Below are 72,089 nucleotides of genomic sequence, written 5' to 3' on the forward strand. Positions count from 1 at the left end.
ATATGGACCACCGGTAAGTTAGCCTTTTTGACCCCTTTTGGATTTTATTTTGTCATTTTTTATCATGTTTTCAATTTTGTCATGTGAATTTGGCGCTTTAGCACGTTAGGGTCAAATTGTAGCGCATATGATAGGTTTTATAGCGTGTAGGGTTCAATAAAATAGGGTATCATTTGGGTAGATTAGGATTGCGCAGCTATAAGTTAGGGTAGCGCTTAGGATTAGGTTAGCGCACTAGGAGTACATGGTAGCACATAGGAAAAAATGGGTAGCGCGTAGGAGATACCTAGCGCATATGGTTCTTAGGGGGTCACATGGGTAGGCATAGGCAGCACGTAGGTGTGAACTAGCGTAGCGAGGAAGGGTTATAGCGTAGGAACCAAGAGAGGATAGCGCATAGGGTAGTTTAGGTGATGCAGAAATAGGATAAGGTAGTGTGTAGATGTTGGCTACCATATAGGATGAATGGTGTAGCATGCTAAGAGGACAAGGTAGCGCATACCCAACAGTGTAGTGTATAGACAAGTTTGTTTAGAGCATGAGGGAAAATTTCTGGTAAAGTGTGTATTTGGATGAAGAAAGATGGGTAAGTGTTTGCCAGTTTTGTCGGGATAGGTGCAAATTGTCAGTCTACATGCTTGTTGTCATTGTTGTGATAAGTTTTCCAATAAGAGTTTTGATATAACTTGATTTTATTTGCAATTTTTCAAGATGATGTTGATTTGATATGATGTGGTTTTTGATATGGATGTTTTTGATATGAACTTGATTTGATTTGCATTGTTTCAAGTTGATATACATGTGGAGCTTGAGTTATTTTACAAGCTGATATGATTGTGGAACTTGAGTTGTTTTACCAGCTGATATGATTGTGTATCTTAGTATTATGAGTCCTTTGTATCTTTCCCTAAGATTGTGATCCTTATTTTTTCAATTCCATTAAGGTGTAGTGTGCTCCATGAACTTGAACCAAAAATAATTATTCATATTATGATTGTGATTCTCACCATGGTTTTTCCCTCCATCTGGTTTCCATATAAAATAGTGAGATGGAATTATCACTCATCTTAAATGGTCTCATTTGTTTCCACACTTGTATAATTTAGTTCCTCTCCCTATCACACTTAGTAATAGACTTGATTGGAATAGAAAAATGGATCATATCTTAAGAGTTATTCTTATGCATGTATATGATGACATTTTGGGGTCTATTATAAATTTTAAGTGTCCTCATGCTCCTTGGAGTTATATTTTGGATTTATATGTATATGATGATAATAAAATATTCTCATATGATCCACTTTAGATTGGAATGTGCTTCTTTATACTTCAAAGAAGAAACCCTATGATTGTGACACTATTAGGGAATTTGAGACCTTGGAGTATTTTAAGACTTTAGATGAGGATGAGCTTGCTTCAGAGGTTCCTAATTCTTCTTTAGAGATAGTTAATCCATATTCACTTCTATTGACTCCTTATCCAAATTATTTTGAGACTTCCATAATTCATAATCAATAGGGACACCATTGTCTTTCATAGTTGGTTGAAGGACACATATTCAATTTTTAAAATTTATGGTTGCAAGGTGGAAGCCTATTTGGTATGTCAGATTTTGTTTGTCAATCTTTGAGTAGTTTGGAGGATACATTTGAGGGGTTATCTCTCCTCCATGATGAAAATAATTGCATTCATATATTTATATCATGTTCATCTTTGGTTGTTGAACTCTCTATCAATTTCCCCATAGTTCAATTTTATCACTTATTTATTTATTTGGACATATACATGATTTGATTGTGGCATCATCATCTTCATTATATTTCATGGACAAGGTAAAACATGAGCATTTTTTAGAGACATCATTATTCACATGGATTTCACTTCGTACCAATTCCTGTCCAAAATGGGTAGCATAACTGCATCTATACATGGATTTATTTCTTCCGAACAAGAGAAAAGGAATTTGTAAGTTTTGGATCTTATTTTATCTCCAATCACTTACCATTATTATTGTATATGGTGAAAATGGATTCAAGAATGATGAAAGACTAAATGAATTCAACCACAAAACCCTAGCCTAACAACAACAAAGATCCACCATAACATATGAAGATTACCTAAGACCATGCAAATCAAATGAAATCACAAAGATTATACCATCACATGTCCAATAGGGTTTGGATCTCCATTCTTCCTATCTCCATTGATCTTGCTTGATATATTTGCTCTCAGATTTTATGTATGCACAAGAGCTCAACAAAGAACGAAAATGTGGTTGCAAGTAGGATTGCATATGAAAAGCATAGTGTAGTCAAGTAGTTAGGGTTTGATAATGAAGGAAGAGTCTCTTTATATAGAAGACTCTATATGAAATGGAGGGATCAGATTGAGAGGTGTAAAAGAGGTCAGCTATGATTAGAGGGTAGGTAGAGGAAATAATAAAATAATGAGAGGGGTAGGTAGTGTATGAATTAAGAGATGAATGACATGTGTCATGGGTAGAAAAGGCTAATAAATTAATTAAATAAATAAAGATTTATTTAATTAATAGAAGAAGTTGGATAATTAAATAAATAAAATATTTATTTAATTTAAGAAAAGGATAATTTAAATAAATAAATATATTTATTTAAATGAGAAATAAGGATAGAAGAGGATAAATGAATTAATTAAATAAATAAAGATTTATTTAATTAATAGAAGAATTAGTCTAAAATAATTAAATAAATAAAATATTTATTTAATTAGACATGATGATTTTAGGTGTCTACATTTATAGGTGATTATTCATTATGGGGAGCTACATTGTCTCTCATTTTTCCTCATATGGGGGGGTAGTGTTGATCCCTCCATACATAACTTTATCTTTGACTTCGACATGATTTGAATTATCTCTTTTTGGAGAAGAGCTTTGTCCCATGAGGTTTTCTCTTTCTATCCATTTGTGAGAGATTAGTTGCATTATTAGTTGTACATGGGTACCTAACATGACCTAGTTTTTATGATTCATCATCATATCATATTGCATTTTGCATAATAATTCTTCTCCCTAGGTTTCACTTAAGGTGGGGCGGGGGGTGTTAGAGCAAATATTATTTACTCTAGGCTAACTAGTTAATTCTAAAACTTCTTATTAACTTGATAACTACAAGCTTGAACATGCACCTAAATATGGTAGTATTACAACATCCAAATAAGTGAATGGACTTAATATTTCATATCAAGGGAAATTTGTAAGCATGCATACCATGATTCTCTAACAATATTTTATGTTTTATGTTACTTAGTATGTTCCCTACGTTATAATACTAAATCAAGACAATATGCATAGAAACAAATACTACATTCATAGAAACAAATATGATAAGAGAAAATCCACAACTATGTTTGTGTAGTCCTTGAATAGTTACACACTTTCATGGAGACATACCATTTGCATGTGCTATATTTATTCAATTCTCTTTATGTGATTTATAAAATGAAGATCATACCCCCTTACATACCAGAGTTGCATCACTTGATCTCATACAACTATCTCAAAAGACCCACAACCAAGAAATTAGCTTAACAACCAACCCTTATTATATTTTTCAACCATGAATATAAAACATTCTCTCAAAATCTATTCTTCTTTCCATGTCAAGGTTCTCATGAGTTTTCCACTATTCAATGTATTCCATGTGAAATAAAATAATTATTAAGTTTAATTATATAATAGACTTTGAAAATAGTTTAAACTGTAGAAATAAGAATTTTCTATATGAAAACAATGAAGTTAAAAAATTCATTAATATATTATTTTTAAAAAGTTAAAAATATATCAAATATTAATTTTACACTGCATTTTTTTGTCTTAGCCACATTGTAGCTGCGGCCTTTTCGCTACTTTATGTTTTACACTTTGAAGAGTGTAAGTTTCCTACATTCTTTTGACCAAAACGAAGCTTCTCATATTGTTTATTGTTTACAAGGGCAATGTTGAATAATTCGCTGTTAATAAATAAATTAAAAAATTTTCACATGTGACTTTTACTTCAACCACCTTAATCTATTGTACTACTTTTAAAAGACTTGAAATGTTTTTAAGAAATTAAAATAGTATTTCACGTTGAATTGGTATGTGATTGAGGGAATCATCTCTTTTGACAAGTTGCGGACTGCGTGCTCTCCAACATCACTGGCATTGTCTAACATGGCCAACTCTTTGAGGATGTGGAGGAGTTAATCTCCTCCACGTGGTTTTCATCTTCTCTTCGTGCCCTTATTACTGTTTTGCATTTACTTTGAGCCCTTATTACTGTTTTGCATTTACTCCATGCCCTTATTACTATTTTGCATTTACTTTCTGCTCGGTGCTTAATGTATTTTTTCTGCACGTTAATTTAACCATTAATCACACCTTTGGTCGCTCGTGTGACTCCTCTGTAGCTCCCAATGGAGCTTGAGTTTGATGGCACTGCCATTAATTCTCCTCAACCCATCGAGCAGGCTCATTCAAGCCAAACAAAAACATTTGCCGAGACTGCTAAACCTTCTGAGCAGGCTCACTCAACCCGAAAGTAAACCTTTGCCGAGATGGTTGCTCCGTCTGCCCATGGATTCCACCCTAGTGCGATATTTTTTAAGACTCCTAGAGGTGAACGACTCGGTGAGGAAGGTAAGAGCCCTACCGTGCCCTCAAATTCTTTCTACATTTCACCAAATGATGAAATGTTGAAATAAATTGTTTCTGAAAAAATTAGGTTAAGCAATATTATAATTTTTTTCGCTTGTGTTAATATTGAGAAATGCCCGCCTAGGAAATTCCTAGATGATTGGTTTCATAATCTTTGGAGTTTGAAGTTAGGGCTTAAGATTTCATTTTGTAGGCAAGTCTAGAAAGGTTTGTACATTATCTTTTTTAATAATCATGAATCCTAGGTTGAAATTCTTAAAAGACAATACTGGACTGTTGGGAACACCTCCTTTCGTGCCCTAGCCTGGTCTTCAGAGGCCGTCAATGAGGAAGTTCTTGCGCTCTCAAGCCCTAGATGGGTCATCCTTAAATATGTCCCTCCCTTCCTATGGCATTTTCTTCCCCAGGTATTGGAAATATTTGGGAGAATAATTCAGGTTGATGAAAGAACACATTTAGTCCCTAACCTTGATGCAAGAATACTTATATCCATTAAACCTGGGGTCGACATCCCTCCTCTGCTAAACCTTAACATTGGTGATGAGACATTTGTTTGCCCTGTTGAAATACTTGGAGGACTAAATGCCTATCTTTTGTGCAAAAAAGAAGGGCATCTTCAGAAGAACTGCCCAATCATCAACCACAGGAAACAAAAAAATAGCACTAACCTAGCAGGAACATTTGAAAACCCTAGCTCCAATAAGGAGCTGATCCCTAACCCAAGAAACCGTCATTCTGTTGGAAACAATACCATCCCTAAAGATGATCCCTCCCTAAGCTTGACTCTTAGCCTCATGCCTATTGAATTAAATCCAATGATTCTTGACACCACTACCGAACCGCTCAACCCTGCTTTTGTTTCATCCAAAATTTCTGAGGATTCGCCTTTTGATTATTTTCAAATAGTCATATCAAGAAAGTAGAGATGAAAGAATGCCCAAAAAATCGCCTTAAATCAAATCCAAGCTGGTGATCGAACTGCTAATCAGTTGACTACTAGTAGCAAATACCCGATCACCATGAATGATGACATACTAAAAGCTTCACAAACTCTGACCACCTCCCTAGTTAAAAATATGGTTAAAAATTTAGAGAAGCTTGATCGCGGTGCTGGTGATGCTAGCATGAGTGATAACTCTGCAAAAATGGTGTGCAGGTCTGGGACCCCAAAATGATCTGAATCCATATTATTTGCAGATACTACCCCTGATGCTAACACCTACAACCTCGTGACTACATATCTGCTAAATGAAATAGAGGACAACCATATTATTGAAGTCATTTATGCTAATAAGGGACTAGAAGACATTAAGTGTAGCTGAATTCTCTTTGGCTTTCCAGCCTCCCAAGTACTTGGGTCCAACATTGTAGAAACTGCAGATGGTAAAATTGAGCTAACTAAGATTAGTGAGGAAGAGGATGACCTCATGAAAGGTGCCTCCATGACTAAAAAAAAATAAGAAAAAAGTTTAGAGATCAAAATGGTCTCCCAAACAGTCCCTCTTAATCCCCTTTTCTCATGAAATACATCTAATGGAATATTAGAGGCTTGGAGTCGCCTGATAGAAAGTTTGTTATTAAGAGGTTTCTGAATTGTCATAAACATCTAGATTTCTTGATGCTTCAAGAGCTTAAATCTGTTGAGTTCTCCCTTGACACTGCGCTTGATTTTATTTGGAGAGATGCGATCAAAATATGCATCAATCATCCTAAGAGAAAGGGTGGAGTTGGTTTCCTCATTAACCCTAAGTGGGCAAATCACATTAGGGATAGGGGTGTCTCTCCTTGTAACAGAGTGGCTTGGGCCTCCCTGGATATTAGAGGCTCCTGTTTTGGGGTATGTTCTATATATGCACCTAATGATCATAGGGAAAGAATGTCCCTCTAGAATTGGCTGGCAACCCTTCCAAGTATCCCCTGGGTCATGGCTAGAGACTTTAACATAATTGAAAGCCAAGATGATAGGGCTAGGGATATCCCTTTCGAATGAAAGTGCCAAGAGAAACCTCACTAGGATATATTTAAACAACACATGCAACTATTTGACCCCCTTGAGGGAAGGAAAATCTGAATCCTCTGCCCTATGGTACACTTGGTGTAACTTTCAACAAGGCCCCACCCGAATTTACTCCAGATTAGACAGGTTCTATGTTAATAAAAATTTCTTCTCCTTCTCCCCTAACCACTTGGGGAACTCGGTGGTTGTTCTACCAGTAACCTTATCTGACCATTTCCCTATTATTATTGTCATCAATACTAGAAACTCCATCCCTAGCAAAAATCCTCTCAATAAGAAGTTTATCCTTAATACCTCCCTGCTAAATGACAAGGATTCCCTAACTGCCATTAAAATGGTTAGAATCTTTAACATGCACTCTCAACATCCCCAATCCCACACCCTTAGATGGAACAGAAATGTCTCCTCTTGGCAAAAATATTCCAAACTATAGGCCAGAAGAAAGCCAAGGATCTTAGGATTGTGGAAAAGACTCTCACTAATCGGCTCCACTCCTTGGAGCATGAAATACAATTATATCCTTCCTCCTCTGTCCTGGCAGAATGGGTAGCTCAAGCTAGAGACATTCTTAGGAAACATCAATAGGTCAAAATGAAGGGTTCCCTCATCAGAGCACATAATCATTGGCTCAAATTTGGAGATAAAGGCTCTAAAGTCTTCTTCAATCTCCTTAAACAAAAACAAAATAGAGAAAAAATTGACAGAATCATAGTTGAGGATAAGGAACTCCTGAACATCAATGAGATCAAAGATGCTTTTCAAATGTTTTATAAAACCCTATTTACCTTGGAAGATACTGAAGCCTCAAAAGAGGCTAGAAATAGGTGCAGTAACACTATCCTAAAAAGAATCTCCGAGGCTAAAGCTCTTCCTCTCAAGACCAAAATCTCTATGACAGAAATTGTTGATGCCTTTAACGCCCTCAAGGATGATAAGGCCCCAAGCCCCGATGGACTTCCTAGTGAGTTTTACAAAACCAATATTGAGTGGGTCACCAAAGACCTTTATGACATATACACTGAAGCATTTGATAGGGACACCCTTTGGGAGTCCATCAATAGGGGCATTGTTAAACTTATCCCAAAAGATGGGGATAAAGCCCTCATAAAAAACTAGAGGCCAATTACTCTCCTCAACATTTCTTATTAAATGCTGGCCAAAGCCATAGCCTCTCGCCTTGAGAATATCCTTCCCAAGTTCATCTGCTCTACCCAAACATGATTCATTAAAGGAAGGTATATCTTGGAGAACCTTGTCACTAGATGGGAATCTATGGACTGGGCCAAAACTTCAAATCACGATACTACCATGTTCCTTGTAGACTTTGAGAAGGCCTATGACAAGGTGGAATGGGACTTCATCCTCATGATGCTGAAAGCCTTTGGTTTCCCTAGTGAGTTCTATAAATATATCCAAATTCTCCTCAAAGATTCCTTCGCCCTGGTTGAAGTTAAAGGATCACTTTCCCAGTCTATTCCACTTTCTTGATCCATTAGATAGGGCTACCCCCTTGCCCCTGCTCTATTTTTCATTGCCTCAGATGCCCTCTTTTACCTCCTAAGAGATGATACCCTATCCCGTAAAGTTCATGGCATTAAGATGCTAGATGACTCTGAATTGCTCAACATATAATTTGCTAATGACACTGCATGCTTCCTGGAGCTCTCTAGGCATAACACTAACTCTCTCAATCAAAAGCTTGCCACCTTTGGCAGAGCCTCTAGTGCTCGTATCTCCAATTCCAAGTCTATCCTGCTTGGGTGGAATGAGGAACCCTTGAACTGGCTTCAGCAGGTTGGATACTCATGGGAAGGACCCAATAAAATAGTCACGTACCTCGGTATCCCTTTTTCTATCTCTCCCTCTCTCAAGGATATGTGGAAAGATTGACAAAAAGATTAATAAATGGGACAATAGAATTCTATCCTTGGCTAGTAGGATCCAAGATTGCCAGAAAATCCTCTCATCCTATAGTTTGTACTACTCCTCTGTCTAGATGTTTAGTAACTACCAAGTTTATGAGATCCAAAAATCTTTCAGGCGCTTTCTTTGGTCTGATGGTAAGGGTAAAAGAAAGGCCCATGTGGTCAAATGGCTCTGGTGCCACATAGATAAGAAACTTGGTGGGCTGGGACTTAAGGATCTCAAAACGTAAGGAGTTTCCCTAGCTCCCAAGTGGATATTTCATTCCATGGAAGGACAAGAACCCTGGAAGATCCTACTCAGAAATGACATACAAAATGGCATTCCCAAGTCTACCGAATCTTGGAAAGCCCTCCCCTTTAGTGATCTGATAGAAAGCGGATTCTCTATGTCTGTTCAAGGCACTTGGGCATTTAAATCCATCTGGAAAGCTTGGGAGAATGTGCGTAAACTTATTACCAACTCTAATATTGACTATAATAATACTCTGCATGGGGAAAGGTCAATATGGTGGAATCTCTACCATAACTCTAAACCACTTGCTTTAACCCAAGGCTGCTCTACTAGGAATTCGTATAATAAAGGCATTAAATACCTCATGGACATCTTGGAACATGATAATCTCATCAACTGGGAGGACCTTAGCAATAAGTTTGGCCTACCTGCCTTGCATAAGAGAACCTACAATATGATTAAAAATGCTTGTCCTTCTCTAGATCTTCCTAGGAACACTGATGTAGACACTCACAAATACCTCTCATTCCAATGGAAGGATGGCTCCCTCCTCTCCAAGGTCAAAGCCAAGTCTATCTACAAACTTCTCACTCATGATACCATGGTGATCGATCATATTAACTCCCTCTGGTATGTTGACCGTAATACGTCTGACTAGCAAAAAACATTTGAGAAACTATGGAAGTCCCCCGTTCCCCCTAAAATCAAATGCTCCAGGTGGCAACTAATGTTGGATAGACTGCATATTAGGAATAACATTGCTGCCTTCGACCTATGCTATGTATGTAGGAAGCCTGAGACTATGCGACATATCTTTTTTGACTCAATTTTTGCCAGAGAGGTCTAGCTGATGTTTGTAATTTCCATTAATGAACATGTTTGTACTCTTGATATTATTGTTGGATTCATTCATGGCCTCAAAAAGGATGCTAACCTGTTTTGGCAAATTCTTTCTTCTTTCATACTTTGGTTTATTTGGAAGCTTAGAAATGAGGAAAAATTCCAAGGTACTGATAGGACTCTTACTGGGTTTTTTAAGAAACTCACACATTATAAAATTGTTAGTGCAGGTATGTTTTTTGATGAATGTTGAGAGGGAGAAGCTGTTGTGTTTCCTTAGGGATGGCTAGGCAACCATGTTCATATATGAGATGAAGGATGGCTTTGAATGGGCTAGAATTGTGGAGAACCAGACTGCATTCGATGAGGCTCTAAAGAATCTAATCAAGGAACTCAGGGACAACAGAGGTCCCTACTTTGATAAGCTCGAAATGTTTACCAAGGTCCTGGAGCGGAAGAAGGTGGTGAGTATGGAAGGGCCACAAGGATGGACAACATGGATGGAAAGCTAGGATGAGGTTCTGCAATAGGTGTCCAGTAGCCTCTAGTTGATGTATATGGTTCACTGTATATACTCTCTCTCGTAACTCTTTCTTTTGTAGGAGGTTGTCTTTGTTCAGTCGGATAATCGCATTGGTTAATGGCTGAGGTTTTGCCTCCCATCCTCATTTTTGTATAAACTCTCCTTATTTTGGTCTCTTAATATTTAATATAAAAAAAAAATTATTGATAAGCTAACAATTAAGTTTGAGTTGATCTATTCATCCTTATCCCATTTCACCTCAAACTGTCTGTTACATCTTTCTTCATGTAATATCTTTTCACTCTTTCATTTTTTTCCTTTTAAAATAATGTCACTCATTTGAAATCACCTATAAATAGGCTTTCTATTATTTAAAAAATAACATTCATTAGTGATTTTTCTTAATTTGAAATTTAAATTTTTAAGTTTCATATAATGGTAATTATTACATTATTTTGAAAAAAATATTTAATTTTCATTTTGATGATGTATTATTTAATTTAATGTACAAATTCAATTAAATAGTGATTTCAGAATGACATTGATTCAATTTTGTTTAATTTTACTGAATTTAAAATTTCCCACAAATTTATGAAAACTATAGTGAAGGAAAATCACATCAAACTCCTCCAACAATATCTAAAAATCCTTTTGGGATACAAGAAAAAATTTAAGGACAATTAAAATAATAAAAAATATTTTCAAACTTTGATTGAAAAGTTGAGAAATCTACGTGGAACAAGTTCACATTGGTCTACCCCCATGACTTCATTACAATATATGTCCCCCACACAGGTTTTATTCGTGGTCAAATTAATACATTGTCAAACAAGAGGGATGAAGTAAGGCAATGATATGCAATCAAATTATTTTGGGAATAAGAAAAATATTGAGATTTAATTATATACATTGTTAAATGATCCAAGAAGTAATATACTCCTACATGGTATTTGTAGGAGCCTTTCTATCTATTAGTGCTAACATCAAGGGATAAAAAATAATTTTTGGTATAGGTAGTGGATAAAATTTATTTATTCTTCATGCAACAACATTTATGTCCTACATTAGTTTTTAAGGACACTTTAATTGTTGGCATACCATGTTTATTAATTATTTATTATATAGTAATTTGTTGTATAGTTGTGTTGGCATATAGTTGGCATCAATTTAGTAACTATTTTGCAGCTATTTTTGACCCTGTAAATATGTACCGTTCATCAACAATGTATCAATCAATTAAGAAGATTTTACCACATATGATATTAGAGCCACCAAACAATGAACAAATTGCATGAAATTTTATTCTTGAATCTTTACATGGAGGAGGTGGATCCATATCATCTTTTTGAAATGCAACTAAATAAAATGAATGATGGTTGAAATGATTCTAAAGATGAATGCAACGACAATGTTAAAATGAAAATTGTTTTTGTTTGTCCAAATATACTCAATCTTTATTTATGACCATTGATCTCTGAATGAAAGGATATGCTTATAATGCAACAGATAATGAATGCTTATAATGCAAATGAATAATGAACTAATATAAAAATGATATAAAATGATATTTCCATTCTTCATATGTTGTCTTGTAACAATGCGTGATTTCATCATTGAGCTTTAAAATGTTGTAAGAAAATACAAGCAACTTGACATAAGATCCAAGCTGACCTAAGTATTTGTTACATGGATTTTGATATAGCAAGTTTATACAAGCAACTTGATATAATGAATCAAGTTGACTTGAGTATTTGTTGCAGAACAAACAAGGATTATCTCTTTTCATGCATGACTCGGAACGTCTTCCTTGATCTTTTGTTGATCATATGCTTAGACAAGTACATACCTTAATAAGAGATAAACCACAAACAACAAACAAAGAAAATAATCTTACCCCATCATAGCTTCTCTAGTCATGGACATCTTTGAGTCACATAGAGTACATGATTAGCAATAAAATCAAGATATAAACACTAAATCTTGTATTTTATTCACATGTTCTCATGATCATTAATTGATATAATCATCTTGATGAATGATCATTGATATTCTTTCATTACTTTTTGGTTGATTGTTTGTACCCTTTGTTTCATGTTTCGATTGATATGAAAGGCTTTGATCTTCATTTCTCGATTTCTTGTTATCGGTTTCAAAACCCTAGGCATTTTTGGTTTTTCTAAATTTTCTGAAAGTTCTATATTTTCAAAGATTCAATAGATAACCTTAGCAAAAGTAATTGGGATTTTTGGCCTAGCGGAAACCAAAAATTTATTGTGGAAATGAATTGATCAAGATCTAAACCATGGCAGGATATAATATAGATTGATTGATTCTAAGAAAATCTAAGACAACGATTATGACAAGTATGTCAAAAATTGATAACTATTGGTAAGCTATATATTTCCTACTAACAGTTCGAAGCAAAGGATGTGAAAGATGAAATGAATGAGCTAGGATAAATGGAAGCAATATATGTGATAGGATGGAGTGAATAGGTGTGCAAAGCGATCTCATAGATGAAAGAACTCACTTTTTAGATAGCGCCTATTTACCAAGTTTTCACTATCTAAATTTATTGCATTTTTTCCAAATTTTGATTTTTTTTTCTTCCGTTTTTGCCGTTTTATGATTTTTTAGGGATTTTCTGGTTTTCTGATTTTTACCGATTTCTTTAGGGCTTTATAATATTTTGATTGATTTTTTTCCAAGACTTCTCATCTAAAGCATAGAATTTTTTGAGATGGATAGAATTGATAGGTTCATCAAACCAATCACCTTCAAGAGTAGATAACTTGTATGGTCCTAAACCATATGTTTCTACTATGACAAAAAGACCTAACCAATTTGGTTCAAATTTACCCTTCTTTTCTCGGTCTCTCTGATTTCTTGGATTCTCCCTAAGAACTATATCCCGATATGAAAAATGCATGGCCTGACTCTATAATTATAACTTCTTACCATTCTCTATTGATATACATTCAAATGATCTATTGCATTTTGGCAATGATCCTGAATCAACTCAAGTTCTTAAAGTCTAGAGAATCGTTGTTCTTCTTCTGGTATAAGACCTTTCAAGGAAACTCATAGATAAGGTATCTCTACTTCTATTGGTAACATGGCTTCTGATTCATAGACTAAGCAATATGGAGTTGCCCCCGTTGGTGTGTGGATGTTGGTTCAGTATGCCCAAAGAGCAGGATTTAGCTTAATGTGCCAATCTTTCCCCGCTTCATTGACTATTTTCTTTAATATTTTCAAGACAGTTTTGTTTGATGCCTCAACTTGGCCATTTTCTTGTGGATAATATGGAGTAGAAAATCTATGTTGGATATGAAATTGCTCACATAGTTCCTTCACATCTTGATTATTAAATGATCATCCATTATCAGTGATAATGGTTATAGGAACTCCATAGCGACAGATTATATAATTCAAGATGAATGATGATATTTGTTTTCCTATCACTTTTGTCAAAGGTACTGCTCAAATCCATTTAGTGAAATATTCAGTAGCATTCATAATCAACTTTTATCCATTAGAAGAAAAAGGGTTTATCTTACTCACCAAATCAAGACCCCATTGAGAAAAAGGTCATGATCCTGCCATAGGATATAATTCTTGTGCTGGTGCATGAATAAGGTTCCCATGGATTTGGCATATGTAAATGAATCTCTCTCCATAGTAGGCCAATAGCAACCCATACGAAGAATTTTCTTATCTAGTGTTAATCCACTTGATTTTGTGCCACAAATACCTACTTGAACATCATTAAGGACTTTCTCAAATTCTTCTTGTTCGAGACATCTCAATAAAGTGCTATCTAGACCTTGCATTTATAAGGTATCGACAATAATAGTATAGCAGGATGACTGATGGATAAAATTTCTTCTCTGATTGTGGGATAGGTCAAGGGGAAGGATATTCTCTTTTATGTATTCATATGTTTGGTCGTATAAGGACTGATCAGTTCCTGATATATGGAAAATCATGTAGGTATGCTAGGATTGAATGGTAGGGGTTATGATATCTTCCACCAAGAATTCATAACATTGTTGATTCTGGAAGAGAGATGCTATTGTAGCCATTGCATCTGCTACTTTATTCTCATTTCTTGGGATCTGGGTAAATGATATTTCTTTACAGTGTTCTTTAAATTCTTCTACCAACTATTTGTAGGGCATGAGATTGACATCCTTAGTTTCATAATCATCATTTATTTGGTTGATGATAAGTTGTGAATCACCATAGACATGTAATTCCTTGATATTCCATTCAAAAGACATTTTAAGACCAATAGTCAATGCTTCATATTCTATAGCATTATTTGTGCATGGAAACCAAAGTCTATATGATTTTGGAATTGTGTGTCCCTGAGGTGTGATGAACAAAATTCCCACCCCTGATCCATATTGTGTATAAGAACCATCAACGTACAATTCCCAAAATTGTTTACTTATTGTCAAAATGTCAGCATCAGGAAATTTAATGTGTAAAGGTATGTCATCTTGTAAAGGTGCTTCAGCTAATTGATCAGCAATGACTCATCCTTTGATAGCTTTTTGATCAACATATTGTATATCAAACTCACTTAGTACCATAACCCATTTTACTAGTCTACCTGTCAAAGTTGACTTATTCAATAAATACTTCAATGGATCGATTTTTGCTATCAGTTTCACATAATGAGTCAGCATATAATGTCACAACTTCTGAGTTGCAAATACAACTACTAGGCATGTCTTCTCTATTGATGTATAATTCAATTCATAGCCTACAAGTGCTCTACTGATGTAATACATTTCTCTTTCTTTTCCTTCTACATCATGTTGTGATAGTAGAGCTCCTAATAATACATTTCTTGCTGAGATATAAAAAAACAATGGTTTCCCTTTGATTGGTGATACAAGTACTAGAGGATTCATGAAATATTCTTTTATTTGCATAAAAGCCTCTTCATGCTTCTGATCCCATTTGAATTGAACATTCTTAAGTAAAAGTCGAATGAAAGGATGACATCTATCTGCTAATTGAGAAACAAATCTTCTAATTGACTTATGTTTCTAGATGATTCCATTTCCATGATAGCTTTGACCTTTTCTGGATCTACTTCAATTCCATGAGCTGATATAATGTACCTAAGAAGTTTTCTAGATTTTCTCCAAATGCACATTTCTTTGGGTTTAACCTTAACTGATATCTTTCAATCCTATCAAAGATCTTGCCCAAGATGTTCAAATGTTCTTTTCTTGTATAAGATTTTGCAAGTATATCATCTACATAATCTTCCATAAATCTATGCATCATATCATGAATTTTTTTTGTCATAGCTCTTTGATAAGTTGCTCCTGCATTCTTAAGACCAAATGGCACAACATTCTAGCAATAAGTACCCCATGCATAGGGGAATGTTGTCTTTTCTTGATCTTCAAGAACGATTCTTAATTGATTGTATCCTAAGAATCCATCAATTAAAAAAAACATCTCATGTCCTACTGATAAGTCCACAATTATATCAATGTTGGGTAGTGGGAAATCATCTTTGGGACATGCCTTGTTCAGATCTTTGAAATCGATGCAGATTGTTATGATTTTATCTGGCTTTGACATGTGCACAATGCTTAAAACCCATTTTGGATAGGCAACAAGTGTGATGAAACCCACATCTAATAGTTTATTTAGCTCAACATTTACAAGGAGAGCAATGTGTGGATGCATCTTCGTTAACTTTTATTTAACTGGTTTTTCTTTTAGATCCACATTGAGATGATGCATGATAAGATCTAGATTAATTCCTAGCATGTCTACATAGGACCAAGAAAAACATTATCTGTCTTTTTTTGAAGAATTCTATGTAGTCTTTCCTCTCTTCATTTGATAATGATGAAGTAGAATGAAGTATCTTGAGGTCGTTTGGTGTGCCCATGATTATTGCTTTTGTTGGTTCTATTAGAATAGAAGATCTGATGCAGAGGTCTTGTGCCTAGCTCTCCAATTCCCCCTTACTCACCCCATCTCCTCAACTCACCCTTCTACTCAAGCTCCTCCAAGGTAACTTGTTAGGGTACATTCCTGAGACCTCAAAGGCCTAAAACACTATTGGCTTAACTCCTAGGTATATCCTCCCGAGGTTTCTTGTTAGTTCAGACCCAAATCTCTAATTTTGAGATGGTCTCCTACTAGGTTCCCAAAGCTCCAACTAGGCTCAAAGGATCTTCACTCTAATAGCACATTTAAATATTTTGGTTATGTTGTGCAGGTATGTTCAAGGTTATTTTATGCATTGACAAGGTTTTCACCTCCCTCCCAAGCCCTAGGATTTCAACTTGTTTCTACCAGCTGCTATTAGGCCTAATTGACTAGCCCTTTTTTGGATGTTTTTAGTCTTTCTCCCCAAAATTTCCTAACAACCCCCAAATATTTTTACATACCAATTTGGAAGTTAAATAAGATCACTCAGTTTCCCATCTATATTTGTCGTACAACTAGGGTAACTGAAAAAGAGCTATTTTTAAGGGGTTTAGGGCTTCGAGACAATTTTGGAAGATGTGCTCCAAACTCATCACCAATAACAATCACCAACCAAAAATGGACAAAAAATGGACAATCTCTACTAACCCCACACACTAGCTACAAGCTTGTGTGTTATTCATCTCACCCATTCTCCTCCTTGTTTCGTACAAAAACAAAAAACACCTACCCGAAAACTTTTGTAGATCCTAACCAAGGAACAGTGATAACTTTTGATCCAAGGAGCTTAAGACATTCATATTATACTTGTTGGAAAGATAAAACAAATTAATAACTAAATCTTCTATTATGAGAACCATACCAGACTGTATAGGTATGAATGAATTGAATGCAAACCAAAAGTTGATTAACCTATTATTGGAGAAGCTTAGAATTTTTTATACACAATTTTAAGTTTGTTCCAACCAACTTCCAACAACATTTCCTTCATGGACAACTTTTGCCTAGAAATGCAAAAGTTGTCATGACCAATTTTTTACAACTTTTGCCTATGAGTGCAAAAACATACTCCAAGGATCTCAAGGCTTGAAAAAACACTCAAATGGCATCCTGCAATGGATTTAAACCATTTCCAAACATTCTAGAAATTTTCTAGGCATCCACCTGGTACAAACCAAAAATTGACATTTTGACATTTCAGGATAATGACAATTTTGGATCCCAAGCACAACAAAAGTGTGGAAAACCAAACTATGGCTTCAAAAAGAATAATAGGATTTATGCCACCTTATTACAACATAAAATAACTTGAAATCACACAAAAACTCTAAAATGCAAGAAAAAACAACTTTGAGCTAGGTGCTCTGCACAATACTCCCCTTGGGCAGGGAACTCAAGTCCCTTGAGTTATTAGGTCTGCTAGTTGCACTCCATGATGAATTATGTCAGATTTTGACATCCACATAGCCTCTACATTAGGCAGACCTGCCCATTTCACAGGATAATGTTTGTAGATGCCTTTCTTGTCTTCATGATCACCTTATTATCCAAGATGCTTTCCAAGTGAACTAGTTGACTAACCGGTAAATCCTTCACCCAATCCTCTTTAGATTTCAATATGATATCCATTTGAGAGGTCTGAGATTCTCCTTTATAGGGATACAAGTCATAAATATTGAAAATAGGAGATATGGCCAAAGAAGGAGGTAGTTCAACCTCATAGGCATTTTGGCCAAACTTATGCACAATCTTGAGTGGCCCAATCTTCTTCATCATCAAATTGGTTGGCTTTCCTTTCTAAGATAAGCCAAAACTAAGTCTCCAACCTTAAATTACAAATTCCTTCTTGATTGATCAGCTTGTTCCTTATATTTTTTTTATTTTTGATGCGAGGACTATCATAATTTGTCATGAATTTCCTTAATACCTTCAGAAAAACTCTCTCCTTGAGAACTCTTGTGCGTCATTGTATTGATTTCACTAAGTTCTAAGACACCTCTTGGATGCATTCCATAAACAATTTAAAAAGGACTTTTACCTATGCTCTGGTTGATTGAATCATTGTATACATATTCTACTTGGCTGATCACCAAGTCCCAAGTCTAACCATGTTGCTTAGTGAGATACCTTAGGAGATTAATAAAGGACATATTGATCACCTCAGTTTGACCATCTGATTGTGGATGGTGGGAAGATGAAAATGAGATTCTAGTACCCAAATTATTACATAAGGTTCTCCAAAAGTGACTCAAAAACTTAACATCTCTATCACTCACAATGCTAACTGGAAGTCCATGGATTCTCACTATTTCTTTTAAGAAAAGACCTACAATATAGCTGGTATCATTTATAGTATTACAAGGGATGAAGTGATCCATTTTGCTGAACCTATCTACCACCACATAAACACTATCAAATCCTCTTGGTGTTCTTGATAAACCCAACACAAAGTCCATGCTCAAACATTCCCAAGGCCGTTGGGGTATGACTAAGGGCTGATATAAACTTGCATTACATGCTGATCCTTTTTCTCTCTGAAATATGGCAAATTTTTCAACAAATCTCCTTACTTCTGATTGCAACTTGGGCCATTAGTAGAATCGACTAACCTACTCCATTGTTTTATCATTCCCAAAATGACCTCCTAGACCCCCTTGATGTTTCTCTTGAATGAGGTTTTATCTCATAGAGCATTTGGGTATACAAAGGAGATGTCACTAAAACAAAAAACCTTCCTGTATCATCTATTTTGAGTAAGAAACATGAGAAGTGTTAGAAAAATCAAAACATGTAGCATATATATCAAAAAAATCTGTCTTCTTTGTAGAGGTCTCTCAACTCCTCCAACCTCACACTGTGCAATTTAATCTCTTGTATGGTCATGACTCTCCTACTGAGTGCATCAACAACTTTATTTGAGGTGCGCTTCTTATGCTTGATAGTGAAGGTATAAGATTGTAGGTATTCTACCCACTTGAGGTGCTTCTGATTCAAATTCTATTGTCCATTGAGAAAACTAAGGGCACTGTTCTCAGTATAGACCATAAAATATTTGGGCAGCAAGTAATGATGCCACTTGTTCAAGTCTTGTACCATGGCTTACAACTCCAAGTCATACACAAAGTACTTTTGTTTTTCTTCATTCAACCTTTTAGAGAAAAAGGCTATGGGAAGACAACTTTGCAATACATAAGGGATTCAAAGTATATCAGTTGGATGTGAAGTCAACTTTTTTTAATGGAATACTGAAAGAAGAAGTATACATTGCACAGCTAGATGGTTATGCTTTGATTGATGCAAATAACATAGTATGCAAATTGCACAAGGTACTATATGGTTTGAAGCAAGCACCGAGAGCATGTTATGAAAGGTTACATTCACACCTGATGAAGATAGGTTTTCAAAGAACTAGTGAAGACAACAACATATATCTTAATTCTAAAGGAGATAATATACTGGTTAGTGAAGTGTTTGCAGATAATATCATATTTGGAGGCAATGATGATATGAGAAATGACTTTACAAATGAGATGAAAAGTGAGTTTGAAATGTCTCTAGTGGGAGAGATAAAATTCTTCATAGGTTTGCAAATACAGTAGATAAAGAGTGTTATTTTTATCACATAGTTTAAGTATGTGAAAGAGGTGTTAAAGACATTTGGAATGAGTGACTCTAAACCAGTTGGGACACCAATGGTTATAGGTTGTAAATTGTCTAAGGAAGATGAAGGCACATCTGTTGATGAAAAGGAGTACAAGTCAATGATACCTGGCAATTGCATTATGTTATTCACAGCAGACCAGATATAGCGCATGCAGTTGGTTTAGTTACTAGATTTTAGAAGAATCCAAAGGAGACACACTTGATAGAAGCTAAGAGGATATTTAGATATTTGAAAGGAACTATTGACTATGGATTATGGTATCCATATGCAGGTAACTTTAATTTGAAGGTTTACACAAATGCGGATTGGGTAGGTAATGTTGGTGATAGGAAGAGAACAACCAGTGGTGCATTATTTCTTGGAGGAAGAATTATTTCATGGAGTAGAAAGAAGCAGAGCTATATATCACAGTCCACTGCTAAAGAAGAGTATGTTGCAGCTTATATGAATTGTACCTGGGCTATCTAGATGAAACACATTCTAGAAGGATTCAAGATGAAGTTTTTCAGAACTGTTAAAGATCTTATGCAACAACACGAGTGCAATTAATATTTCAAAGAACCTTGTTTTGCATGCACAAAGCAAGCATATTGAGCTGAAATATCATTTCTTAAGAGAAAAAGTGCAGAGTAAAGATGTATTATTGGAGCATGTATCTAGCAAGGAGCAACTAGCAGATATCTTTAGAAAACCTATGCCTAAGACTACTTTTGAGTATCTTAGAAGTCGGCTAGGGGTTGTATGCCTACATGAGGTCAATTGAGAATGATGTAGATTACATCAATCTTAGAGCTACTTGCTGAATTTTACAACAGGATTGGTGTAGAGTGGAGTTATTCCACAGGGGGAGCATCAATTTGTAGATTGATGATGCTTAATAGTGAAATATGGCATTGCATGTTTTACTTTCACTTTGGCATTGTTGTCAAAGGGGTAGAAGAACTATATGATTGGCAGAAGAACTATATGATTGGTGAGAATAATTGTATCATTGACATAGAGAAGATCTATAGCCTGTTACCAGTTGAAGACATAGAGAATCAGTTGAAGGAGAGTACATGGTAAAATGTAAACTAGGATTCCTATTGAAAATCATAGCAATCAAGGATATTGATACTTGTATTGCTATCAATGCCAAAGGTGGAGATTGTTGGCATTTGCATGAAGATTGCATTAATGAAATGTTATGTTGTCATTGATGTCAATTATAACTGGTAATGATGTTGTAATAATGTTGTTTTGCTATCGGTAAGTGATCTTGTGAAGGAAATAGGTATTACTAGAGATGAAGTGAGATCAACTGGTAACCCCTACCTGTTGATATGATAAACCCTAACTAATGGAGTTTGATGAATCGGTTGTATTGGTTTATGATCTAATGATGAGCGGTAATAATTATGACATGTATGCATGTTGTATGAGAAGAGTTTAAAATGGTTTTCCATTGAATACTTGTTTGATAATACTATGTGGGGTATAATATAGTTTATTGGGATGGATTTAACTTATTCGAATATTTAAGTCGATAAACTTTATGTATGGGCTTTTAAGGCTGGAATATTGTTAGTCTATCGAGAAAATTGATTTCGTTGACGGTTTGTAGGTGTGTTTCAATTTTATTGGCCCACATTTTATGCTACACATTTTGAGGCTTTTTCCCAACCACTGTTTATTAGTTTTTATTTAGCAATGAGGAGGACCTTGTAGTTGAGCATTAAATATTAGTAAAAGAAAACTAGGCATGTGGGCGGCAAATATTGGGAATATGTAGTTATTTGTCCAGTACTTGTGTTTATTCATCATTGGTCCCACCTTCCATTACACTTGTTAATGCAGGACTCAAAATTTATCGTTGATCATGTTTTTTAAATAATTAAAAATTAAAATATAACTAGTGTTTTTTTCAATTAATTATTAAATATGGTCAATGGTAAATTTAGGGTGCTGGATAGACGTTGCCCTTCCACCAGCAAGATTAAAAATGGCAATAAGGTTAATTTCAACCTCCCAAACATTATCCATGTGGTATTTGCATATGCTTGTGTTGCAAAAGACCTTGTTTGTCATTTGTTGTATTGGTTGATTCTGAACAGTCATATGTGCAGGTCAATTATTTCTTACTTTTGTTTGCAATGTGTTGTGATTGTTGTGGCTTCAAAAGGGCTTTTGAAAAAATTACCAATTTGGATTTTGCAAATAGTTGTAAATCTATGGGAATTCTTTCAAAAATATATTTGGGTGCTTAGGATTTTTAGATGTTTTTGTTGTAGAGGACCTTGTTTGTCATTTTCTCAACAAAAGAAAAAAAATAAAGGAGAGATAGTTTGGTAATTGTAGAAGTGAATATTTGGAAGGTTTGTCGCATGTGTAGATCGGCTATTTGTTACTTCTATCTACAATGTGTTGTGATTGTTGTGTTTTTCTATATTACTTATGAGAGGTAGTCAAAGCTTCAAAAAATGGGTGATAAAAGGGTTTTAGAATTTTAATAATTGGGTTTGAAAGGGTTTTTAAAACAATAACCAGTTTGGATTTTACAAATGACCATAAATTTATGGGAGTCCTTTCAAAAATATATTTGGATGCTTAGGGTTCCCAAACAAATGCTAGTTTCAATTCCATAAGTCCTTGAAAATTTATGGCAATTATTTCAAAAATATATTTGAGCACTCTCTAATTGAACTAGAAGCAGCAATTTTTATAATTCTCTTTGCAAAATGTTAAGGGTTCAAAATGGTTTATGCTATTGTTTGTGATCCCTAAAATTTGTGAAGTCTATCAAATAATCATCTTTAATTAGTGTTATTATTTCATGACTTCTTAACAATCTTAGAACTTGTAGAACCACTATTGAGAGCACCTGAAAGAAGACAAGTTATGTAACATGGATTTTCATAATGACAATGAATAACATGAGGTCAGATAGCATTGCCTCCTTCAATTAGGTCCAAATTTCCTTCAAGATGTTAAGCATGTGCCCCAATGTTCCATCAACGAACTGTAGAATGCATGGCTACAAATTTTATTTCTCATAATACTTTTCTCTATCTGCACAAGGAATTCTAATAACATGCAAATTGTGTAGAGTTATATAGTGGTTGTCAAAAGCTAGATGTTTGGTCTTTGTGGCTTCTTGCAACTACGCTTCACTAAATGCATACATAGAATTAAATCTACCAGACAATATCTTTCATCTAGAGATGATCTTTGATTGAATAGCTCAAACATTTGTAGTCAATAAATGACAATTAATTTTATTTATTTATTTATAAGAAATCATATTGATCTTTTGGGTGATTTAAAGAGTTGAGATCAAACCTATTGAACCCAAAAAATAATGTGCACTATTCATAAGTATATTTCTAGTTATCTGCATTTAAGCTAATGAGAATTGGTGTTCAATCATTATGTGCCTTTTCTTTTAGGATAACTGAGCTATATTACCAAAAGACAAGAATAGGAAATGGCAAAGAAATGGTCTGAAATTGACATGGGTTCTAAGGCTTTTGTAGTTTAAAAATAATAAATTTAAAAGTGTATTGAAGATTTGTTAAAAATTTTCTCTAATATTCAAAGAAAATACTAATCATTATTACATATGCTTCTAGATTGGATAGTGTAGAATTTTTTGCATCAATATTTTCAATCAGACTTTGTGATCCATTATAACGATGATAAAGGGTGTCAAAGGAGAAAAATGATAGATGAAGACCAAAGAGAAATCTAAAAAGGGGATGGGAGGGAGGGCCAAGTGGGGAAGGGGTACACAGAAAACAAGGCAACCAAATAATTCAAGGACCGAGTCAAAGAGAAAACAAAGAGAAAAAAACTAGAATAACCAAAACAATTAAATAAAAAAGGAAGAATGAGAATAAGGATGTTAGAAAGTACAAAAAGAGAGAGAGAGAAAAGAAAAGAAACATGCAAATGTGTTATTATGTACATGTGTGTGTGTGTGTGTGTGATTATGTGTTATTTGTTATTTGTTTTTTCATTAATTTATTGGGTTCATGTTTCTTTTCTTTTGTCTCTCTCTCTTTTTGTACTTTCTAACTTCCTTATTCTCATTCTTCCTTTTTTGTTTAATTGTTTTGATTATTATGCTTTTTTTATCCTCTTGTTTTCTCTTTGATTTGGTCCTTCCCCACCTATTCATCCCTCCCATTCCCCATTTTGGATTGCTTTTTGTTCTGCATCTATCATTTTTTTTCTTTAGCACTCTTTATCATCTTGATGATGGATCACAAAGTGTGATCTGAAACATTGATGTAGAAAATTCTACATAATCTAATCAAGAAGCATATGTAATAATTATATGGATTGTAGAAACTTAATATCATTAATAAATACTGATAATTGAACTCTGCACAAGTGCACATACTATTTATAAACAAAAAAGGATGATGAGAGTTTACAAACACCAAAAGTCGCTAAGAACTATTGATAAAGAAAAAATGTTTGTACAATTTAAATTTCAGTTGATGACAACCTTCACTAAAATATAGGTCATAGTGCACAACAACACGTTTTCCAAAATAAAAAACCCCTATAGTAAGTTAGGAAATGAAAAACCTAACTAGTGTACTGATTAAATAAAAATCTATCTCAATGGAGAGCTCAAGACATATCAAAATAAACAACGTAATGCACTGATGTAGAGGTTATTTTTGTATAGACATGAATTTTCTCAGTAATAGACTGGAGGAGGTCACCATGTAAAGGGAGCTCCCTAATTAATGTTTAGGAATTTATGATAGGTCCCAAGGAGTTGGTGATATGGACTAGACTTCCTACATTTTATAGGATAAGGTTAGAAGCCTCCCTCAAAATGTAAGATCTTTTTGTTTCAAATGGGTTTTATGAGACATGTCTACATGCATGATATCATGAGATTAACCGAATCTGTCAAATCGAAGACTTGGCACCTTTTAAGATTCTCCCCTTTCAACTTAAAAGCTCTGTTTGTTAAATTTCAACTTTTAGCATACTTTACAAACGGGTTGCATAAACATGTAAACTTTAATTGAAAACAAAAATTATTGCTGGGATATTAAGAAATTAAAAGGAGTGCGAGCTCTCTCCTTTGTTGAAATACACTTGCCACAATTTCCCTTTATTTACATCCCAAAATACTCTAAAGGTTATTTTTTTCTGTTAAGTTTCAAATGGAAGTTAGTTAATTCCATTAAATTTTTTGCAATCATTCATTTTACGGTGCTCTTTTTCTTGACAGTTTAGAAAATACACACACAATCATACTCGCTTTGGATGGATCAGGAATTTTCATCGTTGATTTTGCCTGTACTACAAAAAAAATTCTTCAATAACTAAGCATTGAAATAGATAACTAATTATTTTTTTAAAGATTTTAAACATGTGATTCACATGTAGGTGTAATATGTTTCTATGCACTTTATTTTGAAAATAAAGTTATTTATATACATACATATAGCTCGCTCTCTCTCTCTCTCTCTCTCTATATATATATATATAATATTAAGAAATTAAAAGAAGTGAGAGTTTTCTTTTTTTTTTAAATGTGTGTGTGTGTGAAGACAAGGAAACGATTCAAGAAGAAGACAAATTTGCCGATATTGACTAACAATCAAAATATCTACCATATTACATAAAAGATGGATAGTATGGTATGTTGTTGTATCTTTTGATTGATTAAATTGAATTATAATAAATTTTCATCGTATTCGTTCACCATGCAAATTCCTCTTTTGTTTTTCTATTTTCTATTTCATTGAAATTATTATGATTCACCCCATGTTACAAGCTTCTCTTTCACAAAAGAGAACTAAAACCCATTGATATCAATCTGCCCATTTAGCTGGTGAATCTTATTTATTAGTGCTTTCTAAGTTCTTCATAAAAAAAATATGATTTTTAGGATCAACTAAAAGCATGTTATTATTATATGTATTGCTCCTTTTACATTGTCATTTCTATGATATATTTTAATTTAGCATTATCTCTCCATGAATGGACACACACTACAATTGGTATTATATCTAAGGAAGCCATGATCGATCCCAAATAAGATACATTGTGTGCCACATACACCTTCAAATTGTTGAAATCCAATTCCACATGTCCAACATTGCAACAAGATCCTAAAGAAAGACAAATTTCTAGATCTTTATTTCACTTTTAGTGCATCATTATCATTCATTTCACTATCAATACTTTCTAAATACTCACAAATTGAATTCATTTATTTTCAATTCTTTGGCTTAGTTATTCTCCAATTTTTTCAGCCCAACATACTTTTATAAAGCTTTCAAACCAAAATAAACACCTTACAATCATTCCACACATCTACTCAAATATTTCATTTAATTATCCTCTATAGTCTACCACATTAAATTATGCTCTTTACTTTACTTTTTTTTTCCTTCACTAATTTTAAATCATTTATCTTTCTTCAAGGCATGAAATCTAGCTTTCACCACTTAAGAAGACTCAAAACTTCTTTAAGATGGATCAAAAAAGAAGCAATCGGCCCTTGAAGTTTCTCTTAGAGACATAAAGCTTTTTGTAACAATTACTAGAAATATCCTTTAGTAGATAGAATTATTTATTGTATTCATGAAAGAAAATTTCCTATATAAATGTAATATATTTTACTAAATTTCAAATAGATTTATCTATTTCATGTATGTTACAGAGTTTACCTATGTGAATGAAAGCTTTTAACATTTCTCCATTGTTATTATCTTATTAACACAATAATTAACTTGAAGATTGTCATCCTATCGATGGTTCGTTGCATGCAAAAAAATGTGCAACTGCTACTTAATATTTTATACGAAATTCTTTCCATTCATTTTGATGTGGAATGACCTACCTTCCACTAAAAAGATGCGATACAGATAGGCCAAAATCATTCATGAAATTTTAATAATAGCTTCCATGTGTGTAAATTTTAATAATAGCTTCATGAAATTTTAATTTTCTCAATTTCGACCCTTAAAGACTTTTAAGATAAGAGACTGGTTCGAAAGAGAAATGGTTTGGATTAACACTGGGCTACGATAAGATGTTGTGTAGACGTTGAAAAGTGTTGAAGAATTTTTTAGTGAATTCAGAATTGAGAAGAAAAGGAACATTTTGTAGCTTGAGAAAACCATTCAGCTGATGATGAATTTTGTAGTGTAATTTATATTTAAAATTTTTTTAAATATATCAAAGTTGGTGATTTTATTGAAATAGTAAATAAATATTAAAAAAGAAAAAAAATTAATAAAAAATTAAAAAATTTGAAATTATTGATAAATGACAGAAAAATGCTTAATAGATCATGAAGCCTTTCATGAGATCCCAGTTCAAGTAGCAAAAGAGTAAAGAAGAAAGAGTACAAATAACATCATTTAAGAAAAATATTTGTTTAACACAAATTTTAAGAGTAACAATTTTTTTTTGGCTTCATGAGACCTCTTGATCCTTAAAATAGATCTTGAAGTCTCATATGGAACCCTAGCCCAAGTAAGGAAAGAACAAAGAAGAGAGAATACAAATAACATTATTTAAAAATATAGTCTTTGTTTAACATAAATTCTAACTAAAAACTTCACAAATTTTAAGAGTAGCAAATTAGTTTTGCTTAAAGAGGCCTCCTCACATCCTTAAAAATGGATATTGAAGTTCCACCATGGGGCCCTATCCTAAGTAAACAAGAATAAAGAAAAAATTACAAATAACATCATTTAAAAAATAAACTTTTGTTTAACACTAATACATACCCTAAACCCAACAAATTTCAAGAGTATTATGATAAGATAATTTTCCTCTTAAGATTTATGAGATCAAACTAGGATCAAGATACCCTTTAAATTCAATTGATATCCAGTGTTTAAAATATGAAGTATATTTAATCATATTTCAAATATTTATCATCTAGAAATTTGTTTTGGGTAGGAAATACATTTATGTAGATATCTTATTTATTTAAAGATAATTGGATTTATAACTTTTAAAATTAAAAAAAATTATTGGAATTTTGGAATTTAAACAATTGATATCAGACCTCACAGCCACAACAATTTGTGAAAGGAAGAATTATAGTTACAACATATGTCAAGTGATAAGGTACAAAAGATTTATTGGAATAGAAAGCGGCATGGAGGACCTATAATAACTAAGTAACATATGGTGTTGGTTTATTTTCAAGAGCTTGAAGTGCATTATCATTTGATTTTGGTCTTTTGAATTCGATCATGTAAATTTTTGCATTCCCAATGTTTCAGATCAAATACCATGATCCATCATCATGAAAAAATAACAAGTAATAGAGCAAGAGAGCATTTTCATTGTTCCAATTTAACTACAAATAATTATATTATCACATAATTTGTTCCATAGATTATTTTCTGCTTTCAATTTTTATATTTTATTCATTTGAGAACTATTGTAGTTTAATTATTTAATATATAGATAATATAGTTAAAGATAAAGAGTGTAAGATTGGAGACAACAATTCTTTTTAACTACAAATATTTTTAATTATGATGACAATTTAACAAATGATATTTTATAAAAAGTTTCTTTTGAGATTATGACAAAATAAAATAATGATACATAAATGGTTTGAAAAAGTATCAGAAAATGAATAAAGAGCCAATTGAACCAAGTGTGAGGTTGAAAAATATAGGGCTTGGATATATTCAAACTGAAGCAAATATAAATGATGTAAAAGGGAATATGGTTATAAACAAGTTGATTTAATAAATTTAGTGTTATTAGTGTTCTCCTTGTAACAAGAAAGGACATATGAATTTTTTTTGGATCTTCACATCGTAGAACATGTGGATTAAAGTATCATTGTTGGAACAAAGAATGCAAAAATAGTAAATAGTGGCATAGTGCAATAGTGAAATTATTGTGTTTTGGTTCTTGCTATCAAGGTTCAAGTATTTTTGGGTTGTTATTACAAAGTGATTATGTCAAGGATGAGGTCTCTCATTTGTGACCTCACCAATCCATAGCTCAAAGTCAATATTATTTTCTCTTTCAAAAAAAAGAAAAAAAAAAGAGTAGAAGAAACAACCTAAGACATATTATATACAAATGAATAGTGGATGGATTGGTATATCTAAATAAAAAAGACATCATAAATAATTTCAAAATATTGAATAGGAATAAATGCTCCCATATCAACCAAAATAGTAATCAAGAAAGGCTTGAACGTTTTGTTTGAGTGGCTAATAATCATATTCTATTAATCAAAAGAAGTAATTATCTTGCTCTATGTTATTACTAAATCAAACATAGTAATACTACATATCATATATTCAAGATAACCAATGAATAAGTGGACAATTTACTTAAATATTGTAGAATAGAAGATAGAAGATCATTTGATATGTTCATATATTTCTAATAAGTCTTTCTTTATCATACATACCTTTGATTTCAAAGTTTTGAAGGAATAAGGGTGACTTGGAAGTGTGGTTGTAATTTAGTTCTAACACAGATTACTATTTGCTAATTTGAGCGAATTGTTTATTCCATTACAAGTTATATAATATTTAGATTTCAATTATAATGGAAGGTGTACATTTTATTATAGAGTTTGAGATTTTTATATTAATACAATTTCAATGGATGGTAAAATTTATTTTGTTTGAGTTCTATTTAATTGTTAAATAGAAAATTGAGCTTTTCTATAATTTTATTATCATTTGACTTGTTAGAGTAACTCAATAATTCATCATATATATTAATGTACTTATGGTATCAACCCATATGAAAATCATCTCATCTAGCATTTTAATTGCTAATAAAATCAAATAGAAAATGAAAAGGCCAATAAAATAATTGTAAGTTGGACTAAAAAGTCAAGGTTAGGTGAAAATCAATTCTGACTGAGCATCTAAAGATAATACTAGAGTGTTGGGGGTGGGTGTGTTCACAATAAATTAATCAGACGTAATTTTAGCTATTGGAACACAAAGAATAAATGGTGGAAACAATAATGAGGTCAAAGCTCAAGTGGCTCTTTTTGTGGTGAAGCATGTCCAAAATCCATCTTAAAGGATATTCACAGATTATTGTGAATGTCTCGACATCTAGAAGAGCTCACAATTGGAAGATTAACAAATATATAATCTTAATATTAAATTTTATTCAACAATTCCAAGATTTCAAATTCACCTACATCCAAAAGAAAAGTAATGAGCTGGCTAACAAAACTTTGAATTTGGGATGTGGATTGAATAGTAGTGATTAGATTGAATGGTGGGATAAAATCGAAGGGGTTTCATGTCCCATTGAAGTGGAGGAATGTACGATTGCGGTACCAATTGCAGAGAGTATGTAGAGGCAGCATGTCTTTTTTACAATGTACAGGAAAATAGATAAACATATAATGAATAGGTTGACAACTCTGCTATGGGTTGTCTCAATGTTGTGGAGATGATATGATGGATATGGTGCGTAGAATTGGGATTAAAAGATGATGTCAAATCGGTAATGAGGGAGTGTCTGAAAGAGGAGTAGAAGGATGACCTTAATTCATTCTTAGCAATGACTCAACCTAGTGAAGGTTTATGGAAAATGGGTCCATGTAGCTAAATTTGAGCTGCCATTGAGACCATTCCTAGTTTGTGGAGCGGATGATGATCGAGAAGCAAGGAGGGTTGGAGACCATTCCTAGTATATCATGATTGAGATGCAAGTATGCAAGATTATGATAGACAAAAGACAAATAGGAAAAGCAAGAAGAAGCCATACTGTAGGAAATAATATTACAAGCTTAGCAAGAGTACGTATGAAGGGGGTCCTTCATATGAGTTAAAAATATTCTATAATAGCTATAGATGTATTAGGCTTTATCATATGGCCATTTTGTAATCATGTCTTGATGTATGAGGGTATTAGTAGGATAGTTTGAAGGAGGACATCTGGTTTCTGGTTTGTAGGTGGTTTGGAGAATGGGTTGCTAAGATGGATGAATGGGGCATATGTTATGGACTATACTACCATCTTATTATTATATAATTTTTTCTCAAATTAATATAAACTATATAATTTACTGATAAAAAAATATTAATTATAATTGATCTTAAAAAAATAACTATTAATCATTATAAAATTATATAATATAAACAATCAAGTGACAATAGGTTTTTTAATAACTAAACTAAAAATATTTAAATTTATCATTAAATATTATAATTTAATTATATTATACATATTAAAATAATTAAAAAGAAAATTATGATTTTCAAAAAGTATTTATAAAAGAAAATGATTTCAACAAAAATTATACAAAATTATAATTATAGAAGATACATACTTGAATTATTTTTAATAGAAATATTTGTTGTGTAATGCTTGTAATTAAATAGTTTAATTATTTATTTTTAATTTTTATTTAATTTAATTTAAATGGTGTGAATAAAATTTCTAAACAATGGTTAGTCAGTTTTATTACTTATACTTAAAAAAGTAAAAAATATTACAAATTACATATAATTATATAGATAAATCACTTTATTTACAACAATATCATTAAAAAATGAAAAAAAAGTAATTTGAAGTAGACCTTTATGTTTTAAATATAAGGATATCTATAAAAAAAATCTATAAAATGTATCATTCTTATAAATTTGTTCCTATAATACCAATTTTTTTTCATCCAATCATATTGTAGATAAATAATTTCTAATTTAAAAATATAAATCTCAAAATTATAAAAATCAAGTTTATTTTGAAAATAAAAAAAATAATCACTTTTTATTGGTGCAACAAATTGATTTATTAAACTTAATTAAATGCAATAGTATTTCCTATATGGCAAGTACTAAAAAAGAGAGAATTCCATTCACAAAGCACTTGGCTACTAACATTTTACTTTGAATCTAAAACCTTTTTTTATGTATACCATAAATGACTCTATAACCTTACAGGATTGATATTTTCTTTCTAGCCAAATTTTCTAAAGGATGAAATATGACATATATCCTAGGCAATGACATAAAAGATGGTAAAATAGGAGTTTGACCAATGCTAGCCCAAAATTTATATATAGAATCAACGTGAACAAAAGTTTGATTCTAAATGTGCCATCACATGCTCCACATGCTTCCAAAAAGAAGAATAGGTAAAGAAATAGTGAGAAACACATTTCTCACTAACCCGACCAAGAACATATTTAGAAGTACATTAAAAATTATTTTTTATATGCTGTCCCAACAAAGATATTTATTATGGCTAAAAATCCATATAAAACATTTCACTTTGGTTAACAATAAGAATTATATATTTCTTTTCACCAAGGAAAAATTTAATACCTATTTCTTTCATGTTTTAAAAGCAAATGTCCAAGTGACATTATATAAACCCCCTTTCAATCACACCTCCTGAAAACAAAATCAACTACTTCCAAAGAAAAGCATGGTCAATCTTTCAGAATAGACCAAAGAGAATCCTGATCATTTTGACCACTCCTAGTAGCTAATACTTAAATCCTTCAAAAAGTAAATATGAGTTTTCCCAACAAATTCAGAAGACTAGAAATAGAAATATTAGACCAACTAGATAATGAGAAAACCTTACTGAAATCTAGAAAACAAAAAAAATTAGAGAATAAAGGTTCAAAGAGTATCCAAAAAAAAATTACTTTTAGACTAGACAATCTAATTATGTCCATATTCAACAAGATATGCACTCCCTTTTTTATAGTATTCCAAATCACAAACATTTTTACAATATAGAATTATAGAACCTCCTTTGTAGAAATTCACCTATGTATTTATGAGATAAATGTTTAGCCTATAGTTGATTTTTTATTTTAACACAATCCACTAAAATGTTTTGTTACCCAAGCTTATCTATTGAAATTTTAAAGAAAAAGTTTAAGACCACCTCCTAGTTTAAGACCGTCCTTTTTTAACACCTACAAATATGATCCTAAATAATAATAATCTATTAATGAGAATTAAAATTTCATACCCAAATAATTTTTTGATAGAAAGTATCAATTTCCTTTAAGAAGATTTTAGGAGTAGACAACACTAGAATTCTCTACATTAAAGATCCTATGACATTCATTTCAACATGAAAAATGATAAAATAAGACAACCATTTGAAATTCTATTGATTAAATTTCAATTTGAACATATGAAGGACATGCTTCCTATTGGAAACTTGTGTTATGTTGCTGGTGTTGTCATTGATCTCAACCTATATATTGTTTTCATTAATGTCACTATGTGTGATGTGGATGTTGTAGATGGTTTGGAAGTGAGTGTTTAGATGTTGCTATATTGTTTGATGGTGATATCAAGAAATTATGAAGTGTTTCCAGAAGGCTATCTAGTAAAAGTTTCAATATGTAGGAAAGAGTATTTAAATGTGTCTACGCAAGAATGCTCTGCATTCCTCTAGTTTTTTATTTTCATGGTTTCTGGTTATGGATATTATCTCTACACTATGTGGATGTTGGACTATCATGTTTTAAAGTTCTCAGTTGTTCAGATGATTTAGTTGGTTATGGCGATTTGTTGACAATGACGTTGCTTGGCCAAACTAGTCTAGATCATACTCTACATTTCTTTTCTATGGTAAGTATTATTCCATGGAGGACATGTTCATATGGTTTGTGTAGTGTTCTAGTTCAAGCTTCTAGTGTGTTTTTCTCAAAAAATAAATTTATGTTGTTATGTGTTATATGTTGTCAAGTATGGTTGTTTCTAGTTGACTTAGGTGTCGTGTCTTACTTGGATCATACTCTTTGGTCTTGATATGCATTGGAGGTTGAGTTAGAATGTTGATATAGGTTACATAGTAGCATGTGTATATCCATATTAAGAATTTTGCATTGGGTGATACATTCAGATTAAATGGCTAACATGTTTGATTGTTCTTTTATATGTTATGATTGGTGTTGATTTTGGTGGATGTTCTTGAACATGTGAATTATTGGAACAAACCTAGTAAGATGTGTTGTGATGTATTTGGGTCCTCTTTTTCTCTTGGACTAGACCACATTAAATGTGTTTTTGGTCCAGGTGCTCGACTTTATGTAATTCATGTATAGTTTGGTTATGGTTGACCTAGTTGAGGGTTTAAATGTACAACCTTTTATAAATAGATGTGTGCATGTATGAGTTAAGGAATGGAATGTGTGTGGATTATTTTCAATTGGATGTGATTGATATGCAAGTAGGAGAAGTATGAATTTCAATAAATGTGATGAGCTTTGATGATCATATCTTTAGTGCATTGATGTGTTGGGATATAATAAATGAAGCCCATAATGTTTTCCATAATTCTTTTTCTTGAAACAATGCTTCAAGGATATTTTCATTATCATAATTCAATATTCCCTATACCTAGTGAAAGATAGTTTGTCCTTTAACAACCTATGTAGCTCTTTATATCTTTCTCTAAGATTGTGTATCTTAGTATTATGAGTCCTTTGTATCTTTCCCTAAGATTGTGCTCCTTATTTTTTCAATTCAATTAAGGTGTAGTGTGCTCCATGAACTTGAACCTAAAATAATTATTCATATTGTGATTGTGATTCTCACCATGGATTTTCCCTCCTTTGGGTTTCCATATAAAATAGTGAGATGAAATTATCACTCATCTTAAATGGTCTCATTTGTTGCCACACTTGTATAATTTAGTTCCTCTCCCTAGTAAACTTAGTAATAGACTTTATTGGAATTGAAAAATGCATCATATCTTAAGAGTTATTCTTATGCATGTATATTATGACATTTTGGGGTCTATTATAAATTTTAAGTTTCCTCATGCTCCTTAGAGTTATATTTTGGATTTATATGGATATGATGATTCTAAAATATTCTCATATGATCCACTTTAGATTGAAATGTGCTTCTTTATACTTCAAAGAAGAGACCCTATAATTGTGACACTATTAGGGAATTTGAGACCTTGGAGTATTTTAAGACTTTAGATGAGGATGAGCTTGCTTCAGAGGTTCCTAATTCTTATTTAGAGATAGTTAATCCATCTTCACTTCTATTTAATCCTTATCCAAATTCTTTTGAGACTTCCATAATTCATAATAAATAGGGACATCGTTGTCTTTCATATTTGGTTGAAGGACACATTCAATTTTTAAAATTTATGATTGCAAGGTGGAATCCTATTTGGTATGTTAGATTTTGTTTGTCAATCTTTGAGTAGTTTCGAGGATACATTTGAGGGGTTATCAATCCTCCATGATGAAACTAATTGCATTCATATTTTTATATCATGTTCATCTTTGGATCTTGAACTCTCTATTAGTTTCCCCATAGTTCAATCTTATCACTTATTTATTTGTTTAGACATATACATGATTTGATTGTGGCATCATCATCTTTATTATCTTTCATGGACAAGGTAAAACATGAGCATTTTTTAGAGACATCATTATTCACATGGATTTCACTTCCTCCCAATTCTTATCCAAAATGGGAAGCATACCTGCATGTATACATGGATTTATTTCTTCCGAACGAGAGAAAAGGTGTTTGTAAGTTTTGGATATTATTTTATCTCAAATCACTTACCATTATTATAGGTGATTATTCGTTATGAGGAGCTACATTGTCTGTCATTTTTCCTCATATGGGGGGGGGGGGGGGATATGGATTGGATTCTTGTGATTGATGTAGTTATTGGGGCTATTAGTGTTGATCCCTCCATACATAACTTTATCTTTGACTTCTACATGATTTGAATTATCTCTTTTTGGAGAAGAGCTTTGTCCCATGAGGTTTTCTCTTTCTATCCATTTGTGAGACTTTAGTTGCATTATTAGTTGTACGTGGGTACCTAACATGTCCTAGTTTTGAGGAGCCATCATCATATCATATTGAATTTTGCGTAATAATTATTCTCCCTAGGTTTCACTTAAGGGGGGTGGGGGGTGTTAGAGTAAATATTATTTACTCAAGATTGGTGGGGGGTGTTAAGTAGATATTACTTACTCAAGATTAAGTTCAACTTAGGAGTTTATCATTTTAGGTGCATTTATTAGTTCTAGTTGGGTTGTTGAGTGGTAGTTGATGTTTACCTAATCTCTACCTACCCTCTCATCCTATTGATACACATGGCCTCATCCTAATTTGTCTCATCTCTTGCCTTTTCCCTTTACAAGAAAGGCTAGTGTACATTATTTCTCATCTCAACATATTTTTCATATTTCTCATGAAATATTATTTCCTTTCTTGTGAAGGTTTTCCCAAGTTGTCATCCTTGGCTCAAACATTTACTAATGTTCAATTTTGTTTGCTTAGGATGTTTCTCTTGGCTAGGATTTTGGGGGTTCTTTTGAGTTGCTTTTCACTGGTACTCCTAGGTAGCCACCTAGTCATTCTTTCAAATGGTTTCCTTAGTAAACATTGGCTACTTTCATTCTATGGTGATGATAATGAAAATTATGATGAGGGGTGGTATTCTCCCGACATCGCTTTGGACCTCATTAATGTATAGGGTTTAAGTCAAGTGGCTAGGTTTCATCATTTCCTTGTAGTATTATTGTTCTTGTTACATGTTGGATTTTATGCTTATTCTATATTAATTATGATCTTGGCCCTACCCTATTTGGACTATTAAGATTTTCTTTTATATCCAACCACATTTTGTGAATATGTTTGCTATTATTCTCTTTTAAATAGAAATGGTGATCACTTATTCATAAAAAGTGACCATTTTGTCCTTCACCTAGTACTCAAATTATTTTAGGAGAGCACTCCTTGATGTTTCACTAACATGAAATCTATCAAATGAATGAAAGAAATGATTGATCTAAGAGAATTTGTAAGCATCATATGCTCGAGCCCAATTTTTATCATTAGGCTAAAGGCTAACTAGTTACTTCTAAAACTTCTTATTAACTTGATAACTACAAGCTTGAACATGCACCTAAATATGGTAGTATTACAACATCCAAATAAGTGTATGGACTTAATATTTCATATCAAGGGAAATTTCTAAGCATGCATACCATGATTCTCTAACAATATTCTATGTCTTATGTTGCTTAGTATGTTCCCTAAGTTATAATACTAAATCAAGATAATTTGCGATCTTTTAGTCTAATTCTGACCTATTTACAATAATGAATAATTAAATAAAATATTCCTAATCCAGATTGATGTCTACTCCAATGGACAAGATAGTCATGAGTCAAAAATAAGAGAGAGATACAACTATAATGTATAAACTAGACCTTTGTATGCATACAAATTGAAATAACATTGTATGCAAATGAACATACTTACTAAATATTCCATCTGAATACTACAAGAAACCACATGGAAAGAATGGAAGACCATCACAATTTTTTTCTTATAGTTACAATATGTCACACATTTATATAACCCATACTACATTCATAGAAACAAATATGATAAGAGAAAATCCACAACTAGGTTTGTGTAGTCCTTGAATAGTTATAGACTTCCATGGAGACATACCATTTGCATGTGCTATACTTATTCAATTCTCTTTATGTGATTTATAAAATGAAGATCATACCCCCTTACATACCAAAGTTGCATCACTTGATCTCATTCAACTATCTCAAAAAACCCACAACTAAGAAATTAGCTTAACAACCAACCCTTATTATATTTTTCAACCATGAATATAAAGCATTCTCACAAAATCTATTCTTCTTTCCATGTCAAGGTTCTCATGAGTTTTCCACTATTCAATGTATTCCATGTGAAATAAAATAATCCTTAAGTTTTATTCTATAATAGACTTTGAAAATAGTTTAGACTATAGAAACAAGAATTTTCTATATGAAAACAATGAAGTTAAAAAACTCATTAATATATTATTTTTAAAAAGTTAAAAATATATCAAATAATAATTTTACACTGCATTTTTCTGTCTTAGCCACATTGTAGCTGCGGCCTTTTCGTTAGTTTATGTTTTACACTTTGAAGAGTGTAAGTTTCCTACATTCTTTTGACCAAAACAAAGCTTCTCATATTGTTTATTGTTTACAAGGGCAATGTTTAATAATTCGCTGTTAATAAATAAATTAAAAAATCTTCACATGTGACTTTTACTTCAACCACCTTAATCTATTGTACTACTTTTAAAAGACTTGAAATGTTTTTAAGAAATTGAAATAGTATTTCACGTTGAATTGGTCAACCGTCAACCATGTGATTGAGGGAATCATCTCTTCTGACAAGTTCTTTTATTATTAAAAACAAAGTACATAAATATATAAAGTTCATCGGAAAAGAGGAAAAAAATTAAATAAGCAACTGTATATATTTAATAATAAACTTTAGAATTCACAAACGTTGCTTATTTAATTTTTTTCCTCTTTTTGATGAACTTTATTTATTTATGTACTTTAATTTTAATAATTAGTGATTTAAAATTTATTAATAAGATAACAATTAAGTTTGAGTTGATCTATTCATCCTTATCCTATTTCACCTCAAACTGTATGTTACATCTTTCTTCATGTAAAATCTTTTCACTCTTTCCTTTTTTTCTTTTTAAAATAATGTTGTTCATTTGAAATCACCTATAAATAAGCTTTCTAATATTTAAAAAATAACAATCATTAGTGATTTTTTTAATTTGAAATTTAAAATTTTTACATTTCATATAATGATAATTATTACATTATTTTGAATTAAATATTTAATTTTCATTTTGATGATGTATTATTTAATTTAATGTACAAATTCAATTAAATAGTGATTTCAGAATGACATTGATTCAATTTTGTTTAATTTTACTAAATTTAAAATTTCCCACCAATTTATGAAAACTATAGTGAAGGAAAATCGCATCAAACTCCTCCAACGATATCTAAAAATCCTTTTGGGATACAAGAAAAAATTTAAGGACAACTAAAATAATAAAAAATCTTTTCAAACTTTGATTCAAAAGTTGAGAAATCTATGTGGAACAAGTTCACATTGGTCTACCCCCATGACTTCATTACAATATATGTCCCCCACACAAATTTTATTTGTGGTCAAATTAATACATTGTCAAACAAGAGGGATGAAGTAAGCCAATAATATGCAATCAAATTATTTTGTGAACAAGAAAAATATTGAGATTTAATTATATACATTGTTAATTGATCCAAGAAGTAATATACCCCTACATGGTATTTGTAGGAGGCTTTCTATCTATTAGTGCTAACATCAAGGGATAAAAAATAATTTTTGGTATAAGTAGTGGATAAATTTTATTTATTCTCCATGCAACAACATTTATGTCCTACATTAGTTTTTAAGGACAATTTAATTGTTGGCATAACATGTTTATTAATTATTTATTATATAGTAATTTTGTTGTATAGTTGTGTTGGCATATAGTTGGCATCAATTTAGTAACTATTTTGTAGCTATTTTTCACCCTGTAAATATGTACTATTCATCAATAATGTATCGATCAATTAAGAAGATTTCACCACATATGGTATTATAGCCACCAAACAATGAACAAATTGCATGAAATTTTTTTCTTGAATCTTTACATGGAGGAGGTGGATCCATATAATATTTTTGAAATGCAACTAAATAAAATGAATGATGGTTGAAATGATTCTAAAGATGAATGCAACTACAATGATCAAATGAAAATTGTTTTGTTTGTCCAAGTATATTCAATCTTTATTTATGACTGTTGATCTATGAATGAAAGGATATGCTTATAATGCAACTGATAATGAATGCTTATAATGCAGATGAATAATGAACTAATCTAAAAATGATCTAAAATGACATTTCCATTCTTCATATGTTGTCTTGTAACAGTGCTTGATTTCATCATCGAGCTTTAAAATGTTGTATGAAAATACAAGCAACTTGACATAAGATCCGAGCTGACGTAGGTATTTGTTGCATGGATTTTGATATAGCAAGTTTATACAAGCAACTTGATATAATGAGTCAAGATGACTTGAGTATTTGTTGAAGAACAAACAAGGATTATCTCTTTTCATGCATGACTCAGAATGTCTTCCTTGATCTTTTGTTAATCATATCCTTAGAGAAGTACATACCTTAATAAGAGATAAACCACAAACAAAAAACAAAGAAAATAATCATGCCCCATCATAGCTTCTCTAGTCATGGACATCTTTGAGTCACATAGATTACATGATTAGCAATAAAATCAAGATATAAACACTGAATCTTGTATGTCATTCACATGTTCTCATGATCATTAATTGATATAATCATCTTGATGAATGATCATTGATAATCTTTCATTACTTGCCGGTTGATTGTTTGTATTCTGAGTTTCACGATTCGGTTGATATGAAAGGCTTTGATCTTCGTTTCTCTATTTCTCGTTATCATTTTCAAAACCATAGGTATTTTTGGTTTTTCTAAGTTTTCTAAATGTTTTGGATTTTCAAAGATTCAAAAGATAACCTTAGCAAAAGGAATTAGGATTTTTCACCCAGCAGAAACCAAAAATTTATTATGGAAATGAATTGATCAAGATCCAAACCATGGCAGGATATAATGTAGATTGATTGATTCTAAGAAAATCTAAGACAATAACTATGACAAGTATGTCGAAAATTTATAACTATTGGTAAGCTGCATATTTCTTGCTAACAGTTTGAAGCAAAGGATGCGAAAGATGAAATGAATGAGCTAGGATAAATGGAAGCGATATATGGGATAGGATGGAATGAATAGGTGCACAAAGCAATCTCATAGATGAAAGAACTTACTTTTTAGATAGCACTTGTTTACCAGGTTTCACTATCTAAATTTATCTCATTTTTTCTAGATTTTGATTTTTTTTCTTTCATTTTCGTTGTTTTATGCTTTTTAGGGATTTTCTGCTTTTTTGATTTTTACTAATTTCTCCAGGGCTTTATATTCTTTTGATTGATTTTTTTCCAAGACTTCTCATCTCAAGCATAGAATTTCTTGAGATGGATAGAATAGATAGGTTCATCAAATGAATCACATTCAGGAGTAGATAACTTGTATGCTCCTGAACCATATGTTGCTACTATGACAAAAGGACCTAACCAATTTGGTTCAAATTTACCCTTCTTTTCTCGATCTTGCTGATTTCTTGGATTCTCCCTAAGAACTATATCTCCAATCTAAAAAAATACATGGCTCAACTCTGTGATTATAAATTCTTTCCATTCTCTGTTGATATACCTTCAAATGATCTATTGCATTTTGGCAACGTTCCTGAATCAACTCAAGTTCTTCAAGTCTAGAGACTTTTTGTTCTTCTTCTAGTATAAGACCTTTCAAGGAAACTCGTAGAAAAGGTATCTCTACTTCTATTGGTAACATGGCCTCTGATACATAGACTAAGCAATATGGAGTTTCCCCCGTTGGTGTGCAGATGCTGGTTTAGTATGCCCAAAGAGAAGGATTTAGCTTAATGTGCCAATCTTTCCCAGGTTCATTGACTATTTTCTTCAATATTTTCAAGATAGTTTTGTTTGATGCCGTAACTTGACCATTTCCTTATAGATAATATGGAGTAGAAAACCTATGTTGGATATGAAATTTCTCACATAGTTCCTTCACATCTTGATTCTTAAATAGTCATCCATTATCAGTGATAATGGTTATAGGAAATCCATAGCGACAGATTATATAATTCAAGATGAATGATGATATTTGTTTTCCTATCACTTTTGTCAAAGGTACTGCTTCAATCCATTTAGTGAAATATTTAGTAGCATTCATAATGAACTTTTGTCCATTAGAAGATAAAGGGTTTATCTTACCCACCAAATCAAGACCCCATTGAGAAAATCCTCATGATCCTTCCATAGGATACAATTCTTGTGCTGGTGCATGAATAAGATTCCCATGGATCTAGCATTGTTTGCATTTCTTGGCATATGTAAATGAATATCTCTCCACAGTAGGACAATAGTAACCAATACGAAGAAGTTTCTTATCTACTGTTAATCTACTTGAGTGTGTGCCACAAATAACTGCGTGAACATCATTAAGAACTTTCTCAGATTCTTCTTGTTCGAGACATCTCAATAAATTGCTATCTAGACCTCGCCTATATAAGGTATTGGTAATAATAGTGTGTGAAGGAAAAGCAGGTCGATGAAACTTAAAATGTGAAAAATGCATTCAAAGAAACTTGTCCACACACCCACAGGATCTCTTGGTGCAAGTTATGGAGTCATGAAGAATGACTCAACTTCCCAAGGTTGGTTCCATGGTTCGCTATCTCAGAAGGTCCCTCAAGACAATGCCTTTCCTCTCAGATCACTGAGCAAAGTGGCTTAGGGATGATGAATGAAAGAACAAGGGATGCTTTAGATTGATTTTAGCATGAAATACATTCTATATATGCATGATTCTACAAATGAAGTAAACTAGATTATAAGATGACAAGGTTAGTAGCAATACTATCCTAACATGATATACTAGTTAATGATATAAGCTAATGATAAAGGAAATAGCCTAAAATTATTATTAGATTAATTCCTATTACAAAGAGAAGCTAGATGTGTTGATAAATTTGAGCATAAATGAGATACTAAAAGCTTGCATGGATCCTTAAAATGGAGGAATGAGAGCTCTATTTATAGTGAAAATAGGGGCATGGATGCTCAAGATTGAAGGAGTTAATCAAGGGTAGGGATTGAAAGTTAATCAATCCATGTTTACAATTCTCACCAATGAAATGGTGACAATTGTCAAGAAGAGACTACTTGAGAGGAGATGTAAGATGCTTGAGAAGACCTCATGCTTACCTTAGGAGCTAAGGGTTAATGTTAGGTTAAGGTTATCCAATAGATAAAGCTTTTACCCAAAGGGTAAACTCTTGTGAAAAGGTCAAATGGATAACCATGGTCAAAGCAATGAATGCTTGATGAGACCTCTGGGTTAGATGAGGGTTAAGTTATTCAAAAAGTCTCTAACCATGCCACTAAGGGTTAGTTAACCATTAATGGTTTGAAGACTTTGGGGACAAATTTATAAGAGTCCTTCCAAATTTGGGGATATTCAACAAGTTGGGTTGTTGAAGGCATAAAGGCTTTAATGCCTTTTGAAGACTTTACTCCAAATTTGAGAAGTGACCTCCACAAATTTAAGGAAAAGGGATAATGAATGGGTTTGGGTTAATTGATTAGGATTAGATGGATTCTAAAAGAAACTAGGAATAGGGTTAGGATGCAAGTGGGAGATGTAGGAAAATGCAAGTGGATGAGGGATAATAGGATTTAATTAAAATAAATTGCTTTATTTGAATTTGGTGATAAGTTGGGAATTTAAATAAATTAGATTTATTTAATTTTGGTAAACTATTTAATTAAATGTAAATTTAATTAAAAAGTAAGAAGAAGGGATTTAATTAAATAAAATGATTTATTCAATTAAATGATGTAAAGGGGGGAAGTGAATTTAAATAAATAAATAGAATAATTTGTTTAATTAAATAGAAAAATGTGGATGATTTAATTAAATTATATTTAACTAAATAGAGCAATGAGAATAAAATGAAAATTGAATATTCATTTAGGAATATGGTCATTTTTATATGTCTACATTTTGCCCCTCTTTGAAGTGACATGTGTGCACATGTTGATTCAAAGAAAATGATGTGTCGTCATGATTTAGTTATGATCAATTTTTATGTCATTTTGAGATTTTCATGTCGTGCCCTAGATTTGATAACCGATGCCCCAGATTTGATTATGATATTGATAATGCCCCCTCGGGAGATGAATCAAAATTTTTGAACATTTGATTTGATTTATATAAATTCGATAAATTTCATTGCATTGTAAAATTTTTGGCTATGTTGAATACGATTATTTGATTCATCTCCCGATAATGATGTCTGGTAGGGTTGTATGAGACACCACAAGCAATTTACGCATTCCTCTACATAACCCTAATTTCGATTGACCCTATAAAAGGGAAAAACTAATTTCTTTTTGTCTCATTTGTGCTTATTGACTATAGAGAAAGTGACACTTGGAGAAAAGTGAACATGCCGGTTCCTTATGCTTTTCATCAATTCGAGCATGTGCGGAGGTATTAGAGACCTGTTGCGTATGGACCACCGGTAAGTCAGCCTTTTTGACCCCTTTTGGATGTTATTTTGTCATTTTTTATCATGTTTTCAATTTTGTCATGTGAATTTGGCGCTTTAGCACGTTAGGGTCGAATCGTAGCGCATACGATAGGTTTCATAGCGTGTAGGGTTCAATAAAATAGGGTAGCATTTGGGTAGATTAGGATTGTGTAGCTGTAGTTTAGGGTAGCACTTAGGATTAGGTTAGCACACTAGGAGTACACGGTAGTACATAGGGAAAAATGGGTTGCGCATAGGAGATACCTAGTGCATATGGTTCTTAGGGGGTCACATGGGTAGGCATAGGCAGCATGTATGTGTGAACTAGCACAGCGAGGAAGGGTTATAGCATACAAACCAAGAGAGGATAGCACATAGGGCAGTTTAGCTGACGCAAAAATAGGATAAGGTAGTGTGTAGATGTCGGCTACCATATAGGATGAATGGTGTAGCATGCTGAGAGGACAAGGTAGCGCATACCCAACAGTGTAGTGCATAGACAAGTTTGTTTAGCGCATGAGGGAAAATTTTTGGTAAAGTGTGTTTTTGGATGAAGAAAGATGGGTAAGTGTTTGCTAGTTTTGTCGGGATAGGTGCAAATTGTCAGTCTACATGCTTGTTGTCATTGTTGTGATAAGTTGTCCAATAAGAGTTTTGATATAACTTGATTTTATTTGCAATTTTTCAAGATGATGTTGATTTGATATGATGTGGTTTTTGATATGGATGTTTTTGATATGAACTTGATTTGATTTGCATTGTTTCAAGTTGATATACATGTGGAGCTTGAGTTATTTTACAAGTCGATATGATTGTGGAACTTGAGTTGTTTTATAAGTTGATATGATTGTGTATCTTAGTATTTTGAGTCCTTTGTATCTTTCCCTAAGATTGTGCTCCTTATTTTTTCAATTCCATTAAGGTGTAGTGTGCTCCATGACCTTGAACCTAAAATAATTATTCATATTATGATTGTGATTCTCACCATTGTTTTTCCCTCCATCTGGTTTCCATATAAAATAGTGAGATGGAATTATCACTCATCTTAAATGGTCTCATTTGTTTCCACACTTGTATAATTTAGTTCCTCTCCCTATCACACTTAGTAATAGACTTGATTGGAATTGAAAAATGGATCATATCTTAAGAGTTATTCTTATGCATGTATATGATGACATTTTGGGGTCTATTATAAATTTTAAGTGTCCTCATGCTCCTTGGAGTTATATTTTGGATTTATATGTATATGATGATAATAAAATATTCTCATATGATCCACTTTAGATTGGAATGTGCTTCTTTATACTTCAAAGAAGAAACCCTATGATTGTGAAATTATTAGAGAATTTGAGACCTTCGAGTATTTTAAGACTTTAGATGAGGATGAGCTTTCTTCAGAGGTTCCTAATTCTTCTTTAAAGATAGTTAATCCATATTCACTTCTATTGACTCCTTATCCAAATTATTTTGAGACTTCCATAATTCATAATCAACAGGGACACCATTGTCTTTCATAGTTGGTTGAAGGACACATATTCAATTTTTAAAATTTATGGTTGCAAGGTGGAAGCCTATTTGGTATGTCAGATTTTGTTTGTCAATGTTTGAGTAGTTTGGAGGATATATTTGAGGGGTTATCTCTCCTCCATGATTAAAATAATTGCATTCATATATTTATATCATGTGCAACTTTGGTTGTTGAACTCTCTATCAATTTCCCCATAGTTCAATCTTATCACTTATTTATTTTTTTGGACATATACATGATTTGATTGTGGCATCATCATCTTCATTATGTTTCATGGACAAGGTAAAACATGAGCATTTTTTAGAGACATCATTATTCACATGGATTTCACTTCCTACCAATTCCTGTCCAAAATGGGTAGCATACCTACATCTATACATGGATTTATTTCTTCCGAACAAGAGAAAAGGCATTTGTAAGTTTTAGATCTTATTTTATCTCCAATCACTTACCATTATTATTGTATATGGTGAAAATGGATTCAAGAATGATGAGAGACTAAATGAATTCAACCACAAAACCCTAGCCTAAGAACAACAAAGATCCACCATAAAATATGAAGATTACCTAAGACCATGCAAATCAAATGAAATCACAAAGATTATACCATCACATGTCCAATAGGGTTTGGATCTCCATTCTTCCTATCTCCATTGATCTTGCTTGATATATTTGCTCTTAGATTTTATGTGCACAAGAGCTCAACAAAGAACGGAATGTGGTTGCAATTAGGATCGTCTATTGATCTTGATAATGAAGGAAGAGTCTCCTTATATAGAAGACTCTATATGAAATGGAGGGATTAGATTGAGAGGTGTAATAGAGGTCGGCTATGATTAGAGGGTAGGTAGAGGAAATAATAAAATAATGAGAGGGGTAGGTAGTGTATGAATTAAGAGATGAATGACATGTGTCATGGGTAGAAAAGGCCAATAAATTAATTAAATAAATAAAGATTTATTTAATTAATAGAAGAAGTTGGATAATTAAATAAATAAAATATTTATTTAATTTAGGAAAAGGATAATTTAAATAAATAAATATATTTATTTAAATGAGAAATAAGGCTAGAAGAGGATAAATGAATTAATTAAATAAATAAAGATTTATTTAATTAATAGAAGAATTAGTCTAAAATAATTAAATAAATAAAATATTTATTTAATTAGACATGACGATTTTAGGTGTCTACATTTATAGGTGATTATTCATTATGGGGAGCTACATTGTCTCTCATTTTTCCTCATATGGGGGGATAGTGTTGATCCCTCCATACATAACTTTATCTTTGACTTCGACATGATTTGAATTATCTATTTTTGGAGAAGAGCTTTGTCCCATGAGGTTTTCTCTTTCTATCCATTTGTGAGAGATTAGTTGCGTTATTAGTTGTACATGGGTACCTAACATGACCTAGTTTTTAGGATTCATCATCATATCATATTGCATTTTGCATAATAATTCTTCTCCCTAGGTTTCACTTAAGGGGGGGCGGGGGGTGTTAGAGTAAATATTATTTACTCTAGGCTAACTAGTTACTTCTAAAACTTCTTATTAACTTGATAACTACAAGCTTGAACATGCACCTAAATATGGTAGTATTACAACATCCAAATAAGTGAATGGACTTAATATTTCATATCAAGGTAAATTTGTAAGCATGCATACCATGATTCTCTAACAATATTTATCTTTTATGTTACTTAGTACGTTCCCTACGTTATAATACTAAATCAAGACAATATGCATAGAAACAAATACTACATTCATAGAAACAAAGATGATAAGAGAAAATCCACAACTATGTTTGTGTAGTCCTTGAATAGTTACACACTTTCATCGAGACATACCATTTGCATGTGCTATATTTATTCAATTCTCTTTATGTGATTTATAAAATGAAGATCATACCCCCTTACATACTAGAGTTGCATCACTTGATCTCATACAACTATCTCAAAAGACCCACAACCAAGAAATTAGCTTAAAAACCAACCCTTATTATATTTTTCAACCATGAATATAAAGCATTCTCTCAAAATCTATTCTTCTTTAGATGTCAAGGTTCTCATTAGTTTTCCACTATTCAATGTATTCCATGTGAAATAAAATAATTATTAAGTTTAATTATATAATAGACTTTGAAAATAGTTTAAACTGTAGAAACAAGAATTTTCTATATGAAAACAATGAAGTTAAAAAATTCATTAATATATTATTTTTAAAAAGTTAAAAATATATCAAATATTAATTTTACACTGCATTTTTCTATCTTAGCCACATTGTAGCTGCGGCCTTTTCGCTAGTTTATGTTTTACACTTTGAAGAGTGTAAGTTTCCTAAATTCTTTTGAGCAAAATGAAGCTTCTCATATTGTTTATTGTTTACAAGGGCAATGTTTAATAATTCGCTGTTAATAAATAAATTAAAAAATCTTCACATGTGACTTTTACTTCAACCACCTTAATCTATTGTACTACTTTTAAAAGACTTGAAATGTTTTTAAGAAATTAAAATATTATTTCACGTTGAATTGGCATGTGATTTAGGGAATCATCTCTTCTGACAAGTTCTTTTATTATTAAAAACAAAGTACATAAATATATAAAGTTCATAAGAAAAGAGGAAAAAAATTAAATAAGCAACGTTTGTGAATTCTAAAGTTTGTTATTAAATATATATAGTTGCTTATTTAATTTATTTCCTCTTTTTTCGATGAACTTTATTTATTTATATATTTTATTTTTAATAATTAGTAATGAAAATTTTCGGACTGCAAATTTTGGAGCGATTTTTTTGGAGTGTTTGTTGCGGACTACGTGCTCTCCAACATCACTGGCAATGTCTAACATGGCCAACTCTGTGAGGATGTGGAGGAGTTAATCTCCTCCACGCGTTTTGCATCTTCTCTTCATGCCCTTATTATTATTTTGCATTTACTTTGTGCCCTTTTTACTATTTTGCATTTACTCCGTGCCCTTATTATTGTTTTGCATTTACTTTCTGCTCGGTGCTTAATGTATTTTTTCTGCACGTTAACCTAACCATTAATCACACCTCTGGTCACTTGTGTGACTCCTCTGTAGCTCCCAATGGAGCTTGAGTCTGATGGTGCTGCTATTAATTCTCCTCAACCCACCGAGCAGGCTCATTCAAGCCAAACAAAAACATTTGCCGAGACTACTAAACCTTCTGAGCAGGTTCACTCAACCTGAAACTAAACCATTGCCAAGATGGTTGCTCTGTTTGCCCATGGATTCCACCCTAGTGTGATATTTTTTAAGACTCCTAGAGGCGAACGACCTGGTGAGGAAGGTAAGAGCCCTACCGTGCCCTCGAATTCTTTCTACATTTCGCCAAACTATGAAATGTTGAAATAAATTGTTTCCGAAAAAATTAGGTTAAGCAATACTGTAATTTTTTTTGCTTGTGTTAATATTGAGAAATGCCCGCCTAGGAAATTCCTAGATGATTGGTTTCATAATCTTTGGAGTTTGAAGTTAGGGCTTAAGATTTCATTTTGTAGGCAAGTCCAGAAAGGTTTGTATACTATCTTTTTTAATAATCATGAATCCCAGGTTGAAATTCTTAAAAGACAATACTGGACTGTTGGGAACACCTCCTTTTGTTCCCTATCCTGGTCTTTAGAGGCCGTCAATGAGGAAGTTCTTGTGCTCTCAAGCCCTAGATGGGTCACCCTTAAGTATGTCCCTCCCTTCTAATGGCATTTTCTTCCCCAGGTATTGGAAACATTTGGGAGAATAATTTGGGTTGATGAAAGAACACATTTAGTCCCTAACCTTGATGCAAGAATACTTATATCCATTAAACCTGGGGTCAACATCCCTCCTTTGATAAACCTTAACATTGGTGATGAAACATTTGTTTGCCCTATTGAAATACTTGGAGGACTGAACGCCTATTTTTTGTGCAAAAAAGAAGGGCATCTTCAGAAGAACTGCCCAATCATCAACCACAGGAAACAAAAAAATAACACTAACCTAGGAGGAACATTTGAAAACCCTAGCTCCAATAAGGAGCCGATCCCTAACCCAAGCAACCTTCATTCTGTTGGAAACAATACCAACCCTAAAGATTATTGCTCCCTAAGCTCGACTCCTAGCCTCATCCCTATTGAATTAAATCCAATGATTGTTGACACCACTATCGAACTGCTCAACCCTACTTCTGTTTCATCCAAAATTTCTGAGAATTCGCCTTCTGATTGTTTTCAAATAGTCATATCAAGAAAGCGGAGATGAAAGAATGCCCAAAAACTCACCTTAAATCAAATCCGAGCTGGTGATCAAACTGCTAATCAGTTGACTACTAGTAGCAAATACCCCATCACCATGAATGATGACATACTAAAAGCTTCACAAACTTTGACCACCTCCCTAGTTAAAAATATGGTTAAAAATTTAGAGAAGCCTGATCGCGGTGTTGGTGATGCTAGCATGAGTGATAACCCTGCAAAAATGGTGTGCAAGTCTGGGACCCCGAAATGATCTAAATCCATATTATTTGCAGATACTACCCCTGATGTTAACACCTACAACCTCATGACTACATATCTGCTAAATGAAATAGAGGACAACCATATTATTGAAGTCATTTATGGTAATAAGGGACTAGAAGACATTAAGTGTAGCTGAATTCTCCTTGGCTTTCCAACCTCCCAAGTACTTGAGTCGAACATTGTAGAAACTGCAGATGGTAAAATTGAGCTAACTAAGATTAGTGAGGAAGAGGATGACCTCATGAAAGGTGCCTCCATGACTAAAAAGAAAATAAGAAAAAAGTTTAGAGATCAAAATGGTCTCCCAAACAGTCCCTCTTAATCCCCTTTTCTCATGAAATACATCTAATGGAATATTAGAGGCTTGGAGTCGCCTGATAGAAAGTTTGTTATTAAGAGGTTTCTGAATTGTCATAAACATCTAGATTTCTTGATGCTTCAAGAGCTTAAATCTATTGAGTTCTCCCTTGACAATGCGCTTGATTTTATTTGGAGAGATGCGATCAAAATATGCATAATCCTAAGACAAAGGGTGGAGTTGGTCTCCTCATTAACCCTAAGTGGGCAAATCACATTAGGGATAGGGGCGTCTCTCCTTGTAACAGAGTGGCTGGGCCTCCCTTGATATTAGAGGCTCCTATTTTGGGTATGTTCTATATATGCACCTAATGATCATAGGGAAAGAATGTCCCTCTGGAATTCGCTGGCAACCCTTCCAAGTATCCCTTGGGTCATGGCTGGAGACTTTAACATGATTGAAAGCCAAGATGATAAGGCCGGGGATATCCCTTTCGAATGAAAGTGCCAAGAGAAACCTCACTAGGATAGATATAAACAACACATGCAACTATTTGACCCCCTTGAGGGAAGGAAAATCTGAATCCTCTGCCCTATGGTACACTTGGTGCAACTTTCAGCAAGGCTCCACCCAAATTTACTCCAGATTAGACAGGTTCTATGTTAATAAAAATTTCTTCTCCTTGTCCCCTAACCACTTGGGGAACTCGATGGTTGTTCTGCCAGTAACCTTATCTGACCATTTCCCCATTATTATTGTCATCAATACTAGGAACTCCATCCCTGGCAAAAATCCTCTCAATAAGAAGTTTATCCTTAATACCTCCCTACTAAATGACAAGGATTCCCTAACTACCATTAAAATGGTTAGAATCTTTAATATGCACTCTCAACATCCCCAATCCCACACCCTTAGATGGAACAAAAATGTCTCCTCTTGGCAAAAAATATTCCAAACTATAGGCCAGAAGAAAGCCAAGGATCTCAGGATTGTGGAAAAGACTCTCACTAATCGGCTCCACTCCTTGGAGCATGAAATACAATTACATCCTTCCTCCTCTATCCTAGCAAAATGGGTAGCTCAAGCTAGAGACATTCTTAGGAAACATCAGTAGGTCAAAATGAAGGGTGCCCTCTTTAGAGCACGTAATCATTGGCTCAAATTTGGAGATAAAGGCTCTAAAGTCTTCTTCAATCTCCTTAAACAAAAACAAAATAGAGAAAAAATTGATAGAATCATAGTTGAGGATAAGGAACTCCTGAACATCAATGAGATCAAAGATGCTTTTCAAATGTTTTATAAAACCCTATTTACCTTGGAAGATACTGAAGCCTCAAAAGAGGCTAGAAATAGGTGCAGTAACACTATCCTAAAAAGAATCTCTGAGGCTAAAGCTCTTCCTCTCAAGACCAAAATCTCTATGACAGAAATTGTTGATGCCATTAACACCCTCAAGGATGATAAGGCCCTAGGCCCCGATGGACTTCCTGGTGAATTTTACAAAACCAATATTGAGTGGGTCACCAAAGACCTTTATGACATATACACTGAAGCATTTGATAGTGGCACCCTTGGGGAGTCCATCAATACGGGCATTGTTAAACTTATCCCAAAAGATGGGGACAAAGCCCTCATAAAAAACTAGAGGCCAATTACTCTCCTCAACGTTTCTTATTAGATGTTGGCCAAAGACGTAGCCTCTCACATTGAGAATATCCTTCCCAAGTTCATCTGCTCTACCCAAACATGATTCATTAAAGGAAGGTATATCTTGGAGAACCTTGTCACTAGCTGGGAATCTATGGAATGGGCCAAAACTTCAAATCAAGATACTGCCATGTTCCTTGTAGACTTTGAGAAGGCCTATGACAAGGTGGAATGGGACTTCATCCTCATGATGCTGAAAGCCTTTGGTTTCCCTAGTGAGTTCTGTAAATATATCCAAATTCTCCTCAAAGATTCCTCCACCCTATTTGAAGTTAATGGATTACTTTCCCAGTCTATTCCACTTTCTTGATCCATTAGATAGGGCTACCCCCTTGCCCCTGCTCTATTTTTCATTGCCTCAGATGCCCTCTTTTACCTCCTAAGAGATGATACCCTATCCCATAAAGTTCATGGCATTAGGATGCTAGATGACTCTGAATTGCTCAACATATAATTTGCTAATGACGCTGCATGCTTCCTGGAGCTCTCTTGGCATAACATTGACTCCCTCAATCAAAAGCTTGCCACCTTTGGCAGAGCCTCTAGTGCTCGTATCTCCAATTCCAAGTCTATCCTGCTTGGGTGGAATGACGAACCCCCGAACTGGCTTTAGCAGGTTGGATACTCATGGGGAGGACCCAATAAAATAGTCACGTACCTCGGTATCCCTTTTTCTGTCTCTCCCTCTCTAAAGGATATGTGGAAAGATTGACAAAAAACTTAATAAATGGGACAATAGAATTCTATCCTTGGCTAGTAGGATCCAAGTCTACCATAAAATCCTCTCCTCCTATAGTTTGTACTACTCCTCTGTCTGGATGTTTAGTAACTACCAAGTTTATGAGATCCAAAAATCTTTCAGGCGCTTCCTTTGGTCTGATGGTAAGGGTAAAAGAAAGGCCCATGTGGTCAAATGGCTCTGGTGCCAAATAGATAAGAAACTTGGCGGGCTGGGACTTAAGGATCTCAAAACGCAAGGAGTTTCCTTGGCTCCCAAGTGGATATTTCATGCCATGGAAGGACAAGAACCCTGGAAGATCCTTCTCAGAAATGACATACAAAATGGTGTTCCCAAGTCTACCAAATCTTGGAAAGCCCTCCCCTTTAGTGATCTAATAGCAGGTGGATTCTCTGTGTCTGTTCAAGGAACTTGGGTGTTTAAATCCATCTGGAAAGCTTGGGAGAATATGCGTAAACTTATTACCAACTCTAATATTGACTGTAATAATACTCTGCATGGGGAAAGGTCAATATGGTGGAATCTCTACCATAACTCTAAACCCCTTGCTTTAACCCAAGGCTGCTCTGCTAGGAATTGGTATAATAAAGGCATTAAATACCTCATGGACATCTTGGAACATGATAATCTCATCAGCTGGGAGGACCTTAGCAATAAGTTTGGCCTGCCTGCCTCACATAAGAGAACCTATAATATGATTAAAAATGCTTGTGCTTCTCTAGATCTTCCTAGGAACACTGATGTAGACACTCACAAATACCTCTCGTTCCAATGGAAGGATGTCTCCCTCCTCTCCGAGGTCAAAGCCAAGTCTATCTACAAACTGCTCACTCATGATACCACGATGATCGATCATATTAACTCCCTCTGGTATGTTGACCTTAATACATCTGACTAGCAGAAAACATTTGAGAAACTATGGAAGTCCCCCATTCCCCCTAAAATCAAATTCTTTAGGTGGCAACTAATGTTGGATAGACTGCATATTAGGAATAACATTGCTGCCTTCGACCTATGCTATGTATGTAGGAAGCCTTAGACTATGTGACATATCTTTTTTGACTCAATTTTTGCTAGAGAGGTCTAGCTGATGTTTGTAATTTCCATTAATGAACATGTTTGTACTCTTGATATTACTGTTGGATTCATTCATGGCCTCAAGAAGGATGCTAACCTGTTTTGGCAAATTCTTTCTTCTTTCATACTTTGGTTTACTTGGAAGCTTAGAAATGAGGAAAAATTCCAAGGTACTGATAGGACTCTTACTGGGTTTTTAAGAAACTCACACATTATAAAATTGTTGTGCAGGTATGTTTTTTGATGAATGTTGAGAGGGAGAAGCTGTTGCATTTCCTTAGGGATAGCCAGACAACCATGTTAATATATGAGATGAAGGATGTCTTTGAATGGGCTAGAATTGTGGAGAACCAGACTGCATTCGATGAGGCTCTAAAGAATATAAACAAGGAACTCAGGGACAACAGAGGTCCCTACTTTGATAAGCTCGAAATGTTTACCAAGGTCCTGGAATGAAAGAAGGTGGTGAGTATGGAAGGGCCACTAGGATGCACAACATGGATGGAAAGCTAGGATGAGGTTCTGCAATAGGTGTCCAGTAGCCTCTAGTTGATGTATATGGTTCACTATATATACTCTCTCTCATAACTCTTTCTTTTGTAGGAGATTGTCTTTGTTCAGTTGGATAATCGCATTGGTTAATGGATGAGGTTTTTGCCTCCCATCCTCATTTTTGTATAAACTTAAGCTAACAATTAAGTTTGAGTTGATCTATTCATCCTTATCCCATTTCACCTAAAACTGTCTGTTACATCTTTCTTCATGTAATATCTTTTCACTCTTTCATTTTTTTCCTTTTAAAATAATGTCGTTCATTTGAAATCACCTATAAATAAGCTTTCTATTATTTAAAAAATAACATTCATTAGTGATTTTTCTTAATTTGAAATTTAAATTTTTTAAGTTTCATATAATGATAATTATTACATTATTTTGAAAAAAATATTTAATTTTCATTTTGATGATGTATTATTTAATTTAATGTACAAATTCAATTGAATAGTGATTTTAGAATGACATTGATTGAATTTTGTTTAATTTTACTGAATTTAAAATTTCCCACAAATTTATGAAAACTTTAGTGAAGGAAAATCACATCAAACTCCTCCAACAATATCTAAAAATCCTTTTGGGATACAAGAAAAAATTTAAGGACAATTAAAATAATAAAAAATATTTTCAAACTTTGATTGAAAAGTTGAGAAATCTATGTGGAACAAGTTCACATTGGTCTACCCCCATGACTTCATTACAATATATGTCCCCCACACAGATTTTATTCATGGTCAAATTAATACATTGTCAAACAAGAGGGATGAAGTAAGGCAATGACATGCAATCAAATTATTTTGTGAATAAGAAAAATATTGAGATTTAATTATATACATTGTTAATTGATCCAAGAAGTAATATACTCGTACATGGTATTTGTAGGAGGCTTTCTATCTATTAGTGCTAACATCAAGGGATAAAAAATAATTTTTGGTATAGGTAGTGGATAAATTTTATTTATTCTCCATGCAACAACATTTATGTCGTACATTAGTTTTTAAGGACACTTTAATTGTTGGCATACCATGTTTATGAATTATTTATTATATAGTAATTTGTTGTATAGTTGTGTTGGCATATAGTTGGCATCAATTTACTAACTATTTTGCAGCTATTTTTGACCCTGTAAATATGTACCAGTCATCAACAATGTATCAATCAATTAAGAAGATTTCACCACATATGATATTACAGCCACAAAACAATGAACAAATTGCATGAAATTTTTTTCTTGAATCTTTACATGGAGGAGGTGGATCCATATCATCTTTTTGAAATGCAACTAAATAAAATGAATGATGGTTGAAATGATTCTAAAGATGAATGCAACGACAATGTTAAAATGAAAATTGTTTTTGTTTGTCCAAATATACTCAATCTTTATTTATGACCGTTGATCTCTGAATGAAAGGATATGCTTATAATGCAACTGATAATGAATGCTTATAATGCAAATGAATAATGAACTAATATAAAAATGATATAAAATGATATTTCCAGTCTTCATATGTTGTCTTGTAACAATGCGTGATTTCATCATTGAGCTTTAAAATGTTGTAAGAAAATACAAGCAACTTGACATAAGATCCAAGCTGACCTAAGTATTTGTTACATGGATTTTGATATAGCAAGTTTATACAAGCAACTTGATATAATGAATCAAGCTTACTTGAGTATTTGTTGCAGAACAAGCAAGGATTATCTCTTTTCATGCATGACTCGGAACGTCTTCCTTGATTTTTTGTTGATCATATGCTTAGACAAGTACATACCTTAATAAGAGATAAACCACAAACAACAAACAAAGAAAATAATCTTACCCCATCATAGCTTCACTAGTCATGGACATGTTTGAGTCACATAGAGTACATGATTAGCAATAAAATCAAGATATAAACACTAAATCTTGTATGTCATTCACATGTTCTCGTGATCATTAATTGATATAATCATCTTGATGAATGATCATTGATAATCTTTCATTACTTGCTAGTTGATTGTTTGTATCCTTTGTTTCATGATTCAATTGATATGAAAGGCTTTGATCTTCATTTCTCTATTTCTCTTTATCGGTTTCAAAACCCTAGGCATTTTTGGTTTTTCTAAATTTTTTAAAAGTTTTATATTTTTGAAGATTCAATAGATAACCTTAGCAAAAGTAATTGGGATTTTTCGCCTAGTGGAAACCAAAAATTTATTATGGAAATAAATTGATCAAGATCTAAACCATGGCGGGATATAATATAGATTGATTGATTCTGAGAAAATCTAAGATAGTGATTATGACAAGTATGTCAAAAATTGATAACTATTGGTAAGCTGTATATTTCCTACTAACAGTTTGAAGCAAAGGATGTGAAAGATGAAATGAATGAGCTAGGATAAATGGAAGTGATATATGTGATAGGATGGAGTGAATAGGTGTGCAAAGTGATCTCATAGATGAAAGAACTCACTTTTTAGATAGCGCCTGTTTACCAGGTTTTCACTATCTAAATTTATTGCATTTTTTCCAAATTTTGATTTTTTTTTCTTCCGTTTTTGCCATTTTATGATTTTTTAGGGATTTTTTGGTTTTCTGATTTTTACTGATTTCTTTAGGGCTTTATATTCTTTTGATTGATTTTTTTCCAAGACTTCTCATCTAAAGCATAGAATTTTTTGAGATGGATAGAATTGATAGGTTCATCAAACCAATCACCTTCAAGAGTAGATAACTTGTATGCTCCTAAACCATATGTTGCTACTATGACAAAAAAACCTAGCCAATTTGGTTCAAATTTACCCTTCTTTTCTCAGTCTTGCTGATTTCTTGGATTCTCCCTAAGAACTATATCTCCAATATGAAAAATGCATGGCCTGACTCTATGATTATAACTTCTTGCCATTCTCTGTTGATATACCTTCAAATGATCTATTGCATTTTGGCAACGATCCTGAATCAACTCAAGTTCGTAAAGTCTAGAGACTCGTTGTTCTTCTTCTGGTATAAGACCTTTCAAGGAAACTCATAGATAAGGTATCTCTACTTCTATTGGTAACATGGCTTCTGATCCATAGACTAAGCAATATGGAGTTGCCCCCGTTGGTGTGTGGATGCTGGTTCAGTATGCCCAAAGAGCAGGATTTAGCTTAATGTGCCAATCTTTCCCAGCTTCATTGACTATTTTCTTCAATATTTTCAAGACAGTTTTGTTTGATGCCTCAACTTGGCCATTTTCTTGTGGATAATATGGAGTAGAAAACCTATGTTGGATATGAAATTGCTCACAAAGTTCCTTCACATCTTGATTCTTAAATGATCATCCATTATCAGTGATAATGGTTATAGGAACTCCATAGTGACAGATTATATAATTCAAGATGAATGATGATATTTGTTTTCCTATCACTTTTGTCAAAGGTACCGCTCCAATCCATTTAGTGAAATATTCAGTAGCATTCATAATCAACTTTTATCCATTAGAACAAAAAGGGTTTATCTTACCCACCAAATCAAGACCCCACTGAGAAAATAGTCATGATCTTGCCATAGGATATAATTCTTGTGCTGGTGCATGAATAAGGTTCCCATGGATTTGGCATATGTAAATGAATCTCTCTCCATAGTAGGCCAATAGTAACCCATACGAAGAAGTTTCTTATCTAGTGTTAATCGACTTGAGTTTGTGCCACAAATACCTACTTGAACATCATTAAGGACTTTCTCAAATTCTTCTTGTTTGAGACATCTCAATAAAGTGCCATCTAGACCTTGCGTTTATAAGGTATCGACAATAATAGTATAGTAGGATGACTGATGGATAAAATTTCTTCTCTGATTGCGGGATAGGTCAAGGGGAAGGATATTCTCTTTTATGTATTCATATGTTTGGTCATATAAGGATTGATCAGTTCCTGATATATGGAAAATCACGTAGGTATGTTGGGATTGAATGGTAGGGGTTAAGATATCTTCCACCAAGAATTCATAACGTTGTTGATTCTGCAAGAGAGATGCTATTGTAGCCATTGCATCTGCTACTTTATTCTCATTTCTTGGGATCTGGGTAAATGATATTTCTTTACAGTGTTCTTTAAATTCTTCTGCCAACTATTTGTAGGGCATGAGATTGACATCCTTAGTTTCATAATCATCATTTATTTGGTTGATGATAAGTTGTGAATCATCATAGACATGTAATTCCTTGATATTCCATTCAAAAGACATTTTAAGACCAATAGTCAATGCTTCATATTCTATAGCATTATTTGTGCATGGAAACCAAAGTCTATATGATTTTGGAATTGTGTGTCCCTGAGGTGTGATGAACAAAATTCCCACCCCTGATCCATATTGTGTATAAGAACCATCAAAGTACAATTCCCAAAATTGTTTACTTATTGTCAAAATGTCGGCATCAGGAAATTTAATGTGTAAAGGTATGTCATCTTGTAAAGGTGCTTCAGCTAATTGATCAGCAATGACTCATCCTTTGATAGCTTTTTGATCAACATATTGTATATCAAACTCACTTAGTACCATAAGCCATTTTACTAGTCTACCTATCAAAGTTGACTTATTCAATAAATACTTCAATGGATCAATTTTTGCTATCAGTTTCACATAATGAGTCAGCATATAATGTCGCAGTTTTTGAGTTGCAAATACAACTACTAGGCATGTCTTCTCTATTGATCTATAATTCAATTCATAGCCTACAAGTGCTCTACCGATGTAATACATTTCTCTTTCTTTTCCTTTTGCATCATGTTGTGATAGTAGAACTCCTAATAATACATTTGTTGCTGAGATATAAAGTAACAATGGTTTCCCTTTGATTGGTGATACAAGTACTGGAGTATTCATGAAATATTCTTTTATTTGCATAAAAGCCTCTTCACACTTCTGATCCCATTTGAATTGAACATTCTTATGTAAACGTCAAGTGAAAGGATGACATCTATCTGCTAATTGAGAGACAAATCTTCTGATTGACTTATGTTTCTAGGTGATTCCATTTCCATGATAGCTTTGACCTTTTCTGGATCTACTTCAATTCCATGAGCTGATATAATGTACCTAAGAAGTTTTCCAGATTTTCTCCAAATGCACATTTCTTTGGGTTTAACCTTAACTGATATCTTTCAATCCTATCAAAGATCTTGCCCAAGATGTTCAAATGTTCTTTTCTTGTATAAGATTTTGCAAGTATATCATCTACATAATCTTCCATAAATCTATGCATCATATCATGAATTGTTTTTGTCATAGCTCTTTGATAAGTTGCTCCTGTATTCTTAAGACCAAATGGCACAACATTGTAGTAGTAAGTACCCCATGCATAGGTGAATGTTGTCTTTTCTTGATCTTCAAGAGCGATTCTTAATTGATTGTATCCTAAGAATCCATCTATTAAAAAAAACATCTCATGTCCTACTGATAAGTCCACAATTATATCAATGTTGTGTATTGGGAAATCATCTTTGGGACATGCCTTGTTCAGATCTTTGAAATCGATGCAAACTGTTATGATTTTATCTGGCTTTGACATGTGCACAACGATTGAAACCCATTTTGGATAGGCAACAAGTGTGATGAAACCCACATCTAATAGTTTATTTAGCTCAACATTTACAAGGAGAGCAATGTGTGGATGCATCTTCCTTAACTTTTATTTAACTGGTTCTTCTTTTAGATCCACATTGAGATGATGCATGATAAGATCTAGATTAATTCCTAGCTTGTCTACATAGGACCAAGAAAAACATTATCTGTCTTTGTTTGAAGAATTCTATGTAGTCTTTCCTCTCTTCATTTGATAATGATGAAGTAGAATGAAGTATCTTGAGGTCCTTTGGTGTGCCAATGTTTATTGCTTTTGTTGGTTCTATTAGAATAGAAGATCTGATGTAGAGGTCTTGTGCCTAGCTCTCCAATTCCCCCTTACTCACCCCGTCTCCTCAACTCACCCTTCTACTAAAGCTCCTCCAAGGTAACTTGTTAGGGTACATTCCTAAGACCTCAAAGGCCTAAAACACTATTGGCTTAACTCCTAGGTATATCCTCCTGAGGTTTCTTGTTAGTTCAGACCCAAATCTCTAATTTTGAGATGGTCTCCTACTAGGTTCCCAAAGCTCCAACTAGGCTCCAAGGATCTTCACTCTAATAGCACATTTAAAGATTTTGGTTATGGTTTGCAGGTATGTTCAAGGTCATTTTATGCATTGACAAGGTTTTCACCTCCCTCCCAAGCCCTAGGATTTCAACTTGTTTCTACCAGCTGCTATTAGGCCTAATTGACTAGCCCTTCTTTGGATGTTTTTAGTCTTTCTCCCCAAAATTTCCTAACAACCCCCAAATATTTTTACATACCCATTTGGAAGTTAAATAAGATCACTAAGTTTCCTATCTATATTTTTCGTACAACTAGGGTAACTAAAAAAGAGCTATTTTTAAGGGGTTTAGGGCTTCGAGACAATTTTGGAAGATGTGCTCCAAACTCATCACCAATAACAATCACCAACCCAAAGAAACTTGGATTATTTTAGTAAACTCATAGAGCTTTACAAAACACTATAAGTTGCTAGGGTGTCACTTCTCCATGGCACAAAAAATGGACAATCTCTGCTGACCCCACGCACTAGCTACAAGCTTTTGTGTCATTCATCTCACCCATTCTCTTGCTTGTGGCCTACAAAAACAAAAAACACCTACTCAATAACTTTTTGTAGATCCTAACCAAGGATCACAACTTGTCCCATTCATGGATACTTAGGTAAAATGCATTTTTACAATAAAAACCCCAAGTTTCATGGGTTTGTGAGCAAATTTTACAAAAACAGTGATAACTTTTGATCCAAGGAACTTAAGACTTTCATATTATACTTGTTGGAAAGATAAAACAAATTAATAACTAAATCTTCTATTATGAGAACCATACCAGACTGTACAGGTATGAATGAATTGAATGCAAACCAAAAGTTGATTAACCTATTATTGGAGAAGCTTAGAATGTTTTATACACAATTTTAAGTTTGTTCCAACCAACTTCCAACAACATTTCCTTCATGGACAACTTTTGCCTAGAAATGCAAAAGTTGTCAAGACCAATTTTTTACAACTTTTGCCTATGAGTGCAGAAACATACTCCAAGGATCTCAAGGCTTGAAAAAAAACTCAAATGGCATCCCGCAATGGATTTAAACCATTTCCAAACATTCTAGAAATTTTCTAGGCATCCACCTGGTACAAACCAAAAATTGACATTTTGACATTTCAGGATAATGACAATTTTGGATCCCAAGCACAACAAAAGTGTGGACAACCAAACTATTGCTTCAAAAAGAATAATAGGATTTATTCCACCTTATTACAATATAAAATAACTTGAAATCACACAAAAACTCTAAAATGCAAGAAAAGACAACTTTGAGCTAGGTGCTCTGCACAATACTCCCCTGGGGCAAGGAACTCAAGTCCCTTGATTTATCAGGTCTGCTAGTTGCACTCCATGATAAATTATGTCAGATTTTGACATCCACATAGCCTCTGTATTAGGTAGACCTGCCCATTTCACAAGATAATGTTTGTAGATGCCTTTCTTGTCTTCATGATCACCTTATAATCCAAGATGCTTTCCAAGTGAACCAGTTGACTAACTGGTAAATTCTTCACCCAATCCTCTTTAGATTGCAATATGATATCAATTTGAGAGGTCTGAGATTCTCCTTTATAGGGATACAAGTCATAAATATTGAAAATAGGAGATATGGCCAAAGAAGGAGGTAGTTCAACCTCATAGGCATTTTGGCCAAACTTATGCACAATCTTGAGTGGCCCAATCTTCTTCATCATCAAATTGGTTGGCTTTCATTTTGGAAGCCTTTCCTTTCTAAGATAAGCCAAAACTAAGTCTTCAACCTTAAATTGCAAATTCCTTCTTTATTGATCAGCTTGTTCCTTATATTTTTCTGATTTTTGATGCGAGGACTGTCATAATTTATCATGAATTTCCTTAATACCTTCAGAAAAACTCTCTCCTTGAGAACTCTTGTGCATCATTGTATTGATTTCACTAAGTTCTAAGACACCTCTTGGATGCATTCCATAAACAATTTAAAAAGGACTTTTACCTGTGCTCCGGTTGATTGAATCATTGTATACATATTCTACTTGGATGATCACCAAGTCCCAAGTCTAACCATGTTGCTTAGTGAGACACCTTAGGAGATTAACAAAGGACATATTGACCACCTCAGTTTGACCATCTGATTGTGGATGGTGGGAAGATGAAAATGAGATTCTAGTACCCAAATTATTACATAAGGTTCTCCAAAAGTGACTCAAAAACTTAACATCTCTATCATTCACAATGCTAACTGGAAGTCCATGGATTCTCACTATTTCTTTTAAGAAAAGACCTACAATATAGCTGGTATCATTTGTACTATTACAAGGGATGAAGTGATCCATTTTGCTGAACCTATCTACCACCACATAAACACTATCAAATCCTCTTGGTATTCTTGATAAACCCAACACAAAGTCCATGCTCAAACATTCGCAAGGCCATTGGGGTATGACTAAGGGCTGATATAAACCTGCATTACATGTTGATCCTTTCTCTCTCTGAAATATGGCAAATTGTTCAACAAATCTCCTTACTTCTGATTGCAACTTGTGCCAATAGTAGAATTGACTAACCTGCTCCTTTGTTTTATCATTCCCAAAATGACCTCCTAGACCCCCTTGATGTTTCTCTTGAATGAAGTTTTATCTCATAGAGCATTGGGGTATACAAAGGAGATGTCACTTAAACAAAAAACCTTCCTGTATCATCTATTTTGAGTAAGAAACATGAGAAGTGTTAGAAAAATCAAAACATGTAGCATATATATCAACAAAATCTTTGTCTTCTTTGTAGAGGTCTCTCAACTCCTCCAACCCCACACTGTGCAATTTAACCTCTTGTATGGTCACGACTCTCCTACTGAGTGCATCAACAACTTTATTTAAGGTGCGCTTCTTATGCTTGATAGTGAAGGTATAAGATTGTAGGTATTCTACCCACTTGAGGTGCTTCTGATTCAAATTCTCTTGTCCATTGAGAAAACTAAGGGCATTGTTCTCAGTATAGACCATAAAATATTTGGGCAGCAAGTAATGACGCCACTTGTTCAAGTCTTGTACCATGGCATACAACTCCAAGTCATACACAAAGTACTTTTGTTTTGCTTCATTCAACCTTTCAGAGAAAAAGGCTATGGGAAGACAACTTTGCAATACATAAGGGATTCAAAGTATATCAGATGGATGTGAAGTCAGCTTTTTTTAATGGAATACTCAAAGAAGAAGTATACATTGCGCAGCTAGATGGTTATGCTTTGATTGATGCAAATAACATAGTATGCAAATTCCACAAGGCACTATATGGCTTGAAGCAAGCACCGAGAGCATGTTATGAAAGGTTACATTCACACTTGATGAATATAGGTTTTCAAAGAACTAGTGAAGACAACAACATACATCTTAATTCTAAAGGAGATAATATACTAGTTAGTGAAGTGTTTGTAGATAATATCATATTTGGAGGCAATGATGATATGAGAAATGACTTTAAAAATGAGATGAAAAGTGAGTTTGAAATGTCTCTAGTGGGAGAGATAAAATTCTTCATAGGTTTGCAAATACAATAGATAAAGAGTGTTATTTTTATCACACAATTTAAGTATGTGAAAGAGGTGTTAAAGACATTTGGAATGAGAGACTCTAAACTAGTTGGGACACCAATGGTTATAGGTTGTAAATTGTCTAAGGAAGATGAAGCCACATCTATTGATGAAAAGGAGTACAAGTCAATGATACCTAGAAATTGCATTATGTTATTCATAGCAGACCGGATATAGATCATGCAGTTGGTTTAGTTACTAGATTTTAGAAGAAACCAAAGGAGACACACTTGATAGAAACTAAGAGGATATTCAGATATTTGAAAGGCACTATTGACTATGGATTATGGTATCCATATGCAGGTAACTTTAATTTGAAGGTTTATACAAATGCGGATTGGGTAGGTAATGTTGGTGATAGGAAGAGAACAACCAGTGGTGCATTATTTCTTGGAGGAAGAATTGTTTCATGGAGTAGAAAGAAGCAGAGCTGTATATCACAGTCCACTGCTAAAGCTGAGTATGTTGCAGCTTATATGAATTGTACCTAGGCTATCTAGATGAAACACATTCTAGAAGGATTCAAGATGAAGTTTTTTAGAACTGTTAGAGATCGTATGCAACAACATGAGTGCAATTAATATTTCAAAGAACCCTGTTTTGCATTCACAAAGCAAGCATATTGAGCTGAAATATCATTTCTTAAGAGAAAAAGTGCAGAGTAAAGATGTATTATTGGAGCATGTATCTAGCAAGGAGCAACTAGCAGATATCTTTAGAAAACCTATGCCTAAGACTACTTTTGAGTATCTTAGAAGTTGGCTAGGGGTTGTATGCCTACATGAGGTCAATTGAGAATGATGTAGAAAACATCAATCTTAGAGCTACTTGCTGAATTTTATAGTAGGATTGGTGTAGAGTGGAGTTATTCCACAGGGGGAGCATAAATTTGTAGATTGATGATGCTTAATAGTGAAATATGGCATTGCATGTTTTACTTTCACTTTGGCATTGTTGTCAAAGGGGTAGAAGAACTATATGATTGGTAGAAGAACTATATGATTGGTGAGAATAATTGTATGATTGACATAGAGAAGATCTATAGCCGACATAGAGAATCAGTTAAAGGAGAGTACATGGTAAAATGTAAACCAAGATTCCTATTGACAATCATAGCAATCAAGGATATTGATACTTGTATTGCTATCAATGCCAAAGGCGGAGATTGTTGGCATTTGCATGAAGATTGCATTAATGAAATGTTATGTTGTCATTGATGTCAATTATAACTGGTAATGATGTTGTAATAATGTTGTTTTGCTATCGGTAAGTGATCTTTTGAAGGAAACCAGTATTACTAGAGATGAGGTGAGATCAACTGGTAACACCTACCTGTTGATATGATAAACCCTAACTAATGGAGTTTGGTGAATCAGTTTTATTGGTTTATGATCTAATGATGAGCGGTAATGATTATGATATGTATGCATGTTGTATGAGAAGAGTTTCAAATGGTTTTCCATTGAATACCTGTTTGATAATACTATGTGGGGTATAATATAGTTTATTGGGATCGGATTTAACTTATTCGAATATTTAAGTCGATAAACTTTATGTATGGCTTTTAAGGCTGGAATATTGTTAGTCTGTCAAGAAAATTGATTTCATTGACGGTTTGTAGGTGTGTTTCAATTTTCTTGGCCCACATTTTATGCTACACATTTTGAGGCTTTTTCCCAACCATTGTTTATTAGTTTTTATTTAGCAATGAGGAGGACCTTGTAGTTGAGCATTAAATATGTGTAAAAGAAAACTAGGCATGTGGGCGGCAAATATTGGGAATATGTAGTTATTTGTCCAGTACTTGTGTTTATTCATCATTGGTCCCACCTTCCATTACACTTGTTAATGCAGGACTCAAAATTTATCGTTGATCATGTTTTTTAAATAATTAAAAATTAAAATATAACTAGTGTTTTTTTCAATAAATTATTAAATATGGTCAATGGTAAATTTAGGGTGCTGGATAGACGTTGCCCTTCCACCAGCATGGCAAAGATTAAAAATGGCAATAAGGTTAATTTCAACCTCCCAAACATTATCCATATGGTATTTGCATATGCTTGTGTTGCAGAAGACCTTGTTTGTCGTTTGTTGTATTGGTTGATTCTAAACAGTTATATGTGCAGGTCAATTATTTCTTACTTTTGTTTGCAATGTGTTGTGATTGTTGTGGCTTCAAAAGGGCTTTAGAAAAAATTACCAATTTGGATTTTGCAAATAGTTGTAAATCTATGGGAAGTCTTTCAAAAATATATTTGGGTGCTTAGGATTTTTAGATGTTTGTGTTGTAGAGGACCTTGTTTGTCATTTTCTCAACAAAAGAAAAAAAATAAAGGAGAGATAGTTTGGTAATTGTAGAAGTGAATATTTGGAAGGTTTGTCGCATGTGCAGATCGGCTATTTGTTAATTCTATCTACAATGTGTTGTGATTGTTGTGTTTTTCTATATTGCTTATGAGAGGTAGTCAAAGCTTCAAAAAATGGGTGATAAAAGGGTTTTAGAATTTTAATAATTGGGTTTGAAAGGGTTTTTAAAACAATAACCAATTTGGATTTTGCAAACGACCATAAATTTATGGGAGTTCTTTCAAAAATATATTTGGATGCTTAGGGTTCCCAAACAAATGCTAGTTTCAATTCCATAAGTCCTTGAAAATTTATGGCAATTATTTCAAAAATATATTTAAGCATTCTCTAATTGAATTGGAAGCGGCAATTTTTATAATTCTCTTTGCAAAATGTTAAGGGTTCAAAATGGTTTATGCTATTTTTTGTGATCCCTAAAATTTGTGAAGTCTATCAAATAATCATCTTTAATTAGTGTTATTATTTCATGACTTCTTAACAATCTTAGAACTTGTAGAACCACTATTGAGAGCACCTGAAAGAAGACAAGTTATGTAACATGCATTTTCATAATGACAATGAATAACATGAGGTCAGATAGCATTGCCTCCTTCAATTAGGTCCAAAATTCCTTCGAGATGTTAAGCATGTGCCCCAATGTTCCATCAACGAACTCTAGAATGCATGGCTACTAATTTTCTTTCTCATAATACTTTTCTCTATCTGCACAAGGAATTCTAATAAGGTGCAAATTGTGTAGAGTTATATAGTGGTTGTCAAAAGCTAGACGTTTGGTCTTTGTGGCTTCTTGCAACTACGCTTCACCGAATGCATACATAGAATTGAATCTACCAGACAATATCTTTCATCTAAAGATGATCTTTGATTGAATAGCTCAAACATTTGTAGTCAATAAATGACAATTAATTTTATTTATTTATTTATAAGAAATCATATTGATCTTTTGGGTGATTTAAAGAGTTGAGATCAAACCTATTGAACCCAAAAAATAATGTGCACTATTCATAAGTATATTTCTAGTTATCTGCATTTGAGCTAATGAGAATTGGTGTTCAATCATTATGTGCCTTTTCTTTTAGGATAGCTGAGCTATATTACCAAAAGATAGGAATAGGAAATGGCAAAGAAATGGTCTGAAATTGACATGGTTTCTAAGGCTTTTGTAGTTAAAAAACAATAAATTTAAAAGTGTATTGAAGATATGTTAAAAATTTTCTCTAATATACAAAGTAAATACTAATCATTATTACATATGCTTCTAGATTGGATAGTGTAGAATTTTTTGCATCAATATTTTAAATCAGACTTTGTGATCCATTATGACGATGATAAAGGGTGTTAAAGGAGAAAAATGATAGATGCAGACCAAAGAGAAATCTAAAAAGGGGATGGGAGGGAGGGACAAGTGGGGAAGGGGTACACAGAAAACAAGGCAACCAAATAATTCAAGGACTGAGTCAAAGAGCAAACAAAGGGGAAAAAACTAGAATAACCAAAACAATTAAATAAAAAAGGAAGAATGAGAATAAGGATGTTAGAAAGTACAAAAAGAGAGAGAGAGAAAAGAAAAGAAACATGAAAATGTGTTATTATGTACATGTGTGTGTGTGTGTGTGTGTGTGATTATGTGTTATTTGTTATTTGTTTTTTCATTAATTTATTGGGTTCATGTTTCTTTTCTTTTGTCTCTCTCTCTTTTTGTACTTTCTAACTTCCTTATTCTCATTCTTCCTTTTTTGTTTAATTGTTTTGATTATTATGCTTTTTTATCCTCTTGTTTGCTCATTGATTTGGTCCTTCCCCACCTATTCATCCCTCCCATTCCCATTTTTAGATTGCTTTTTGCTTTGCATCTATCATTTTTTTGCTTTAGCACTCTTTATCATCTTGATGATGGATCACAAAGTGTGATCTAAAACATTGATGTAGAAAATTCTACATAATCTAATCAAGAAGCATATGTAGTAATTATATGGATTGTAGAAACTTAATATCATTAATAAATACTTATAATTGAACTCTGCACAAGTGCACATACTATTTATAAACAAAAAAGGATGATGAGAGTTTACAAACACCAAAAGTCGCTAAGAACTATTGATAAAGAAAAAATGTTTGTACAATTTAAATTTCAGTTGATGACAACCTTCACTAAAATATAGGTCATAGTGCACAACAACACGTTTTCCAAAATAAAAAACCCCAATAGTAAGTTAGGAAATTGAAAAGCTAACTAGTGTACTGATTAAATAAAAATCTATCTCAATGGAGAGCTCAAGACATATCAAAATACACAACGTAATGCACTGATGTAGAGGTTATTTTTGTATAGACATGAATTTTCTCAGTGATAGACTGGAGGAGGTCACCATGTAAAGGGAGCTCCCTAATTAATGTTTAGGAATTTATGATAGGTCCCAAGGAGTTGGTGATATGGACTAGACTTCCTACATTTTATAGGATAAGGTTAGAAGCCTACCTCAAAATGTAAGATCTTTTTGTTTCAAATGGGTTTTATGAGACATGTCTGCATGCATGATATCATGAGATTAACTGAATCTGTCAAATCTAAGACTTGTCACCTTCTAAGATTCTCCCCTTTCAACTTAAAAGCTATGTTTGTTAAATGTCAACTTTTAGCATACTTTACAAATGGGTTGCATAAACATGTAAACTTTAATTGAAAACAAAAATTATTGTTGGGATATTAAGAAATTAAAAGGAGTGGGAGCTCTCTTCTTTGTTGAACTACACTTGCCACAATTTCCCTTTATTTACATCCCAAAATACTCTAAAGGTTATTTTTTTCTGTTAAGTTTCAAATGGAAGTTAGTTAATTCCATTAAAATTTTTGCAATCATTCATTTTACGGTGCTTTTTTTCTTGACAGTTTAGAAAATACACACACCATCATACTCACTTTGGATGGATCAAGACTTTTCATCATTGATTTTGCCTGTACTACAGAAAAAATTCTTCAATAACTAAGCACTGAAGTAGATAACTAATTATTTTTTTAAAGATTTTAAACATGTGATTCACATGTAGGTGTAATATGTTTCTATGCACTTTATTTTGAAAATAAAGTTGTTTATATACATACATATATGGCTCTCTCTCTCTCTCTCTCTCTCTCTCTCTCTCTCTCTCTCTCTCTCTCTCTCTCTCTATATATATATATATATATATATATATATATATATATAATATTAAGAAATTAAAAGAAGTGAGAGTTTTCTTTTTCTTTTAAATGTGTGTGTGTGTGTGTCAAGACAAGGAAACAATTCAAGAAGAAGACAAATTTGCCGATATTGACTAACAATCAAAATATCTACCATATTACATAAAAGATGGATAGTATGGTATGTTGTTGTATCTTTTGATTGATTAAATTGAATTATAATAAATGTTCATTGTATTTGTTCACCATGCAAATTCCTCTTTTGTTTTTCTATTTTCTATTTCATTGAAATTATTATGATTCACCCCATGTTACAAGCTTCTCTTTCACAAAAGAGAACTAAAACCCATTGATATCAATCTGCCCATTTAGCTAGTGAATCTTATTTATTAGTGCTTTCTAAGTTCTTTATAAAAAATATGATTTTTAGGATCAACTAAAAGCATGTTATTATTATATGTATTTCTCCTTTTACATTGTCATTTCTATGATATATTTTAATTTAGCATTATGTCTCCATGAATGGACACACACTACAATTGGTATTATATCTAAGGATGCCATGATCGATCCCAAATAAGATACATTGTGTGCCACATACACCTTCAAATTGTTGAAATCCAATTCCACATGTCCAACATTGCAACAAGATTCTAGAAAAAAGAAAGACAAATTTCTAGATCTTTATTTCACTTTTAGTGCATCATTTTCATTCATTTCACTATCAATACTTTCTAAATACTCACAAATTGAATTCATTTATTTTCAATTCTTTGGCTTAGTTATTCTCCAATTTTTTCAGCCCAACATACTTTTATAAAGCTTTCAAACCAAAATAAACACCTTACAATCATTCCACACATCTACTCAAATATTTCATTTAATTATCCTCTATAGTCTACCACATTAAATTATGCTCTTTACTTTACTTTTTTTTTCCCTTACTCATTTTAAATCATTTATCTTTCTCTAAGGTATGAAATCTAGCCTTCACCACTTAAGAAGACTCAAAACTTCTTTAAGATGGATCAAAAAAGAAGCTATCGGCCCTTGAAGTTTCTCTTAGAGACAAAAAGCTACTTGTAACAATTACTAGAAATATCCTTTAGTAGATAGAATTATTTATTGTATTCATGAAAGAAAATTTCCTATATAAATGTAATATATTGTACTAAATTTCAAATAGATTTATCTATTTCATGTATGTTACAGAGTTTACCTATGTGAATGAAAGCTTTTAACATTTCTCCATTGTTATTATCTTATTAATACAATAATTAACTCGAAGATTGTCATCCTATCGATGGTTCGTTGCACGCGAAAAAATGTGCAATAGCTACTTAATATTTTATACAAAATTCTTTCCATTCATTTTGATGTGGAATAACCTACCTTCCACTAAAAAGATGCGATACAGATAGGCCAAAATCATGCATGAAATTTTAATAATAGCTTCCATGTGTGTAAATCCTCTATTTTCAATTTACTTAATTTCGACCCTTAAAGACTTCTAATATAAGAGACTGGCTCAAAAGAGAAATGGTTTGGATTAACACTAGGCTACGATAAGATGTTGCATAGACGTTGAAAAGTGTTGAAGAATTTTTTAGTGAATTCAGAATTGAGAAGAAAAGGAACATTTTGTAGCTTAAGAAAACCATTCAGCTGATGATGAATTTTGTAGTGTAATTTAAATTTAAATTTTTTTTAAATATATGAAAGTTGGTGATTTTATTGAAATAGTAAATAAATATAAAATAAGAAAAAAAATTAATAAAAAATTAAAAAATTTGAAATTATTGATAAATGACAGAAAAATGCTTAATAGATCATGAAGCCTTTCATGAGATCCCAGCTCAAGTAGCAAAAGAGTAAAGAAGAAAGAGTACAAATAACATCATCTAAGAAAAATATTTGTTTAACACAAATTCAAACTTTGAACTACACAAATTTTAAGAGTAACAATTTTTTTTTGGCTTCATGAGACCTCTTGATCCTTAAAATAGATCTTGAAGCCCCATATGGAACCCTAGCCCAAATAAGGAAAGAACAAAGAAGAGAGAATACAAATAACATTATTTAAAAATATAATGTTTGTTTAACATAATTTCTAACTAAAAAATTCACAAATTTTAAGAGTAGGAAATTAGCTTTGCTTAAAGAGGCCTCCTCACATCCTTAAAAATGGATCTTGAAGTTCCACCATGGGGCCCTATCCTAAGTAAACAAGAATAAAGAAAAAATTACAAATAACATCATTTAAAAAATAAACCTTTGTTTAACACAAATACATACCCTAAACCCAACAAATTTCAAGAGTATTATGATAAGATAATTTTCCTCTTAAGATTTATGAGATCAAACTAGGATCAAGATACCCTTTAAATTCAATTGATATTCAGTGTTTAAAATATGAAGTATATTTAATCATATTTCAAATATTTATCATCTAGAAATTTGTTTTGGGTAAGAAATACATTTATGTAGTTATCTTATTTATTTAAAGATAATTG

The sequence above is a fragment of the Cryptomeria japonica genome, chromosome 4, assembly GCF_030272615.1.
Source record: "Cryptomeria japonica chromosome 4, Sugi_1.0, whole genome shotgun sequence".
In the NCBI taxonomy this organism is placed as follows: Eukaryota; Viridiplantae; Streptophyta; class Pinopsida; order Cupressales; family Cupressaceae; genus Cryptomeria; species Cryptomeria japonica.